The sequence below is a fragment of the Ochotona curzoniae genome, unplaced genomic scaffold, assembly GCF_017591425.1.
Source record: "Ochotona curzoniae isolate NIBS_2020 unplaced genomic scaffold, NIBS_Ocur_1.0 contig_3819, whole genome shotgun sequence".
In the NCBI taxonomy this organism is placed as follows: Eukaryota; Metazoa; Chordata; class Mammalia; order Lagomorpha; family Ochotonidae; genus Ochotona; species Ochotona curzoniae.
Genome location: NW_024466004.1, coordinates 34,539,735 through 34,611,823, shown reverse-complemented (window position 1 = coordinate 34,611,823; position 72,089 = coordinate 34,539,735).

Here is a 72,089-nt window from a genome sequence, read left to right as displayed (position 1 = left end):
TACAGAGAGAAGGAAAGACAGAGAAAGATCCGTCTGCTGGTTCACTCCACAAGTGACTACAAAGACCAGAACTGAGCTAGTTCGAAGCCAGGAGCCAGGAGCTTCTTGTGAGTCTCCCATGCAGGCACAGGTTGTATAAATTATCATAGTATATTTGTCTTAGACAATGTAATCATTTTAAAAAGGCATCACTTAGTCAAATTAGGTGTGAGGTGCCTTAGAAAAACGTCCAGATAGATGAAAAATTTAACAGGGCTCGAAACAGTGTTCCTGGCACATGTTTCAGAAACTACAAATTGTAAAAATGTTTAAAAGTGTAATTTACTTATTTTAAGTATTATATGCTTTCAATTTAAAATAAAATCAGTACAATTTTGAAACTTTCAATTTGAAACTCAAACTCATTTTACTGAATATCATATTATTTAAAAATTTTAATATAGTATCTCAAATGATTCAATTTAAATCATGCAATTTAATAGCAAAATAGGAAAACTATATACTGATATTGAGCTGTATCAACTGTAATCTATAAATAACCAAATGCAAAGATTATCTTTACATCACTTCCATTAATTTCTTAACATTATTTTGATTAACATCTTGATGTGTAGCATATTAATACTGCCATTGACCACAGAATCACTGTTTATTTATTTTTTTTTAACTTTAGCAAATATCTCCCCAATAAGTTTAAACTGATTTTATCTTACCATCCATGTCAAAATCATTTGAAGATTCGTGTATACAATTGTGGCTCTGATTCCACCTTGCAGATCCTTAAATTCATTCTCTGACAATTGACTTTACAATGCTAGCATGTCTCCGCTGCCATCCCCACAAGCTGTTGTGAGCTGCTATGCTCATAAAACCTTCTTAGAGATAATACTCTCCTTTCTATAATCATAACACACAAGCTGTCCATTCTTCATGTCTTCTTGTGCTTGTAATTTTTTAAATGCAGTTCTTCTAGTTTTAAAAGTGTCGTAAATATGTTCCTGTTCATCAAAGACTATCCCCATGTTTTCACTGTTGCTTATGTTAATTGCCCTACCACAATGGAGTCAAATTATTTGGAGCACTCGGAAGTATTGATATTATAACATGGGAATCTAGATTCCTTCTGAAAGCAAGTCAGACTGAGAAGTGATAGCTGTCAAATCACATTTTTGGCATCTGTCAACGATGCATTATTAACTAAATTTCAAATTTTAAATATAATGACAGTTGAATAAAAAGCTAAACATATTTTCAAAGCAGATAAGTGTAATGGGAAAATACAAAGGCTTAAATATGATCTTTTTTATTTTTAAGATTTATTTTTATTATTTTTTCATTGGAAAGGCGGATATACAGAGAGGAGAGACAGAGAGGAAGATCTTCCGTCCGATGATTCACTCCCCAAGTGAGCCGCAACAGCCCATGCTATGCCGATCCAAAGCCAGGAGCCTCTTCCAGGTCTCCCACGCGGGTGCAGGGTCCCAAAGCTTTGGGCCGTCCTTGACTGCTTTCCCGGGACACAGGCAGGGAGCTGGATGGGAAGCGGGGCTGCCGGGATAGAACTGGCGCCCATATGGGATCCCAGGCGTGCAAGGTGAGGACCTTAACCACTGCGCCACCGCGCCGGGCCCTTAAATATGATCTTAATGAAGTGAAAACTGGCTTTATTCAAGTGCGGAGGAGGGATAACAGAAAATCATCACACTGCTCGCTTCCTTCTTTCTAATCTTTTCCCATACAGATAATACAGAGCATCAGCTTTGTTTTCCTCTTTCCATGGCCACGGGTTGCTGGGGTAGGGTTGAGAATTTCTTATTTGTTTCGAGGGAAACTTTGACATTATCGTGACTAACAATTTCAGCTACTAAGTACAGTTACTTCCTGAGTCAGCTGCTCTCTAATGGACTGTTCTGATAAACAAGACTTCAGAAGCCATTCAGAAATCATCAAGAATCTCATACGGTTGTGCTTCCGAGGAAATAATTATTCAGCTAAGTCTCTTCTGGATTTCGACTTTGCCATTATGCCTCTGAAATGGTGATGCTGAGAACTGGAGACAAAATTACAAGTGTAATCCAGTTTTACCTGGGTACATATTACTATGGATCCAACCACACAGACATTAACAGGCAAGTAATTTCCATTGACTTATTGAACTCATGGCCAACCAAAATATTTATATTCTGTCATGTGAAAGTGCTTTCAAATTAGGTTTTCTGTCACCAATATGCTACACGTTTAAATCCCTGCTTATCATAAGAATAAGGAAATACATAGAATTCAATTGTTTATCATATGTAGCAGATGTATATGTATATGTGTAACTGTTATTCATTCATAAATATTTCTTAAAGTATACATAGTATCTCACACACTTAATTGCCTCAAAAGTAGGCATATATCTAAGAAACAGCATGAATAATTTTCTCCTTATTTGTAAAAATTAAACTCTATATGACTGTATCGTCTTTTCCACAAAAAGTCCATTTTAAGAAGAAAAAAATAGATTACTTCACATATATTCAGAATGTGTGTTCTCAAAAGATATGCCACGGTACGCAATAAGGTCTATGTTGGGAGAAGAGGTATTTTGAATTATTTAACTTTATTGTTTGAACCATGTAATGACAAGTATAAATCTCAACTGGGTTATCTGACAAATGTTTCCTTATTAAATTGTTCTCTATTAGCAAAATATTTTTAAGGTAGCGTCATGATGGCAGAAATGAGTTGACAAATCAAAATTCAGCTTGTCAATAAAATTCAGTCTAAAAAAGCAACCACATGTGAGAATTGTGATTGACATAGCAGCTAACTTGCCATCACTATATTTAATATCAGACTGTGAAGTTTAAAAACTTACACATAAATGAATTTAACAATCCTTTTTGTGTTTTTACACAGAATTAGTGATTTTTACTATCAAAACATTAGAAATGATATGCTACATAAACATTTCCAAGACAGTTCTAGAAATCTACTGATGGATAGAGGAAATTATTCTTTAAAAAGAAAAGAACTGCCTAGAATACTAAATATTCATCTATATATAGGTGGCATACTTTTTTCTTTTTATGGTCATCTTCCATGTAGTAACTAAAGTTGTGCTGGCTGATGAATGTGAATTTTTACACTGCATCCAGAGAATGTTCTATATGTATACTGAAGGTTTCTTCAAAGCAAAAGTGGAATATAGGGAAGCTTTTATACGGGAGATTCTTTGGAAGATTTTTTTTTTTCTGGAAACAAAGGTAAGACTAATTGTGTATCTAAGCTTATCCTCAAATTTAAAGAGCATATAAGATTCCTGCCTCTTCTCAAGATTAACACTTGATGCGTTAGAAGCAAGGAAACAACCATTTCCTTTTAAGTTTTCAAATTCACAAATACACATTAATTAATCATATTTTGTTTTAATTATCCTGTGGAGTTTCAAAGGATATAAAAGTGTTTTATTTACCTGTGTAGGTAACATTCTAGGGGAGGCAGGTGGTGAGTGATTCACGTGCTTGTACAAATTCCTCGTCTTGTACATCAGCAGAATCAGTTATTTTCCTTTAGCTGATAGAAAGTGACTAAGGGACTGGAACATCACTGCTTTGACTAGATTATTCACTTGTCCGATGTGAGAGCAACGTGCAGATTTTAAATACAATTGAAGATGGAAAGCTTCTATCTCTGCCTGTCCTTCTCTTTCTGTAAAAATTTTCAAATCTTGAAAAAAAAATTAAGAAGCTACTGCCAGAGTGTCTTGTATCATGAGAAATTCATTTTCATTTTATTGGAAAAGAGGGATAGAGAAAGAGAATAGGCTCTTCCGTTTGCTGGTGCACATCTCAAATACATGCAGCCGAGAGAGCAGGCAGGAATGTGCCAAGAGCCAGGAAATCCAACTGGGTATCCAAGTTGGGAGCAAGGCTCCAAGAACTTGAGCCCTCACCTTCAACAGCTCCTACTGTGTGCACTGACAGGAAGTTGAAATTGAGATCAGTGCTGGGATTCAAACCCTAGCATGCTCGTACAGGATACAGGTGTCACACAACACATTGACCAGGGCACCAACATTCATGTTTTAATTCATCTTGCTGTGCCTTAATTTTATACTAGTTGAAAATAAATGTAGAGATTTAAAATATATTTATATCGGGCCCGGCGCGGTGGCGCAAGTGGTTAAAGGTCCTCGCCTTGCACGCCCGGGATCCCATATGGGCGCCGGTTCTAATCCCGGCAGCCCCGCTTCCCTTCCAGCTCCCTGCCTGTGGCCCGGGAAAGCAGTTGAGGACGGCCCCAAAGCTTTGGGACCTTGCACCCGCGTGGGAGACCCGGAAGAGGCTCCTGGCTTCGGATCGGCATAGTATCGACCCGTTGCGCTCACTTGGGGAGTGAATCATCGGACGGAAGAACTTCCTCTCTGTCTCTCCTCTCTGTATATCCGCCTTTCCAATGAAAAAATAATAAAAATAAATCTAAAAAAAAAAAAAATATATATATTTATATCAACACAACTAGATACAATTGTGTTTATAGTGAACCTCTACAAATGTTATTATTATTATCGCTTATTTACCAATAAATTTTCCAAGCAATAAAGTTGACTAGTTTTTTTTTAGCTAGGAAAATTAGATTGATGGTTACTCATATGTGGCTTACTAGCTTTAAAAGCCTTGCTTAGTGATGGGCCACAAACGATTCGTTGACTCTGTTAAGCTGAAGGAAGGAAGTGTGTGGTAATATGTGACTAACGATGACATCACTAAATAAACACTAGTCATTATTCTAAATAGGTTTGATATAATTTTTGAATGTTAAAACATTTTATTGACTAACTTTTAGCTATAAACTAATATTTTCTCTTCTTCACTTAAAATAACTCCATCATGTTTTCATCAGTCTCTCAAAACATTGGTGGAGATACAGATTCAAAAATTTCCTTAAATCTAAACTAATTCTCAAGGAAATGAACTTAAAACAAAAGACTATTGCAAAGGAAATGTGTCTGCATAATAAAGCCAAAACATACTTTTACAAGTTTGGTCTTTGTAGACTCAGATTCCTGCGGGATTACCAAAGTAAAGTTCTAAGCATGCTTTCCTACTTCTCAAATTACTTCAATTATTCATATTCACAGTCTGTACCTTAGAATTAGATATTGACTAATTTGACAATAAAGTTCAATGGATAAATCATTCCTTACCAGGATCACAGCCATGTTGCAAGCATGGTATATCCCCTTTGGAAGGGAGATACTCTTCTCCTGCAAGTGACTTTTGGTGGCTCTATAGTAGAAATTTAGTAAGTCTGGCCAGAGAATGTCTGTATGATTCATTTTGCTAATTATGTACATTAGCTCAAATTTGCCATTGAACTAAGCAAAAATCTACTTACTCAATTACTAAAATATCCACTTTTATATTTACAGAAGAAAAAGTCAAAGGAAAAACAAAGGTGATTCTTGAGAAGTGAGTCAAATATTTCTCCATATTTTGGGAAGGTGAGTCATCTCTTGGATGTAGTGTTTTTGGTTACATCATTTAGCTTGGAAAAAAACAGCTATGACATAAAACAGAAGCACAAAAATCGTCAAAGAAGATACTGGAGTGATTAGGTTCATCCTTTTTCCTCCCTCTCTCCTCCCCTCCTCTGCCTTTCCCTCCTCCCTCTCTGTTTTGAATTTGTTGGTGAATTTTCATAATAAATCCAACAAACTGCATAGTACAAAGAAAATAGAGGTTAAGGAATGAATTGGAGCTGCATATCTACATTGACAAAATAAATGAGAAAATGGAGCCATTCTCTGAAGTATTCACACAATGTGAATAGGTAAGAAATTCAGACCCCAGCCCTCATTCTGTGAAGGAAGAGATGGTTTTTTCACTCTTTTCTTACTTAAATATCATACTTAAATTACACAACATAAATGAGATGTAGTATTTGGATTGATTTTCAAATTTATCATTTTCTCTGAGATTTAAACTCTTATTTCTCAGCCCTCGTTTGAATAACTCCATTCAGGTTTTTTACATGTTTCAAATTTTATATATTAGCTCGATTATTTTCAATTGGGTCCTTATTAATCTTCAAGTTGTCAGTTCTCAATTGTAGTTACCTCCATCACTATCTATTCAATCAAGCAAGCCACATGCTTCTCGTCTACTTGGTTAAGCATAATTCTATTTTATTTATTCGAATGTCAGATATATAGAGAGGAGGAGAGACAGAGAGAAGGATCTTCTGTCCACAGATTCATTCCCTAAGTGGCTGCAACAATTGGAGTTGCAACAATCCGAAGCCAGGAGACTCTTCTGGATTTCCCATGAGGATGCACAGTCCCAAGAACTTGGACCGTCCTCGATTGCTTTCCCAGGCCACAAGCAAGAAGCTGGATGGGAAGTGGGGCTGCTGGCACCCACAGGGGATCCTGACACATTCAAGGCTAGAGGCCAGATTAATTCTTACAAGTAAAGCGGAAACTACAAATAATTGTGGAGTGAAGGGGATAACTTTAATTAATTCCTGATTTCCTATTCATTATTTTATTTATTTATACATTATTTATGGTACACTCATAAGAATCCTACCATAAGGAAAAGCAAAATCCTTATAGTAGACTATAAGGTCAGGCTAACTTCTGTTGTAACACTCACTTCCAGTACCTCTGTTTTCTCACTTGCACCTCTGTGGACACTGACATCTTAGCTGTGGACTGGCTCTAATTCACCATAAGGCTGTGGGATTAGCCTGCCCATAAATGACCCTGGGGCGATAAATCCAAGGAAAGGCAGCTTATAGGTCAGTTTAATAATGTTAGGCAAGGAAAATTGGCAGAGTAACAGCTAACCTTAGTAAAATCTTTTTAATCTCTTTAGATATTTTGTATTCCTATAAACCTCAGCTTGCTGGCTTTATAATCCATGATTATTTATTTGTTTGTTAAAGCAGATTCCAAAGGTGTCTCCTGCCATTCTGTAAATACTATTAATTTACAAAATCATTTCTTATTTAATAGGAGTAATAAAATGTGTACTTAGAAAAGTTTTCTGTAATCAACACTTAAAAAAATAATTTCAGGTTCTATTTTCTAGTTAAGTCAGATTGCTATAAATAAACAATGGTGCTAGCAAAGCTATAAAGAGACTAGCATTGGAATCCAGGTTGGTAGATCAAATTTCTCAAGCTCTGATTTTTAACATTTATGTAAAGGAGCCAGAGAGTAAGAGAGTCAGATGGAGAAGTGTCTTCTATCCACCTCTGGTTCACATCCATCACATGCGAAAGCCTCAGCACTCAGAGACAGTGCAAATCCAACAGCCAGGGGCACCATCACATCCCAATGCCTCATGGGAGTGGCAGGAATCCACATACTTGATCCATCACCTACTCCTTTCCATTGTGTACATTAGATAGAACCTGGGTGGGAATTGGAGGTGGGCTTAATTTCAGGCACTCTAATTGAAAATGTGGGAGTCCCAAGTGGTAGTTTGACTTGTTATGCCAATATACCTGGGCCAGACCAGAAATTTGTTTGTTACTTATTCAGGTGATTTTGGTATAATTATTGCTTTTGGCTTCAGTGCCCTCATATGTAAAATTGATATAATAATTGAGTTTTCTTGGTGGAAATGTTATATACGTGAAGGTATACAGTTCAGTATCGGCATACACTGAGAATCACATGTGCCTGCAAGTGCAGAAGCCAGACTGGAGAGCAGTTCATACCTGGCTAGGCTATCACCCCTGCTCCTTTGCATGAGTTACAGATGGGAGCCAACTGAACATGGCCAGGCTGCAGCACTCACCAGCTAAAGATGGGACTGGGCATGGATCAGGACAGGTCAAGCTTCAATATCTGATGGCAAATGTCAAGACGAAATCGGCTATGCAGAGTTGGGTCAGAAAAACCACTGACATGTACAAGATCTGGGACAGGGAACCACCCTAGTTGGGTACATTAAGGGATGCCCCAGGTATTTTTTAGTTCCCACTGGTGAGTGTGAGAGCCACAATGGTAGTGATCTGGGCTGTATGTCTGCAGTATGCTTCAGTGTGGGAGTGGACAGGGTCTGGGGTGTGCCAGACTAGGCTATACTCCAGCATGCACTGATGGTCATGGGAGTCAGAGTGGGTGTAGCACAGGTTGGGCTAGGTTTATGCTCACACTGGGCCACATGAGAGCTGTGTCAGGGCATGGACTAGGTGTGGCTGGGCTGTAACAGTAAAAATCAGATTCAATATGGGCCAGATGGGCAAGCTTACTCTTCTTGCCAGGACAAGAGGTGAACTAAGTGAGCCCAGACCAAGAAACATTTGGTGTGCATGAGACCTGCCACTGAGAGGAGACCTAATGGAACTCACTGGTCAGGGCATAGTCCTTGCAGTTGAGTGCAGGAACCAAAGCAAGGAGCATCCCAGAGCAGACCAGTTTACAGTACTTTCCAGTATATACATGGCTCAGGTAGGGGGAGAGGTCAGGATGGACCAGTTCATAATACCACTGGCAGATCTGAGAACTAAGAAGTGGTGCAAGACAGGCTGGGTCTGGCTGCATCACCATACAATTCATATTCGGACTGATTCTGTGGGGTGAGGGGGTGAGTGTGTTGGGTTGGGCAACAGATCCAGCCAGCACATGCTGGAATGGGAGCAGATGAGGCCAAGTAAGACTACAGCACTTACTGGCAAATGCAAGGTGATACAGGCGACACCAGACATTGGCCATAGCATGCACCAGCACTTGTGAGACTAGGACAGTAGGTTGAGCCTGGTAGGGGAATAGTGGGGACTCCCAATTCTGAGCCACCGCTCGTGCTGGTGAGCATTAGAGCCGGAACTGGGGGCAGACCAGGCTGGGCAGGGCTACAACACCTGTTGACTTACTTACATGTGAATCAGATAAGGGGGAGAGCCAGATTGAAGTAGCCGATTGTATCTACTGGTACAGCAATGAACAAGAATAAGGGCAGGTGGGTTGGCCTTTGGTACATCATCAGCAGGAAAGGGTGGAGAGTGGGGCAAGTCCTGTCATGCTAGAGGACAAAACCACTTGGAGAGCATAAGATCTGGGGTACAGAGTAGGTGCAGGGGGTAGTTCTGGGCACCTCTGATGGGCTGCAACTGCCACTGGTGAGCATGAAAACCATGAGTGGGGACAGGCATGGCTTGAGAGGCAGTAGCACCTGCCTGCATGAGTGTATGCTGGAGGATGGAGCCAGTTGGGTTCCATTAGGCTTCAATGTCCAATGTTGTATACAAGATCTCAATGGGATGTGTGGCAGACTGGACGAATCCACTGCAAATGGTGGAAGGCACAGAAACCAGAACTGGGGCACGGGTCAGTTCATTAGGTGTTATTGGGTATTACTCTGACTGGGCTGCAGCTGCCCCTGTGGTATATAAGCATATGTTGGGAAGGGCTGGGATGGATTGCAACACTCATTGGTTGCAGAGGATGTAGGGCAGAAGAAATTGATCAACTACTCCAGTGAAACTTGACAGCAAATTTCTGGGCCAAAGGAGACTTAGAGGCAGACTACAACAACCAATCCACTTCAGAAAGATTTCCTTATCCATGTAGTGGCAATATCAGTAGCATCTCAGAACTACTGGAAACACATGACCAGAACCCTCAGAAAATGCTCCACCATAGGACCTTGAGATGACATCGGTGGCAGTTCCCCAATCTCTGGGATAATGAGGCGGTAGTATGTCCCTCTCCTTCATATACAGAAGAATAAAATGTGTATACAAAGGTCTTACTCACTATCCCCTGATCTGCAACCCTTCCCACCCTGATCAACTATGTAAGTAAAATTAATAACAAAATTTAAAAATGGAAAAAAACAAAAACAAATAAACAAATCTAATAACAAGTGCTTGAGCCCCATCCCCAAAGTTTCTTTCTTGGATAAAATTCAAGAGGATACATTTATAAGGAATTTCCCAATGACATGGTTACTGGTGGTCTGACACAATACTCCGGGTTCCCTTAGGCTACAAAATAATGCAAAAAAAAATTCATAATTAGTGACTTAAGTAACGTGATTTCTGGTCTACAAGACGAAACAGTAAAGCCTTCAATGGAACTTGCTCATTTTGGTGAACTAAGGACCAAGGTTCAGGGCCTTCCATGGCTATATGCCCTTCCATGGTCTTCAGAGAAAAGGAAGAGAATGTGCTGATTCATGAGTTGGCTCTTAAAATTCTTGGTTGGAAGTTCTCATTCAATGTTAGTTATTTTTAGTAGTGTTTTACGTCATTTGTCTTTCTGTTTTAGCACTTACTAGAGAGATACAGTTTTTCAAGTCAGACAGGCTATGTTTTGACGCTCACCTGGATACACAGGAAAAGGGAGAGTCAAAATGACAGGAAGGAAGATTGTTCTCACTTTTCGTAAAGCAAATATTTTCTCCACATCCTCTTCCCTATTATGTTAAAGTCAGTTTTGTTGCTTTCACACTTTTTGCTTTATGCAAATGATGATGTTCAGAACTTTCCCTGGCTTCAGTTTTAGATTCTGTTTCTTGAATTTCACCTGCTTATGCCAATCAGGGCATTATTTAAACTAATTTTACCTTTATTCTTAACCTTATTCACTAAATTCCCACTAAGCCTGCTTTATGCATAAGAAATTGAGATCACAAGCCATTTGTTATTTGTTTGGTAGCTGTCTTTCATCTACCTTCTTGAACTTAACATTTCACATGGTCCTTTGTTTTAAGTTCATCTTTCACATTAAATGTGAATCTTATTACAGCAACTTCATGATCACATTGAATACTTCTCTCCTTAGCTAGGACTTTCAGACAAATAAGATTAAAATACGATCTTCCTTATATCTATGTTCATCTCAAGGGTAGTGGAGAGCTCCAGGACATTGAAAATATTTTTATGTGCATATTTTCAATTCTGAAAAAAGATGGGAAAGAGGAAAAACTTCCTCCCATTTTGACTCTGTGCTCATTAGTCATGAGTTCTTTGTGATTATTACATTATAACAATAGCTTGGGGCAGTTTTATTTGAACTCTTGTCTTTTATCTTAAATCTCACATTAGGAAAATAGAAAATTGAAAATTACAGTAGGAAAACGCAAGTTTTGAGGCAGGTAAACCTAGAATCATGACCCTACTCTGCTCCTCAACCAGCTGTGGGACTTAGAGCGCGGCGTCATTTCTCCATGGGTAGTTCTTGTTTGTACACTGAGAACAATCTTAGAGAAACATATTTATTTACTTATTTCCTTCGTTCCTTCCTTCCTTTTATTAGAAAGGCAGATTATGGAGAGAAAGAGAAACAGAGAGAAAGATTTTGCATTTGCTGTTTCATTCCCCAAGTGGCTGCAATGGCTGGAGTTGAGCCAACCTAAAACCAGAGTCAGCAGCTTTTTCATTTACAAATGAGAAATGTCCTGAGTATACTATTCTCGGTTCAAATTCTTTTGGTATTTGGACTAAGTCAGTTCTCACTTAGGCTGTAGGATTTCCACTGAGAAATGAATTGTTGATCAAATTTGTGATCATCTATAGCAAAGATCAGTGATTGGCATCACCACAGCTTAATCTATTCTCTCCAAGTTGGTTGATGCTCAGTGTTAACCTGCAGTGAGCACAAACTTTTGGGGCATTAACCATACAAAGGATCTGTGTGGTCCTCAGCATGTGCATAAAGCTCTCAAGAACAACCCACCCAGGCAATCATGGAGGCATGAGATTCCGAGGTACAATAATTGGTGAAATGCAGTTATACCCACTGCCCCGTCATGCAGTCACAGATCTCCCAAACTTAGCATATAAGGCTCCCACAGTCACAGGACACAGAGCTTCCACTCTCAGTCTGATATGACTGTCCCATCTACAACAGAGCAGAGATGTTCCCAAGTTTGGCACCAGTTTGAGCCCCAACACCTGTGATATGATGGAGGGATAGGAATGCCCCACAGTCTTCAAATGGTGCTTATCCATTTGCCAATTCTCAGGCAAGAATCAAAGTCAGTGGGAATGAAGATTCATTTTTTTCGGATAAAATCCTCTGATCATGCTTCAGACTCAACTGGCATTAAGATTGCACTGTCCTCCTGCTGATCACCAGGTATCCTTGGAGGCAGGGAGCAGTGGCATGAAAAAAATGTGTGTTCTTTTTCTCCCATGGGAATAGGTGGGTATTTTATCACAGCTAGGGCTACAGTCCAGATTCAAGACAATGTGTTCTGCAAAGTTCTCAGATGATTATTATTTTGTCAGAAAGGACCCATCTACAGTGAATTCAATATCTACAAACTATATTTTTATTACAGACATCTGAAGGATGTTTAGAACACCTTCCTTTTGCTTACATTTTAGTATATGTACTGCTGAACAGAGCACCGCTATTGTTTAAACTTTAAGAGCATACTTTTGGGGGCAGCATTGTGCGCAGCTGGTAATACCACCTCTGGCAATGATGGTATCCCACATGGTGGTTGATTAGTATTCTGACTGCCCCACTTCCAAACTAGCTGTCTACTAAAAGCCTGGAAATAGGAGTAGAGGATGACTCAAATGCCTGCCACCTGTATGAGATATCCATCTATAGTTCTTGGCTGCTGGTTTCATCCTGGCCCAGTCTAGGCCATGTAGCTACCTGGGAAATGAAAAAGGAAATGCAACATCTCTTTTTTTCTGTCTCTCCCTCTGTAAATTAGTTTTAAAAAAGAAAGAAAAGATAAGAACATACCTTGAGTCTACAGTAACTTCCTACAAGGTCATGTTGCTTATCTACCTGCCAGTATTCTCTTACCTGAATTCAGATCTGTAAATATTGTATAAAAAAAGGAATTCATGTATTTCTAAGTCATTCTTTATGAGAAGAATATGAGAAAATTAACTAAAAGATCTATTTCAAGGGTCAAGTTACTACATGTGAGCCTCAGGATCAATTTATAATAACATACAGTAAGTCAATATGAATAAATTTTACAGACAAAATGCTCAGTGAGGTCAATTACAGATTTTGCTGATACTGTCCAAGTAAATTGTGGGACTAAGATTCAGGATGTGCACATGAGTAAGAAGTAAGCAGAAACATAGAACGGTTAATGAATGAGTCTCACAAAACTTAATGATTCAACTTCAGTTTATATTCACATGACAAACTTAAGCTGTTTTTTGAGCAGTCTATTTTGGTCAGTTGTTTTGCAAAGCCACAACACCATTAGCAAAAAATAAACACTGTTTCAAGAGATATTCTTCGACCTACTTCTGATCCTTCTAGTGGTATTTTCAAGCTTCGTTGTTTTTTCACTCATTCACTCACTCATTCATATCCACCCTTCAATTTCTACTTTGAAAATTAAAGCACTGCCTATATGACATTAAGCACTTTGTTGAGTGCTAACATAGATCATAAGAAACAAGAAATAATGCTCATTTACCTGTTAAGAACTTCTTTTTAAAGTAGCACACACCTGAGCAGACAAAACAGTGTAGTATAATATTAAGGATTATGGAGCAAATATCCTCATTGTGGATCAGGGAAGCAACTGGTTTTTCAGTAAGCATTCAGAGATTTAAGTGAGAAATACCGATTGCAGTTGTTCTGGTGGAGGAGATATGTGAAAAAAGACAAAAAAAAAAATACTTCAAGAAGAAAGGGCATCAAATCTTAGACATCAGAAATAAAGAGAGTTCATTATGTTGTAAGCATTTTATATGAATTATGTAGCATTGGAACTAAGATCTAAGGCCACATAATCATGATCACATTTATTCTGGTAGGATTTGGAGGCTTCATTCCAGAACTTATTAAGGATCATTTGTACTTCTTAAATGGGAAATCAGTGTGTGCGTTACCTATCACTATGGTATATGACCTAAGTTGCCAGCAATTATTCTACCTTGTTCTGAAGTCTTTCTAATGTCTCTATACCAGAAGACCCTTCATTTTGGTTGTGGCTGCCTGGGTTTCAGGTGGATGTTTCTATTATACTTGCAGAATCAGACGCACTCTATTTCTTATTTTAACTGAGAAGCACCACAATGCAGAGATGTAAATATTAACCTTGATAATTTTGGAATTTTAAAATTGTGTATTCTTATTATGTCCAGTAGAATAGAGAGCAGAAAGGGAACAATGGAAGTTACCAAGAGAAAACCTACAAGAGCAAGGCAGCTTTCTTAAAATTATTTCTGCTATCTTTCCTATATCTAGTTTTACTTTCCACCAAGGCTTTCCATAAATGCTTCTCCTGCCTAATACCAAGCATTCTTGTCATAGTTTCAGTTTCCTAGTTGCAGATCTTAAGATATGGACTCACTTAAAAATCACTTATTTAAGAACTGTCCCTAGGGAATAAAGAAATAAGAAATATAACAGGAATAAAGAAGTAGGTCCAGGATGGGATGAAAGCCACGAGAGGATAATTTGGAAGTAACATCTTGAAGAAATTCTAGAGAAGCATAGATCACTCCTTGGGATATTTTTACATCAAAGGTACAATGAGACAGAATGTTTTTACCCTTGTATCTGTCAGCCTTTCATCATGTATTGATGCTGATGAGAAATGTATTACAAGAGAATTTCACTGCTCTGTGCCAATAGCTGAGAGAACACCACAGAACATAGTTTTTAGTATAATTATGCATATATGCTCATACAAAGGATACGACAGAGCATAGACACTGTCGGCTACAATTCAGGCCTTCAAATAATTTTCCGTTTTGTGTTTTAAGCCGAAAACACTTTACATAAACTGAAAATATGAAAAATAAAACCAGGAAGTGATTAATTGTATTCAATAGCAAGTATGTGGCCTAGTTGTTGAGACAGGCCAGGATTGGTGGTTTAGCACCATCTACTATCACACTTCAGAGCAAGGACAGGGTGATTACCTTGTCCAGCTAGGCTAGTTTGCAACACCCACTGATAAATGTTGAGGCTGAGATTGTGGGTGGGCCATACCAGGCTGGGCCAAAGCACGTCCTGATAGGGGAATTCTACAGACTGTAATGTAACTCCTCACCAATGAGTGAGAGAGCTGGGCCTATGGATATACCATGCTGGGTAAAGTTTTAGCACTCACTAACATGTGTGAGGTTGGGATGGGAGTGGGGAAAATTTGGCTATGCTCCCGAATCTGCTGATGCTTCCCAGAGCTGGAATGCATGTGGGATAGGCCAGGCCAGGCTGTGGAACCCTCCAGTTCACATGAGATTCATATCTCAGGGTCAACCAGCTGGGCTAAAGTGGCATCCATCAGTGAGAGCAGGAATGCATGTGGCCAGTTGGACTAAGTGGTAGTATCGGCTGGTGAATGCCAGGATTGGGGGCCAGCCATACCATTCTGAGAAGCAACACTTGCTGTGAAATCCACTGTTGCGAATAAGCCTGCTAGAGGAACTCTGGAGACTATATCGCTAGGGCAAACTCCAACTAGTGAGCACTAGAACTGGGGTTATGAGCACACCAGACCTGACTGACCTGTAGCACCTGTTGGCATTTATGTGAGCCAGGTCTGGGGTGGAGAGAGGGGAGCAGTGGGCTGGACAAGGTAAGTTCATAGTACACACTGGCATGAGTGAGAGCCAGAGCAGAGTGTAGGGCAGTCTTGATTGGATTGCAACATTTGCAAGTTCATATGAGGGCTGGAGTGGCCCAAATTGGGCTATGCTGCTGTACCTACCAGGAAAAGCCGAAACTGAGAGCAGGCTGGTCTGAGTCGGGTTGTAGCACCTGCTGATGAATGTTGAGACTGGGGCTTTACCGGCCAAGACTTCTTGGCCATTGGGCCATGTAACAATCTTTCCTGCATCTTGGACTATGACAGATAAACTATCAGTATCATGGCACTGTGTGGTTTGAACCTTTCCATTCTGAAAACTCGACTTGTATAAATGACCACTAAGGGGAAGAAGATGAGGTGTTCAGCCAGATTGTCATACTTGGTTCATTGTTACAAAAATGTCTACATGTCTGACACTGGAGAGTATCTGATACAAAATTTTTACTGGCATGCACAGGTCTTAGAACTGGGAATGGGTCTGGAAAGGAAATGGGATTCCCTTCCTGGGCTGCTAATTTCGGTGGTGAGTGTGAGAGCTGAGACAGGATGTGTGCTAGTTTTGGGGCAGAACAAGCTGTCCTTTGCTACCTCCTGGCACACATGAGAGACAGAATGAGTTTGGGCCATCTGTGATAGGCTGTAGTGCCAGCTGCCAAATGTCAGGACAGGATAAAGGTCCTATCAGGCCAGACCACACAGTCTCCCTGGAAGGCACAAGATCTGAAACTAGAAGTGAGTCTGGCAGGGGAACTTAAAGCATTCTTCTGTTAGCAAGTACATACCTCTGGTAAGCACAACCAAAAAAAACCTGAGGATGTGACAGACAGGACAAGGTGTTTACACCTGATAGTATACGTGGAGGCATAGGTCCGGGGTCGGGGGAAGGTTGGGCTGAACTAATCAACAGCACTCATTGGTAAGTAAGCATGAGATCCAGGTGGGGTATCAGATTGGCCAAGGCAAAGTCTGCCACATGCAAAAACCAAGGTATGCTAGGGGGAACTAGTGGGGTATTTGGTAGGGATTATTGCAGTACCTATTGCATCACATGAGGATGGGGTCTGTGGTGGCCAGGATGGGCCAGGCCACAGCACCAAATGGGTCACGTGAGTTATAGTGCTGGGGTGGAACTGAGCAGCAGCTGCAGCCACCAGTATGTGAATTGGTTGCTGCAGGGGACAAACTGAACCTGACCCTGAACAGTCCAGCACACACAAGAGGTCAAGTCTAAAGGTTGCCAACACAAGATTTTTGAAGGTAATAGTAATTATACTATTGGATTCAGACCTAGGCCACAGGGAAAATCACAATATTTGTGGTCCAACCTTAAAGTTCATGCATTGAGACCTGGCCTCCTCAGTTGTGTATGCCTGAGCAGTGGACAATATGCACAAATGCACACAGATCATATGACAGCTGGTCAGCAGGAGGCATCAGCTGCAACATCAAAGGATGAAAATAACAGGTTGGAGCAGTCTCTTGCCCATTCCTCCTTTGTGGAGGGAGGCAAGGAGGGAGGGAGAGAGAGAGAAAGAGAGAGAAAGAGAGAGAGAGACAGAGAGAGAGAAAGAAAGAAAGAGAGAGAGAAAGAGACAGAGAAAGAAAGAGACAGAGAAAGAGAAAGAGAAGGACAGAGAGAAAGACACAAAGAAAGAAAGAAACAAAGAGAGAAAGAGGAAGAGAAAGAAAGAAAGAGAAATAGGAGAAATAGAGAGGAGAAATAGAGAAAGAAAGAGAGAAAGAGAAAGAAAGAGAGAGAGAGGAAGGAAGGAAGGAAGGAAGGAAGTCCCAACCACCTTCTTCCATGCTTGACACTCCCCACCATTATCAAAGGTTCAAATGGACATGCATCGCACTCAGCTTTGTAAGTAGTACTGAAAAAAAACAATCACACACAAAAAAGAATGAATGAATTGAGTCTTGGAACAGACCAGTTAAGAAGCTGTTGTAATAATCTGAAGGCTAGGAATTTCATATAAACATTCAAAAGATTTATTGAGCAGGTATTTCGAATCAGTTGATACTGATAAATCAATTACAACAAACTAATATTAGTTTTGTGAGATATTTTGTGTAAAGAAGGCCATGGAAATGGACAAAAAAATTATAGCAAAAGTTGTCTTCTGCACTTTAGCTTGTCTTCCACTAAAAACTACAAGACTGATTTACTTGCAGGTATAAAATTATTGATCTTTTTAAACATATTCCATTTTATAATTTTTCAACATTTAATTGACATAAATAGGATTTATTTATGGGTATTCTGTGATGTTCTCTTACATGCAATGTAAAGTGTGTAATGTGTGACAAAGTAAACATATTTATGTTTTCAAATGTTTACTATTTCTTTAAAAAACGGTCCTAAAGTTCTAAAGTTTCTATAAGGAAACAAAGTATATTAAGAATATAGTCACCCCACTGTGCTACAGCACCCCAGAACTTCTTATTTCTATCTTGCCAAACGTATTACTTGTCAACCAAATCATCACTCATTCTCCTCTTATCTCTCCATTCCTTGTTTACACCGATGATATTTAACTTCCACAAATGAGTGAGATTATGTGGTACTTAGCACTTTTTCATGTTTTCTTCACAGCTTGAAGGCTGAAAATCTAGCATCATTTATCTCATATGTTTGAATTCTTATATGGGCCTCAGTGTGAGTTGCATACTAAAGACTTCTTTAAATATCTTCGCGTAACATGTAAAGAATAGAGACAAGCAAGCTATCTGGGGCTCTCAGGGACTAAACCCTGGAGCTGCCATTGTGATGCAGCGTAATAAGCCACATCCTTCTACATTGGCATTACATGTTATAGTACTGGTTGAAGTTCCAGCTGCTTCACTCTGATTCTGGTATTGCATATGGGAAAGGAGTGAATACTAAGCTACTAACATGCATATGGGGAATCACACGAAGAGCCAGGGTTCTAGCTTCCACTTGAAATGTTCCCAATTGCAGTGGCCTTTTGGATGGTGTACCACATGATCTCTCTCTAGCTTGCTCTCTTTTACCAGCATCCATCCCTTTTTCATTGTCTATGTAGTTTCATTTTTTATAAAACTATTGGACATAATTGGTAGCACGCCTTTTCAGGTTGGTTTTTCCTTTTAGCAGCAGGAATCTGAGTTGCTTTTGTGTTTATACTTGTTCATTTTATTTTCACCAGTGAAAAAATATTTCAGTAAAAGAATGTTTATGTCACTATTAAAAGACACCATGGTAGATTCAAATTTTTGGAAATTATTTAAAAAATCTTGATATACACATTTGCATGCAAGTATTTTGGATATAATTTTTGACTCATTTGCTTACTTAGGATTGTTGCATCACATGTTAAAACTATGTTTAATTCTGTAAGAGATGATAAGGGACTGTACTATTCCAATTTTATCTCTGTCTCACCTTGGCTGTCTATTTATTTCAGTGACCAATTCCCCATCCTTTATCAAGCTGACTAGTTTCCAGTGTCTTACCTAGCTCCCTTTCCTTTTAGAACTCTAGCTGCGAAAACATGTAACACCAGTATCCAAGCGAAAAGGAAGAATTAACAGTGAACATTTTACTTATTAAAGGATATTTTTTTGTTGACCAGTTAACCTAATCTATAACCAATCAGGCAATATTTGTTTTTGCAGCTTGTTAAGTAGAACAAAGAAAGGGTGATTATCCTTTATAAAACTAGAGAAAGGTAATAAAAGGATATGACCCACAAGGGTTGTTTGCTAAGCTTAACTGTACACAGAAGAATGTAATAAAATGTTTAAATCATTTTCTATTTCAAGTATAATAAAGAGAGATCATTGAATTAAGTACTAAAAACTATGGCTAATACTTGAAGCAAAATAAAAGGATCCTTTAGTACAAATTATGCATTGTGTTTTGGTTAACTGGGTCCACACCGACATTCTGTGATCCTTTCTCTTATTTGCTTGGAACACCCATAATCCGCCAAATGATTTCCAGTCAATGCGAAGATTTCTGAGGGGATTCATTGTATTACACTCAACTGATGCATTACTTGGTAATAATGAGCTACATTCATTATTCACTTGCTTTTTTCTTCTCCTCCATCCAACTGTATTCCCAGATAACAGTGAAATGGGCGTTTACCAATGCGTCTATACAGACATAATACTAGTCTCCAAAGTTTTCCCTAAAAATTCCATGAACTTGGTGGCTCAAAACAGAAATGCATTATTTTGTTGCTATGAAAGCCAAGTTCTGAAATCAAGGTGTGAAGAATTTTTTTTTTAAAGATTTATTATTATTTTTTTCATTGGAAAGGCGGATATACAGAGAGGAGAGACAGAGAGGAAGAGCTTCCGTCCGATGATTCACTCCCCAAGTGAGCGCAACGCACCAATACTATGCCGGTCCGAAGCCAGGAGCCTCTTCCAGGTCTCCCACGCGGGTGCAGGTTCCCAAAGCTTTGGGTCGTCCTCGACTGCTTTCCCAGGCCACAGGCAGGGAGCTGGAAGGGAAGCGGGGCTTCTGGGATTAGAACCGGCGCCCATATGGGATCCCGGGCGTGCAAGGCGAGGACCTTTAACCACTTGCGCCACTGCGCCGGGCCCAGTGAAGAATATTTTCTAACTCATTCCTTCCCTTTAGGATTTTCTCATCCATCTTTGATCCTCTTTGGTACATAACTTCAGCATTTCAATCTGTGCATTCGCCGCTATACCTTTCTACCAGTGACAGTCTTTTAAAAAGCAACTCTGTTGTGCTTGTACTAAATTGTGAGTCCACACAATCACTACATGACCTCATTTTATCAAATTACATCTCCAACAATCATATTTCTATAAAAGGTTAAATTCTGAGAAACCAAACATTAGAACCTCACCACATGTTTAGGGGAAAGAGAACACTGTGTGTATTTCTATTTTGTAGAAGAACAATAAATTTCTCCTCATGGAACATTGTAGCTTACTTATATTCACTATCTAATGCAGTGCTGGCATATCCTGCAAAATACCAAATACTCAATGCTCCGTCAAAAGAGATTGGAACTGAGGCTGTAAGGTCACGAAACCTATACCCATTTCAATTCTTACCTGCTATTAAAAATACATATAGGGAGAACATTTAGCTCCTTTGGTGGTGAAAGGCACATCAAATATGAGACATTCTTAGAACAGATTCAGACTCTTAGAGAAAAGCAGTCTCCGAAAAAAATAATAACGGCAGAAAACAAACATAAAAAAAGAACTACTTTGGCTGCAAGTATATAAAATCGTTTTTTGTTTATCATTGCAAAATAAAGCAAAACAAAAGAACAACAAAATAATGAAATCATTAAAGGATGTGATGTATATCCATCAGAGTTGCTCAGTTGCAACTATGAACACAACTTATATGATACAAATCCAAGGAACTATTTATACTCAAACATTAGAAAAATAAGTAAAACATGCGGGCCTTTCTGCATTCCTACTTTACAAATTTTGACTCAAGGTTAATGAATCTAAAATGAGTGGGTTTTAAATTTATGCTTACATTATTTTCTTTCTGTTTGCTTATGTAAATGAAATTTTTTGTTGAACATGGGTATTTAAAATGTATTTTCTGTGTGGCTTGTCTTTCACTACTTTATGCATTTATTTCCTAAATTGAAGTTATTAAAGGGATTCAGGGCCTTGTGCTGGGGACAGGTGGCAGGCACTCACAGTGTGGCAGCCATGGGGGGGCGCCCCTGCTGGGCCGCATACTAGGCTGGGGACTCAGCAAGCCAAAACCACTGCCAAAAGGCAGTGACTGAGTCCTTGGGTTTGAGTGGTGAGCTCTGGGGTTTTCAGGATACGAAATTCCTGCTTAGGGACTCCTTGGAATAAGGACAGCTTCAGTGTACCTGAGAGATGAATTCTGAGTGATTCCCAGTTAAAGGGTCCTGAAACTTTCAGGTAAGTGTAGGGAATGAGACCTGAGGGTTTGGAGGGGAGTGTCATAAGATTTATTTGGGCCAGACTGAATCACCAGCCAAATTAGGAATCCTGAGATGAACCATTAGCATAGACCATCACTGACTCCCACACTCTAGTCCACAGCAAAGCTGTGGAAGCGGGCCTGTATTGCTGGGCACCATAACTTGACTGGGTGGTAGAATAGTGGACTGGTCACATTCAGCAGGATCAAGACACGGAAGAATTTGGTCTGAGGCAAACTCTATAGGAGAAGTGTGGGCCTAACCCTGTGGAAATACAAGTCCCGCAGGTTATCTTGCGAGCTGGGGTGGAGAGGGTTTAAGCTAGGAGTGACCATGGCACCTGCCATCAATTATGGGTAAAGCAACCAATGGCATTCCGGGCAGGTCAAGGCAGCATCACCCGAAGGAGAATCCTAAAACAAGATGTGGGCCAAGCTGCCCACTGGAAGGGGGTGGACTGGGCAGAGCCAAGCAAATTTCAACTCACAAAAAAGAGAAGAAATCAGTATGGAGCACATGTCATTCCAACCTAGGCTCTTACACCAACTGGTCTGCAGGAGGCAGCTTTGAAGGTAAAGGCTGAGGAAGGTGAGGGGAACACCTGTGTGCCTCAGGTGAGCTAGATCGGGCAACGGTCTGATTGGGCTGATTGTTCCGAATGGTGCAAGCAAAATTAGAGTGGGCAAGGGTTGGTTGGGCTTTGCCACATCATCAGATGGCAGGGACTGGCACCAAGGGCAAATTCTGTTAAGTTAAATGCCAGAACCAACTGGAGAGTGCGCAATCCAGAAGTTGGAGTAGCCTAGTAGGGAGATAGTGGGCACCTCCCTCGTGGGTAACCACAGCCACTGGACAGCACAAAAACCAGGACAGAGGCAGGGGATGCTAGACAGAAAGACGCATGCCAGTATGTGTGGCGGCTGGATAGTAGGCTGGTTGGGTCGTACTAGGTTTCAATGCCCACTGACAAGTACCAGAGCAGAAAGGGATGTGGGACAGACTGAACAAGCCTGCAGTACATACTGGCATGCATGGGAACTAGGGAAGGGAGCAGGCCTGGTGGGGGTTCTGGGGAGTCGCCCCAACTAGGCTGCAGCTCCCACTGGTTTGCGTGAGGACCAAGTATGAAGTGGGTAGGATCCAGAAGGACCACAATGCCCATTGGTCCAAGTGATGACAGGGCTGGAAATAGAACACCAGCAGTGTGGCCTGGTCAGGGCAGCAGCACCCAAACGTGCATCCTGAGTAGGGTGTGGGGTGGGCCGGACTGCTACATTCACCAGCTCATGCAAGGCCAAATGGAAGGCCAGACTATGTAAGGCACTAGCCTAAAACCAAATGGCATATATGAGACTGGGTCTGGGAGTGGATTAAGGGGAGGAACTTGGGAAGCTCCCGTGGCGAATCATAGCTCCCACTGGTGAACAGGTGGTCTGGACCTGAAGGTCAGACAAGCTAGGCAAAGTAGCTCCAATGGCTGGTCAATGTATGAAATGGCAATGAATGGGCACACCGGGCAGAACTGTGCAAACCTTAGCCCACAAGTAAGATTGGAAACCAGGATGGATCACAGGACATGCCCAGCTAGGTTCTTGCACCTGCTGGTCTGTGTGAGCCACGGACGCTGAGCCACAGTGTCTGAGCAGGGGCCATGACATGTGACAGGCTGTGCCAAGCTGAGTCATGTGTACAACCTATGACTGGGAACAGGCCCGGTTGGGGAGCTAAGGGGACACCCTAGCTGAGTGGAGGTTCCCACTAAAGGGGCCATGAGCAGGAATGGGGCTGCATTCTGGTCAGGATATAGTTGTACTCTCCCTTGGCACAAATGTGGACTGGAACAAGACACACCAGGCCGCGACAGGCCAGACTGCAACACCTTCTGGTGTCCTGGAGGACCAGGGTAGATGTAGGCTAGGTCTCAACCCAAGATGAACCATGTATGAGCTATCTGTGGGTATGGACGAGCCGTGGCTGGCTGAAACAGCCAACAGCAAAAATCAGAATGGGTTGAAGGGAAGTTAAGAAAAGCCACTGTTCCTGCTAGGACAGGAGGCGGAGTGAGTAGTGCTGGCTCATGGACCCACTGGTATGAGCAAAATGTGGCACTCAGAGGGGTTCTGATGGAGGAGCCTGGGCAACTCCTCTGGCAAGACACAGACCCTGCAGGTAAGCACAAGAAGCATGGAAGGAAACAGCCAAGAAGTCATGGAAAGTGTCCCACTGGCATATATTTTGCATGGGTCGGGGGCAGACCAGGCTGAACCAGTTCACGTCATCCACTGACAAATCCAAACACCAGAACAGAGTGTGGTTCAAGCCAGGTTCGGTCGCAACAAAAGCAGTACACAACATGGAATTCCAAGGTGAGGATGCCTGTGCCAGATGTGACTGCAACCCCCAACTAGAACGCGTGAGAACTAGGAATGGAGGGGGCAGAGACAGAGGGGAATAAGGGGCGATTCCCTTGCTGAACAGCTACTCCCACTGGAAAGCTAGAGCTGGGATGGGGGCAGACCAAACTAGGTAGGGCTACAACACCTGTGTGCCTCATGTGGACTAGATCAGGCAAAAGACAGGCTGAGCTGATTATTCCTACTGGTGCAAACAAAACTAGAGTGGGTGAGGGTTATTTGGAATTAGACGTAGCTTTAGCTAGCAGAAGCTGGCACTGGGGGCTAACTCTGTGAAGTTCAACCACAGAACCACCTGCAGAGTACAAAATCGGGGAGTGAGACAGACCTGGGAGGGAAATAGTGGGCTCCTCCCTCTTGGGTTACCAACCCAGACAGTGGCATGAAAACTAGGACAGGGGCTGGGGTGGCTAGAAAGACACTCAACAATATCTGTGAGGGCTGGATAGTTGAGCTGGTAAGATGGAACTAGGCTTTAATACACATTAACATGTATGAGAGCAGATGGTATATGGGACAGACTGGGCTAGTCGGCTACACATATCGGCATACCAGGGCAGGAGGCAGGCCTGGTGGGGGCTATTTTGCATTACTCCGACTAGGCTGCAGCTCCCACTGGTTTATGTGAGGGCTGAGTGTGTGCTGGGCAGAACCAGGCTGGAATGCAACACACATTGGTTCCAGTGGAAGTCAGGGCTGAAAACAGAACCAACCCAGCAATTTCAACCACTAGATGAATGGGGCAATGGACTGTACCAGACCCTGTACATGTAAGTACACACAAGAATCTGGTGTGGGATCACCTCAGACAAAGTTTCTATAGGGATCTCCCCAGTTGAACTGCCAGACTAAGAACCCTGGCATGAAAAGACAGAGGACAGACCAAGTTAGTCAACTATCCCAGTAAAATTTTGGCTGTGAAATACAGGGTAAACGGAGACTCTAAGATGAATTATGTCAATCAGTGGATTCTTCAACAACCTTATTGTGTTTGGAGTGGCGAGACTGGCAGCAATTCAGAACGGCTGGACTATCAAAACCACTGAGCAAGACCCTCAGAGCATGCCCCACATCGGGGACCTGGGGCGGGTGGGAGACTGGGTGGGGCTTCTCCCTTAAAATTTCCTTTCACATCAGATATATTAAGGAAATAAGGAACTAATTGTCTTGCTCATCTTCCTGTAGTGCTTGAACCTTTTTACCCTAATTATGTAGATTGTCAAAAAATAAATAATAATAAAAAAACAAAAAATATGTGTGTGGACTGACATTTATATAAATATATATCCTTGTAATTCTTTTATTTTTGAAAGACATTAAACATTACATTTTATGTCATATTAATGGTTACAGACAATCCAGGGAGAGAAAAATCAGGCAAATCAAGCAAATGGCCTTTTCCCCTTATGTGACCAAAAGGAGCATGTGGCATTTTTACAATCTTCAACTGGCTGGATTAAATAACTTGGTTTGAAAGCTGGCAAGAACAAATGTCAAAATTTAGCTTCTTTTTTCAAGAGTTCTTCAAATATCTTAATTGCTGAGACACACTGATATGAAGACATGATCACTGCCATGTTCTTGAAGGTTTCACCTTTCTCTGAAAACTTAAGATACCCCAGCTCACTTCCTTGAAGAAGGATTATCCAAGTACAGTGTGTGCTATGGTATGTTAAGCCCATCACAGCACAACCATGAGGTCTAACAACCCTCATCATCCTGACTGGTTAATAATTCTTTACCCACAAAGTATATCTGTAGCTGACCCATAGTCCAACTATATTGTTCCTTTCAATCCGGTGAGCTCTTGGAAGGTGCAAGAGCAAGTAGCAAAATAATCTCAAAACAGAGTGATGATTCATAATCTCTTTACAAATATCTTCTTAGATATCAACTCAGGAAAAACAGAATGCCTTTCTGAACTCTCCATCAAATCAGCCAGTTTTCACAATTTCAGTTGACATTCTTCAGAATCCTCAATTTCCTGATTTGAGAAACACAAGTGCAACGTGTCTGTCAAAATCAAGATCTTAATGGTTTTCTTTGCTAGGGCCTGCAAACTCCAGTCTGGAAGTAGGAGTCAATTTTCCCCTTATTGTTTTTTGAACGTGCTGCTAGAAATGTTTGAAGGTCGTGGTACATGGGTCCCCAGATGACCTTATTAGCAAACTGGTGACTGAAGCAGTAGTCTTGCTAGCACTTCATGTTTTATAGTTTGCCAACGCTGTTTATGGAGATAGCTGCCTTCATCCTTTCAAAATATACTTTAAGGCTACATAACATTACCCAAAACATGTACAAATGTCTATCACATTGATCCTTTTTAATCACAAATAACTTTTTTCTAAAGAAAAAAAATTAATGGGGCCCACTTTAGTAAAGTCGTATCAGCTGTCTTGCATTTAGTGTTTATACATTTTTTTCCTTTATACAACTTTATGTCCTATAGTGATTTCATGTTTTTTTAAGATTTACTTTGGGAGAGCAAGACAGACATTAGGTCCTGTGTTTATATTTATTGTTAGTTATGTCTTAATAATTTGAGTCTTGAATCTCTTGTGCATTAATGTACTTCTGGTATTTTTGAATTAACTCTTAATATTATCATTTTATTTTAACACCTAAGCTATGTTATCATTTGATAACTTTTCTGTGTTCTTATGAATTTTCAAGTATCTTTTATCATTTCACATTTAGTTCCCAATTATTCCATTATGTATGCATTGGTTTAATCTTCAATAATAACTGCAGTAAAGATTATAGTATGCTACACTGAATTATTTGAGTCTACCATAATTAGCCCTATAACTTAATTGAAAAATCTAATTATCTTAGACTGTTTAGCTCTATTTATTCTGAAGGTAGAATATAGACTTAGCATTAATAATCTCTTAGAATCAAGAATAACACTCTCAGTAGCATGATAGGATCTTCAGTCTGAGTTAAAAGAAAAAAAAAAAAGAAATGTGATTCTTTGAAGATGGGGGAAAAAAATAAACTGAGAAGAGATTTAGATGAAATGAAAAGTACCTAGTGAAGCAACTCCAGACACCCAAAATTTTAACATAATTACAAGTTACCATTGCAAAAGATAAAGGAAAAAAAGTGAAAAAAAGAAATGAGTGAGATACAAGATGGATTGTAAAGCTTTCTCAGGGCATAGGAATTTACCGTAGTGGTTAAATGCTAACCAGGAGGCATGTGCCCTATATTGAATAACCACTTCTACTGCCAGTATCTTGATAATATTGTCCTTGGTAAACAGCAGCTGGTGGCTCCAATTGTTACTTCCCTACACTTCCTCTGAGAGACCTAGATTGTGTTCCCAATCCTCATGTTGATTCTGGCTCATCTCTGAGTGCTGCAATCCTCTATGGGGTGAGCCAGCAGGTGGGAGCCCTCTCTGGGTCTTTCTCATTATCTTTCAAAGGAAAAAACAAAACAAAATTTAGAGTAATGCTTTTCAGAAGTTGAAACAATAACAAAGAACCATTATAAAAACTATCAATGCTATTAAAAAACTGCCCAAATTCTGAAAAACGGAGTGAAACAATTTGATCTAGCATTTCTAAAATTAAACTTACAATATATCATTAGATTGATATAGGAAAAACACTATTTTATTTTTGTCTTCTCTGAAACTGTTATTTCCATTGAATGAATGCAAATGCATTTCTAGGAATTTGAAAATATAGAGAGATACCAGACTTCTTTTGACATCTGTTGGAAAAAACAAGTATAGCAGATTCCAGTGGATATCTTGGATGAATAACTGAATTCTGTGTACCAGTCTCTTGTGGAGGTCACTACTGATAATCATCTTAGGCTAGACAACCAGAAGCTATGCTTTGTTCAGCACAAAATCATCCGTTACATACAAGGATTCTCTAACAGTTCACTGAAACACATCTCTCTTTATTGGAACATAATTTACTTTGTAAAGATCAGAACCTAAATTTCTGACAGCAAAGCAAGTTGGTTGTCAGTTCATATGGCATACCAAAAAACCACATTCATACCCTTGTGTTATAGTAGATATATAGCAATTTAAGGAGACAATTGTAGCTCAAAGACATTGCAGCCAAAATCACATTTTTACTGATTTAGTTTCTCTATCAGCTAGGTACTGGTAACTGTGATGGCTTGAACATTGTGAATAGAGCTCCAGCTTCAGAGGACATCCACATGAATCTTAGCTAAATCCACAGGTTACTGAGTTAGTGATAGCAACAAAATACACTTCTAGAACCGTCCATAAAAGTATGTCAGTCTAAAACACGTACGTCAGTCTAAACTTATTTGTGGGTAACAAAACATTGCAACTCTGTTAAACAGAAAAGAATAGGACACAGGGGATTATATTGGAAGGTATGAAAGAGTAGTAGGCTGTGGGCTAGCCTTTCAAGGAAAAAAAAAAATCTTGAATTACACTACTTTGCTGGCCCAAAGAACTAGGACTGGTGTCATACGCAGAAAGCAGAAGAATCAGTGGATCATATTTGGAGTTTTCTAAATTTATTCTAAATTTCAAGCAATTATGGAGCTGGAATGTGAAGACCAGAAAACCACCACAACTGCTGCTAAACATTCGTACAGCTGGTCACTGCTTCAGGAAACTTGGTATATCAGTCTGTAAATGTGTTTGTTCATAGCAACAGTCAAAACAGAAGGAAAGTGACCTTCTCAATTCCATCACTGAAATATCATGTGGATGAATCTAATTGGTGAAATGTAGCCCCTAATCAGATATCTAGTTGCACAGTGGTTTGAAAAAAATAGTTTATAGATTTCTAGGCTTATCAGTGCATCAAAGTGCTGAAGTACTAGAAGAGAACTGTAGTATATTCTGAGTATCAACCTAATATATGTGTTACAGCAGACAAAACTAGTTCTCAACAAAATAGGGCAGCTAGATAACATTTTTTTAAAGATTTATTTATTTGAAGAGCAGAGAGAGAGGGAGAGACAGACAGACAGAGAGAAAGAGAGAGAAACATAATCTTTCATTCACTGGCTCACTTTTCAAATGGCTGCAATGGATAGGGTTGTCCCAGGCCAAAGCCTGGATCCTATAACTGTCCAGGTCTCTGAAACAACTGGCAGGGAACTAAGCACTTAGGCTGTCGTCCAATGCCTTCTCAAGCACAGTATCAGAGAAGTTGAGCAGCCAGATTAGAACAAATAGAATGCCAGCAATCCAGGTGGTGGCATAAAGGACCTGACAAGGCTGACCCATAAAGTGGGTTCCATAAAATAAAATGCTAGTAACAATGAAGAGTACTTGATATACTTCTGAAAGTGTACTTGGCTATTTTTTCCCTTCACGAAAGACATTCCTGAATATGCAAGTTTTCATAAAATACTGTAGGAATATAACCTTCCATAGAATAAATGGATTAAAAGTTCTCTTTAGCCAATTAAAAAATAAATTGAAGGAGAAACTTCGAGAAAGAATAAGTTTGCCATAACAGAACTATTGAGCTACCTGACAAGACCTCAGTTTCAAGTACTCATCTTCCTCTGGTGTAGTTAGAAGAGTTCTTTTTCGGTCAGAAAAGAATTTTGCCCTTTCTGGTTCTTTCTATCATTTTTTTTGCTGCTTCTAGTCCCCTAAGAACATTAAAATATTTTTCACCGTTCAGTCCATAATGATAAGGAAGAATGCTCAAAAACCCAATGGTTATCATTGTAGGCTTGCCCTTGCTAACAACGGTTGAACTAATTAAGAACTGATCTATCTGGGACACAGAAGTTTGCTTCTTTTCACAATAGTAGAGCTACAGGTAAAGAAGTTATCTTTAACAGTAAAATTAATAATACTTTTCTGATTGTTAAAACCCTAACTGAAAGGCCTGAGTCTTGTAGGTCTTGGGGACTCTATATTAATTTGGGAAAGATTAGTGAATTTGTTGTCATAGTAACTATCCTCAGGCCTTTCGTATTACTTTATCTCGTGTCGACTTAACTGCCACTGCCTATTGTATCATCAACAATATGCACAGGGAAATGACAGAAATATACGCCAATTAAATGCCACTCCAAAGATGGTGGAGACAGATTTCTTCTACTTTCTATAAGTCACTCTGCCTCTGCTTCCTATAAATAAGTAATTCATGAAAAATTTTAAAAGTCAGCATACAATTTTACAGCAAAATCACTTTTATCATCTTAACAATAACATTTTAATTGGATATTCACATTAGTATTAGGAGTAATTAATGCTATCCTAAATTCTTAGTATTCTCAACGTGTCTGCATTAACATATTAATCTAAACAACATTGTTTAAAAACCAACTATTCTGTTCTATAAATGAATTTTGATGGAAGTTTAAATTCAGAGCTAAACAAAATGATACTCATTTTAGAACTTTTTTTTGTTAGATTGGAAAATAGACTTCTGCATTTAATCTTCGTAAGCCTCAGTCATATTTTGGGGTTGACACTGTGAGGCAAAGGGTTAAACTATTACTTGCAGTTCTATTATCCCACATGGGCACTCTCAAGATTTGGCTGCTCCACTACAAAAATAGCTATAAATACAGCTCCCAGTTAAGGTGCCTGGAAAACCAGTAGTTATGATTCAAGTGCTTGTGACCTTGTCACTCATTTGGAAAAGATTTCAAATAAATAAATAAATAAATTCTTTAAAGTGGCAATTCTAAGAACTAGGTGGGGGAGAAGATTCTGTGAGGGATGTGTGAGCTCACTCATGTGGAACTGTAATTTCCACTGGTTTGCTCAAGAGTTGATGGAGAAGAAAGGCTGTACTAGCAATGACCATGGAAACCTCTGGCACTCATAAGTACTGGGGTTGGGAACAGTCTTGGATGGTCCAGGCTGCAAAACCCACAGCACACCTAAGAACAGGGTGTGAGTTGAGGTGGGCTGCAACATCCACCAGCTCATACAAAGGATGGCTTGCAGGAGTTGGGAGAGGGGTGGCACGCAGACTGTGCCAGATAAGGGTCTAACACCCAACTGGTATATGTGACATTTGGGCCTGGGAGTGGGCATGGTGGGGAAACTTGGGAAATTCCCCTGTTTGGGAAGTAGCTCCTGCTGGTGAGCATGTGATTCAGGCCTTGGTATAGGTCGGGATGGGCAAGGCATGTCCATATTTTGGCAAGTGTGTGAGTTGGTTTGGGGGTGGGGAGCTGATCAGGCAGAAACAACCAGCAACAACCAGCATAGACTCTGAGTCATGCTGGGGTAGGATATTACATCTACCACTTTGCCTGAGCCAGAGTTGGGGGCAGACTGGGCAGGGCTAGGTTGCAGCATCCACCAGTTAGAGTTGCATTTCGGGGCACATCAGACCAGGCCAGGCTATAACATTTGATGATAAGGGTCAAATGGGGGATGGGCTATACTTGGCTGGGACAGAGTAACCACTGGAACATTTGAGACCTGTGGCTGGGAATAGGCCTTGTTGGGGAGATAACGGGATGCCCTGGATAGGTTATGCTTCCCACTGGTGACTGCAAGAGCCCAAATTGGAGTGGGGATCTGGGCTGGACATGTCTGCAATGTCCCTTGGCCAGACTTGGATAGACTTTAGCACCCACTGGTGTTTGTGAGAGCCAGAGGTGGATACAGGACAGACTAGACTAGGTCTTGACATCCAATGAACAATATAAGGGTTGGTTCTGTGCATGTGCCAGGTATGACTGGGCTGCAGCACTCGACAGCAAGAACTTGAACGGGATTGGGCTGGTCAAGCAGGGACACTATCCCTGCCAGGAGAGGAGGTGGACCAAATAGGCTTGGCCAACGACCCACCAGTGTGCTTAAGATCTACCACTGGAGACCAACTGATAGAGAAGGTTAGGAATCTCCTGTCAGGATGCAGTCCTGCATGTGATCACATGAACCAAACCTGGGAACAGCCCAGACCAAGCCAGGTTACAGAACCTGCTATATGTGTGGGTCAAGTCTAGGTTCAGGCCAGACTGGGCCAGTTCATAACACCTATTGGCATTTCTGAGAATCTAGAGGGGGAGGACAAATCAGGTTAGGCTGAACACCAGCCAGTTCACATTAGGTTCAGGAAGGGCAGCTGACTGGGCTAGGCTGCTACAATCACTGGCATGAACTGGAACTGGAACTGGGGACAGACTGGGTAGGGCCAGTCCAAGCTTCTGCTGGCAAATGCCAAGGTGAGAAAGGCCATGTTAGACTGGGCTGCAGCTCCCACCAGCCCAGGTAAGACCTGGGGGTAGTGGGGGGAGGGTAAGCCTAGTAGCGAGCAGTAAGGACTCCTCTGCTGGAACACTGCTCCCACTGGTGAGCAAGAGAACAGGATCAGGGGCGGATCAGGCTAGGTAGGGCTAAAAAATCTGCTGGCCTGCATGTGAACAGGATTAGTGGGAGAACCAGGCAGGGTTAACTGATTGTATCCAATGGTGCAAGCATGAGCCAGAATAAATGCAGGATGATAAGGCTTTGCCACACGATTAGCTGTCAAGTGCTGGGAATAGGGAGATGTCCTGTCAAGTTGGAATGCAGAACCAACTAGAAGGTACAAGATTTGGAACTTGGAGTAGGCCTTGTAGGGAAAACTCTGGGTACCTCTCTGATGGGCTTCAATTCCCACCAATGAGAATGAGAACCAGGATTGGGGTTGGACCTGGCTAGACAGCATATTAGTACCAGTCAGCATGTGTGTGGGTTGGACAGTGGGGTAAGTTGGGCTGAGCTGGGCTGCAGCTGCAATGGAAGTGCACAAAAATGGAATAGGAAGTGAGACAGACCAAACCAGTCTGCTGCACCTACAGGTATGTACAAGAACCAGGAAAAGGAGTTGGCCTGGTGGGGAATTGTGGGGGTGTCTCCAACTGGGCTGCACTTCCCACTGGTGTTACATGAAGGCCAAGAATATGGTGGGCATATTTGGCTGTACCGCAGTATTTATCTGTTTGTGGAAGAGATGGAGTTGGAGACAGAATCAACCCAGGAACTGGAACCACCACTCAATTATAAGCTGATGTGGGTGATGGACTGATCAGAACCCATCCTGGCTAGAGTCATGTCTGGGGTCACTTCAGATGAGGTTTCTTTGGTAAATCCCCCCAGCAGCTGCAACATGATTTGAATCGCAGGATTTTTGGGCTGACCATGGATTGCCTCCTCGTCACTAAGAAAGGGGAGTAGACGGTATCTACAAATGCACATGGAGGGCATGGTAGTCAATTAAAGTAATAAAACCTATGTTACTATATTTGAAGATAGGCATTTTTGAAGGTATAAATTGTGTTATCAAAACTTCAAAATGTCAGAAGGAAAGACGAAGCACGTTTTTATTAATAATTTTCCTTTTTCTTTTTTAGCTTCCCTTTACTGATCTTTATAATCAATGTTTATTGCTGTAATTTCAATGTAGGTTGTTGTAACCATAAAATATTTCTTGCAAGCCTCATGATAATCACAAAGTGAAAATATGCAACAGACATATCAACAACAGTAAGTAATAAATCAAAACATAGTATCAGAAAAATTTCACATAACCACAAAGGAATTGGAAAGGAGAAAGACTGAAACTACAGTGGAACTAAACATCAAAAGCACGTTATTATGGACGTTACCGATGAATTATTATCTTATATATATGTGGATCAAATCTTCTAATTAAAACACATAGAGCACACATAGAGTGATCAAATAAGTCAAACTGAAGGTGTTTATGTTGTGCTTACACAAGGACAGTGTAGATAACATATAATGACATAGAATACTAACTACCAAAAAAATAGAATCCAAAAGAATGCAAGGAATTATCATTTTATGGTATCTTCCTTTATCTTGTTTTTTTCTGATTGTGTTTTAAAACCCATTTTATCTAATGAAAGTAAGGATATTTTGGAGTCATTTATAATAACAAATGAATTTCAACATCTTTTATTCTAGATCAGAGAAAAATGTCACTAGAACTTTTTCTTGATTTCATTGACTCTTAAGGTATATTTTCTTCTAATTCTCTTTTAAAAAAAAATATTTTTATTGGAAAAGCAGATTTACAGGGAGATGGAGATGCAGAGAGAAAGATCTTCTATCCACTGGTTCATTCCCCCAAAGTGACTTCTATGGCTGGATCTGAGCCAATCTGAAGCCAGAAGCCAGGAGCTTCTCCTGGGTCTCCTAAGTGGGTGTAAGACCCCAGGTTTTGGACTATCCTCTGCTATTTTCCCAGACCACAAGCAGGGAGCTGGAATGGAAAGAGAGGAGCCAGGACATAAAGCAGTGTCCATATGGAATTCTGGCGCATGCAAGGCAAGGACTTAGCCACAGAGGCATTGATCCCAGGCCATCAAGTATTAATTTTTCCAATTCACAACCATGAACAATATCTTTACCATTTTTTGTTCTGTTCTGAGAGTTCTTGCTTTGATGCTTTACAATTTTCATTGTAAACATCTCTCACTCCTTGGTTAAATAAGTGATTTAAGTTTTTCTCAATTATTGTAAATTGGACTGATCCTAAAATCTCTACCTCAGCCATTATATTTTGTTTACAAAAGGCATTCGTAAATTATTATAACTTTTCATGATACAATTCTATAGGCACATGGATTATTCCCTCTGTCCAGCTACTACTGTTTTCCACATATTATTATACCCATTTAATCCATCAGTAACAGCCATTAGTCCAACATTCTGATAATTAAGTGTATCATGGCATTGTAGATATTAAAAATAGTAGAAAGCGCAGTATGCTATTGTCTAGGAATATCTTAACAGTTTCATTTGGAGTTTCCTTTTATTCTGGAGTAGAAATGCATTTTGCAACATAGCTTAATTTTCCAGTATGCTCATCTACATTATACAGTACAAATCGATGAGAATACATGTGTATTTTGTATGAAGGTTGCATTATATCTGAGAGAAACACAATATTATTCATTTGGGATTTGGCTTATTTCACTGAGCATAATGGTCTCCAGTTGGGACCATTTGGTTGCAATTGGTAGAATTTCATTCTTTTAATGTTTGAGTAGTATTCCATGGAGTAATGTACCACATTTTCTTCATGTATTTCCCTTTTGATAGGCATTAGAAAAAATAAGATGTTGAAACTCAGCAGTGAAGCCTTTCAATCCTAAAGTTTTTGTTTGACAAGGGGTGTTTATTCTTAAATCCATCTCTATATTTAGCTTATGCATGTCTTGATGACTTTGTTGGTAGACTGTGCCCAAATTTTCCAATTTGTAGGCAGATAGCTATCTACAGTAATTTCTGATGATTCTATTGTTTCTTTTGTATTCATGATGACATTTTTTCATCTATGATTTACTGATTTGGGTTGTCTCCCTATTTTTTAATCATTAGTTAGACCAATGCTGTGTCAATTATATTTACTTTTTTTGTAAGACACGAATCTTTCACTGCTGTTTTTATATCTTTTTAGGTGGTTTCTATTTTATATTTTTTTTCCAGGTTAAATTATTTTTTGTTAACTTTTAATTTGATTTGATGTTATTTTCCAGGTCTTTCAGATATAATATTAGATCATTTATTTCATGCTTTTCACATTTAGTGATGTAGAACTAATTGCTATAACATGCCTCCTTTATATTTTTTTCTAGGTTCCATCAGTTTTCGGATCTTGTGCTGTCATCCCTGTTCATTTCCAGGAATGCTATGATTTATTTTTTGATTCTCCTATGGCCTATGGTTCATTCAGAAGTGTATACTTCAAGCTTAATATTTTGCATATTTTCTAGATTTTATTAAGTTGTTAGTTTCCAACTTCCTTCCAGGGTGCTCAGAAAAGATACAAGTTATAATTTCAATTTTTAAAGTTTATTAAGATTTACTTTATACCCTAGTATATGATCTATCCTACAGAAAACTCTGTGGACTGATGCTACAGCTGTGGGAGGAAACGTCCTGTAGACATCAGTTTCTTTTGCTCAACAGCATTGATCAACTCTGTAGTGGCTAACAGCTGGTGCTTACTGCTGTGTGGCCAGTAATACTGGTATCTATCTTTTCGCCTTTTTCCTGCATGATTTTCCACTTTTTTCCATTTATTTCATTTTTTTTTTCAATCTTAGATGAAAATTCCTGTGAGTCAGGTCCCTAGTTTATATTCTTACTACTCCACTTCTGATCCAGTTCCCTGCTGATGGCCTGAGAATGTAGAAGAGGGCCCAACTAGTGGAGAGCTAGAAGAAACTCCAGCCTTCCAGCTTTGGTTCAACCCAGCCCTGGCTAAAGTGACCATTTGAGGAGTCAACCAGCAGAAGCAAGATCTCTAAAAAGAGTCTAGCTGATTTTTCATAAAGTGCTATCTTAAAGGAAGAAAATTGACAGCATACTTGCCCTTTCTATTGAGTCTTTAAACTCATTATTTAGAATTAAGAGGATAATATTTCAGGTATGTTTTTCAATAGCAAAGAAAGTTTTTTACTTTTAACCTGGTAAGAAGAACTAACAAAAGGTATGGGTGATCAAATAGTCCTTGGGAGACTCAGATTCTGTACTCTGTATTCATGTCACTTGAACAATCTATTAATCATATCCAGTTTAGCAATGTTTACATTTATATTAATTTATGATATATTTTTTCTCAAGGAAGACCAAACTGTGGCATGTGAGGACAGGGTAATAGCATTACCAGAGATTGTTTATGGTTAGATATCTAGTTTAGCTGTTCCCATGCTTGTGACCTAACGCATCGTGGTGACCAACAGTGATGTTTGGGTGCTGCAGAGTACAGCTGACGAATACACTTCCTAAGTCTCCCTGTTGCTGACCTCAGCCAAGAAGCTTCCATGAGTCTAAACAGATGTTTCTCTTGTTTAGGCCAATGAAGTTTATGGAGTGCATGTTTATCTTACAAATCAGAATGTGGAGAGTTCCTTCAGACTTGAGATCCAATCTTTCCGGAGATTGGACTGCCTAGTAAAGTTGGAGTACAGACCACATGAGCACATAAAATATTTTGGAGGCTGTCAGAAAGGAGTCTTTTGCTAGTTGGTAAAAAGAAATAACACACACACACACACACACACACACACACACACAAATTTGTCTTTAAAAAAGGCTAGTGTTTTAGAAGATAGAGCCTGGACAACAGTTTGCATTTTAATAAAATTTTACATCTTTCGTCTAACTCGTGCTTCAAAAATGCTCTGTAAATTTAGCATCTAGTAAATAAACACAAAGCAGCAAAAGCCCATATACATATATCACATGATAATAATAAAATTATTTAAACCAGGAGAAAAGTATCAAGAAAGCAAAATTTATACACAACTACCGTGAGTCACTTCTGGTTCAAAGTGGTCACCAGAGGGAAGCGAGACTACTTGCCCAATTTAGGGTGCGTGTTCCAACGGTTTAAGAAGAAAGACACATTTGAAAATGGTCCTTTCACAAGGCATTGCTGGGACATACGCATAAGGTCTTCAAAACTTTCACAGCAATGTGTTATGAAGAAAGAAAACACTAGATATAAATTTAGAAAGAAAAACAGTCTGCAACAGTCTACATTTTCATGAACTTTTGAAAATAGGCTTATGCACGCTTTACTCTAGAACATCTGCCTTTTGGTTACTCAACATCAGGTCACTTCGCCGTTTTCGAAGAATACAAAATAGAGTAGGAGACAGAGCACTTTTCTCTAATATAAATACAGAGGGTAGTAAACGGTATTCCTCCAACTGTCATGCTGACCAAGGGTAGCAGCTGCTATGTTCCATGAAACTAAGGTCTTTTTGCTTTTTATTTGCTAAACTTCTCATTTTGTGAAGTCTTATGGTGATTATACTTATGTAAATGCAAAGCATTATTTCAAAGTCTGAAAAAGATAGAAAATGAGAAGCAAGAAATAAAAGGGAAGGAAGGGATTATCTTTTTTTTTTAATTTTATCTACAAACCACATTGAATCTTTCAAAAACTAACTAAAAACAAAAGGGGAGATCCATGCTGAGTTTAATGCCTTGCTGTCAATGTCTTGCAATAACCAATTTTGTTGGACAAAAGAATGCACACTTTAATTTTTCCTTGGATTGTTAAATGATACAGACTGTTCTGCTAAAAGCACTATGCCGTACAGCATATGAGAATAAAGCAAACTCACATGGGGCATTGTAAAGGACCAGTGGTGTCTGGTGCTGAGTCTGAGATCCAATGGGGAACACTGAATGTGGAGTAAAGATGGTAGTTACTAAGACGTTCCTTTCTATGAAAATCAGTCCTAGGGCAGGATTTCAAATTACCGTAACTCATTGTCCACACATATATTTTATTCCTTTATATAAATCAGGTAGCTACTGTTGTAATGCTCCATGGAATTTAATAATGGAAATCCACATTTTTGGAATCTTCAACATTATTCATCTCAGTGTAGCTACTAATTCCATTTTAATGAATTTTTTTTTTCTTTTTAAATTATCCAAAATGTGGGCCCAGCATGGTGGCCTAGTGGCAAAGTGCTTGCCTTGAATTCATCTGGATCCGGCTCTAACCCGGGCATCCCCACTTCCCATCCAGCTCCCTGCATATGGCCTGACAAAACAATGGAGGACAGCCCAAAGCCTTGGGACTTTGTACCCATGTGGGAGACTTGGAAGAAGCTCCCTTGGGGAGCGATTCAACAGATGGAAGATCTTCCTTTCTGTATATCTGACTTTGCAATAAAGATAATTATTTTTGCTTTAGTTTTAAAACTATAAGCCTAGATGAGTACTGATATTCTTTGTGAATTTTGACACTTGGCAAAAATTCAAAGTTGATATTCTTGAGCAATGTATATATTACCCATGTCTTGAATATTACGTATAAATCAATTAGAACACATGGCAAAGGCATGTTATTCCATTTGAGATACAAAATCGTGAAATTTGAAAGATGAAAATACATCCTTTTGTTACTCAAGTAATTAGTCTGTGGAAAGGATTTGGGCTGCTGGGAGCTAAGACTGGATTTTTAGAAAGACATGATTGACAACTTGCACAATATTCACAGATGATGGAAGCCATTGGATAATTTGATATGAAAGTGGATGAATAGATTCTTTCTATTCATTCTAATATTGAAAATCCTCTTAAAGTAATTTATCTATATGAAAATAGTAGAAAATAGTAATATAATTACAGATGCAATATGAATTAACGTCCTGGAAGTGGGGATGATTAAGTGTCTGGATGAATAGATAGTTAAGATCTACTAAGACTGATGACCATCTTGATGTGGAAACTGAGTAAAGGAGGAAATTAAAATGATTTCAAAGTTGATGGCAACTTTCCTATTTCTAAGGACTTATTCTTTAGTTCTTTTTTCCCCCCTTGGACCAGGACAAAGTTTTATTAAAGCAAATAAGTTTTTTAAAAATATATATATATATTTTAATTCTGTGTTACAATTTTCTATATGTGGGGATTCCCCCCACACCAAACTTCTACTCCCTGACAGGTATTCCTAATTTTACTACTATAGTGTAGTCCTACATAAGCAATCATAATTCTATTAGTCTTTTACTCAAGTGTACCCTGACATTGTTGGCAGAGTAGTTGACAGGCAGTCCAGCACCTCATTGTCTACACATGTCCAAGAGTTTCATTGGGAATTTATCTTTTGTCTGAAAGCAGGGATACATGTTCCATTATTCCCCAACATCTATATATTATAGAACCCAGTGCTCCATCACTATACATTTCATTAATTGAGAAGCCATGAAACCAGGCCAACAACTGCTCTGAGTTCAAGCACCCACAACAGCAACAAATGACATCACCGTGAAAAACACGCCACTGAGTAACCAACACATGTGTGACAAAAAGGAAACGCAAAAGTCTCTTGGGAAAAATCATGCCACCATGTAATCCATGAGCCAGTGATGAATTTGACAAGAGAAAAGTAATTATTTGGAATACACAAAACTGAAATAAAAAACATCAAAACACATGGGATGCAGCCAAAAAAGCAAACAAACAAAAAACAGTATGGATTGGATTATTGAAGCTACACTTTACATGTTAGTTTTATTATATGGTACTTGTTCTTTTATGGTTAACTCATTTCATTGAGCAAAATGGTGTCTCGTTGAGACCACCTGGCTGTAAATGGTATAATTTCATTCTTCTTAATAGCTGAATAATATTCCAAGGGGTAGATGTACCAGAGTTTCTTTAATTACTCTTGTTTGGACGCACATCTGGATTTTTTCCAAGTCTTTGCTATTGTAGATTATGCTGCTGCAAATATAGGATTACATCCTGTTCTTATATGCAGTTTTCACTTCTATTGGTTATATTCCTAGAAGCGGAATAGCTGGGTGATATGGCAGATTTATTTGCAATTCTCCAAACACCCTCCATACTGATTTCCACAGTGATTGTACTGGCCTACACTCCCACCAGCAGTGAAGGAGGGTTCCTTTCTCCCCATATCCAAGCCAGCAGGTGTTGTTAGTTGCTAGCTTCCTTGTTTCTGGAGCTATTAATTCATTAATTAATAACTAAGCATTATATTTCTTGAACAGCTTGGGACTAACCTTTCCACAAATCTGTCTGTATTTATATTCGAGTCCAGAAATCTCTTGGAGCTATGCACAGGAGTAAAAGTTCTGTAAACTGTGGAATGTTTAATACCACTTCTGGCTATGCACATTATATGTCAATCTTTCTTTTTTACTCTTAGGGGAAACAATCACAGTTGTCTCCAGATGTTTTACAAACACCCTTGGAGGGCAAACTTTCACTGGCTAACAACTACTTAGTTAATAGAGATGATGTAGATTTTGAATGGAGAGAAGTGAGTCTGCTTTCAGAGTTAGTAGTACATAAGGCACATCTACTTGGAGGTGTCCAGTATGCACTTAGAAATAAAAACCTGAAGTAGGGAATATTTGGGTTATAAACATAGATTTGTGAATACTAACAGTATGCATAGTGAGACACAGGTAAATGTAGAAGTGCAGGAAAAGCAAGAGACCAAGACTGACCAACAGAATTCCACCATTAATGATGGCATATGTGGAAGATGCTCAGCTTAGCAGAGACCAAGAAGGAAACCCTGAGGGTCTTTATTGTTTTCCTCCATGCCTCTTTACAATTAAACTGCTCCTAAATAGTTTAGGAACTTGATGTCATTTTAGGATATTTGTAGAGTTTAGTAAGTGGCTATAGAGAAGAAATGAAACAAAAGGTAACTATCACAAATTCTTTGACATGTTCACTCTGGAAAGATTACTACAGGAAAAATGGTATAGAATTGATCTTTACACGTTTGATGGTGTATTCTCACATAGACAAATTCTATGTAATTTTACAACTTACACTTCCAAATACATCCGATATTTTTTTTTTAACATTTTAAGGTAAATAATTGAAGAATAATGAAAACCTCATAGAGAAATGAGCTACTCTCGAGATAATGGATCCATATAAAAAATTGTCTGAGAAACCAAGATCATTGACTTCACAAAAATTGTTCAGATAACATTGTAGTTAAATGTTATCTCATCTTTTTTTTTAAGATTTATTTTTGTTAGAAACTTAGATAACAGAAAAGAGGACAGACAGAAAGGAAGATCTTCCATCCGATGAATCACTCCCTAAGTGGTCGCAACAGCTGGAGCTGCAGTGATCTGAAGACAGGAGACAGTTACCTCTTTTGGGTCTCTCATGAGGGTGTACGGTCCCAAGACTTTGGGCCATCCTCCACTGCCTTCCCCTGCCACAAGCAGGGAGCTGGATGGCAAAGGAGAAGGCTGGGATTACCACTGGTACCCAAATGGGATCCCAGTGCGGGCAAGGTGAGGACTCTAGCTGCTAAGCTATGTGCCATTTTATCATTCTTTTAAAAACCACAAAAACCATACTTTGATATTGTAAAAGATTCAAATCACACATTCACACAGAAGTACTTAGTAAAATGTGTGACTATCCTCTTTCTACCAATTTTCACTCTCTGTATATTTTCTTCTCAGTGAACAATTCTCGAATATTTGGTGTTCGGATATTGAGTCCCCCGAGCTAGGCAATGAGTGTGCGAATGTGAAATGTTTTCAAGCTGATTATTTTCTTTACCAGATCTCAGAGACATGCGAAGTGCCTAACACCATGTGGACTGAGAGAGGTTTTCCTTCAATTCTGGGAGAATGCGCTTTTATGATTAAATCAATCTGAAAAACAATAATGATATTTCAGCTATATGACATCAAATCTTTGCAAGCCATCTACAGGATACATTCATTGGCAGGCATATTGGATTGTAAAGCCTCCATATTAAGATCTGATAACAGAAAATACTGTCTTTCAAGACAGACCAGCAGGAAAATCCTGAGAATGACAATAATCTCTTTTGATAAAATAATTTCTTCATTACATATCAGACACATTTAGAAGTAGCATAGTGAAATTGTCTGTAAAGAAAATCTGAGTAGCAAAAAATGCATAATTGGTCTATTTGTCTTTTTTCAGAAGAATTATTTATTTATTTTCACTTCACTTTCTTTTTATTTAAACTTAGAGGTCTATATCCTAGTCCAAGTGAAGCCCTGAAGGCCTCTCAAATACTTTTGCCACAGAAGCAGTGGATACTTCATCAAGGATTGTCAGTATGATAACCAAGGACCGTATCCTGACTGCCAAGATCACAGGGAATTGGAGTGTCCTTGTAGGTCAGTCATTTCCTCTCAATTTTCCACTCAGGATTGAAGCAGGCCAGTAATCTTGCAGGGTCTGGCGACATCAGAAAAACAGCCAGGACCCCCGGGCCGTTCTCAGAGATAAAACTCCTTCTGGACTCAACAGAGGTGCTTTCTCTGGTCCTTATTAGTTCAAGCTTTGGCTCCCCATCCTCTCTTGCACTGACCATCAGGGTAGCTCAGGAGCACCAAAACTAGTTCAGATAGACAGAGAGAGACTAATATAGAAAGTTTTGAACAAACAGGAAAAAGTCAGCTGGCCTGTAATTGCTCAGGCTGTATCTTACTGGTCAGGTTCCTGATTTAACTTTTCCTAGACCTCACTAAGCAGGATGCAGAGTTCAGTTATTCCTCACTTGCTATCGCTTCTCAGCCTTTTGGCTAAGATCAAGTGCAGTTATTCCTCACTTGCTAAGTGATTGGGGATTTCTCTGCTCACCTGTCTAAGACTGTTCTAACCTTCAATTATTAATATATGGCTTGTTAGAGTTAAAAAAAAAAACTGTTTTGATTACCCTAAAATATATGACATATAAAATCATGTGGTCCAGGTCTGGGATGTGCCAGACTGGGCTACACTCCATTGGCCACTGGTGTTCATAAGAACCAGGGTAGGTGTAGGACAGGCTGGGCTATGTCTCTGTCCCTGCTGAACCATGCGTGAGCTGTGTCTGGGTGAGAACCAGGCTTGTCTGGGCTATAGCACCCAACAACAAGAACCAGAATGGGTGGTTGCTGGTCATGAAAGGCCACTGTTCCTGTGAGACAGCAGGTAAACTAAGCAGGGCTGGCACATGGACCGATCTTGATGGAGGAACTTGGGGAACTCCTCTGTTGGTATAAGCTCCCTGCAGGTGAGTGCATGAACCAAGACAGGAAGCAGCCCAGACCAGTAAAAAATGCGGTACCCACTGGCATACATTTGGAGCAGGTCAGAGCAGTGCCACAATGGAGTGTGGGTCTGGCTGGGTCAGGACACAATACCAGCCAGTCTACAAGAGGACCAGGACTGGGGGATGGCAGGACTGCACTAACCTGTAGACCCCACCAGCATGAGTTGGAGCTGGGGGTGGATCTGGCCTGGCTAGGCTACAGCACCTATTGGCAAATGCCAAGATTATGTGGGCTGCGCCACACTGGTCTTAGCACCCAACCAGCACATGTGAAACTCAGGGGTTAGTGGGGAAGGTCCCAGTGGGGGAGCTGCAGGGGCCCGCTTACTGGGCCACTATTCCCTTTGGTGAGCATGAGGGCTGGGGTAGGGGCAGAACAGGCCAATCAAGGCCATGACATCTGATGTCCTACATGTGAGCTGGGCTGGGCTGACTGTACTTTCTGGTACATGCATAAGCCATATGGGTACAGGTTGGTTGCGTTTTGCTGCACCATCAGGTGGCAGATGCTGGCACAGGGGCAAAATTCTGTCAACTGCAGACATGGCTTAGACAGATGGCTTCATCCACTGGAATCAATGTGGACTGGACAGTGGGGCTGGTTGGGATGAACTGGGCTTCAATGCCCAATAATATGTACGAGATCTGAATGGGATGTGGGACAGACGGGACCAGTCTGCTGTACATACTGGCAAGCATGGGGACCAGGGCGGGGGAGAAGGGGACAGGCCTGGTGGGGGTTTTTGAGGATCGCTCCAACTAGGCTCCAGCTCCCACTGGTTTGCCTAAAGGCCAAGTATGTGGTAGGCAGAATCGGGCTGGGCTCCAACAGCCATTAGGTTGCAAAAAACACAGGAATAGAGAAAGAACTAACCCAGCAATTGCAACTATCAGTGTGTAACTGGCTGATTTAGGTGACAGACTATGCTGGACCTATATAGCAAAACCACACAAGAATCAGGTCTGGGATGGCCACAGATGAGGCTTCTTTGGCAATCCCCTACCAACCACGGGGAGAATTGCAGGTTCTATGTTCTGACCATAGATTGTATATGTCAGAGTTGATCCTCCTCAGTGGCTCAGCTGAAGCAGTTGAGAGGATAACCAAATGTGCATGCAGGATATGGGAGTATACTGGAGACTCCAGAGGACATTTGGTACCTTGGTAGAGGGCAGAGGACAGAACAAATTCATCAACTATCCCAGCCAAGGATGGTAGCAAAGATCTGTACAGACGGAAACACTAAGGTGGACTCTGGAGTGGACTCAGCCAGTGGATTCTGGAGAGATTTTATCACAATTGCAATGATGTGATTGCCAGTAATTCAGGACTGTTGAACTATCAAAACCTCTTAAGAACTTCATGGCTTTGTAAATTTCTATTTTTCTCCCTGTTACTGATTTTGTATTGTGGCTTTCAATTTAAGGGGATGAGTTGTGACTGTGTAACAGAGACTATCATGCCCAGATATGAGGATATCTACTTCCAGATCAAAGATGGACTCCCAATGAAACTGTACACTGTATCTTCACAATAGGATACTGGACTCTATGTCATTAGCCTTGCCTGCAATGATGAACATGTGAGTGCTTATGACGACTTATTCTATAGTAATAACATACGAGAATTTGGCAAGGGTAGGGGACTTGAAGAGGGGGCAGGAGAAATTCTAGGGCCTATAGAATTGTATCATAGAATGAAAAAATTTAAAAAGAAATAAAAATGAAGTTAAAATAAATAAGTAAATCTTTTTAGGAAAAACATAAGTGTATAATTTATGCAGAATAAATGCAAAAATAAAGGTACTCCTATATACAATGTTATAAAATGGGCCTGCTCAATAATAGCAATATGACCAAATATTTGCACTATTAAGTCAAAATTTGAGAGGACTGGAGCTCATGGATCTTTAATAATTCATTGCAATTTTCCAGGCTGCAAATGTTGTACCTTTCTCTCCAGACATTGCACAGTGTAGGGTCTTATGTTGTAACAATAGAAAGCCATTTATTTTTTCCATTTGCTGAAACCTACATCTTCTGGATCCTATTGATTTTATTTATTGGGTGGCAATTTAAGGCACTTATTAAACAATTATTTCAGGCTGGGGTCGTATATTTTAACACAAACCACTTCTTTTGTGAATTATTTGGAGCTGTCTCTGTAAACCACACACCAAAAAGAAAAAAAAAAAAAAAGGAGTCCTCCTTATTATGCTTGTAAAATTTTTTTCCTTACTAATTCGCTGTTTTTTCATGGGTTTAGGGAAAGTTTTACAGTATTCAATATGTTTAATCACTTGAATGACAATTTATCATAGGGATTACTTAAACTACAGTTATTAATTCTAAAGAATTTTATAACTAAAACTTAAACTTCCAATGTATGTATCCAGCATGACTTCTGCAAAAATATTTTGTTTGTATAGTCATCTGTTCATGTCAACGGGAATCCTGTGGGGGGGTGGCAAACAACTGCCTTAGAGAAGAATACTGTGGATACAGCAGAAGCTGGGAAAATTTCTGAACGGGTGGCTTTATGTTGGATTAAATTTCCTTTCTGTACAGTTCTATCTTCCACAAACTTCTGGAAGCACATTTATGTGGTATAGTTGTAAGGAAACCGCAATTTGGTAATTGCTCAAACAGTAAGACAATTTTACATTCTAGATACTTCTGATGGATTTATATTTGTAAGTATTGATTCTTTGCATTATGTTTTGGGAATCATTTCATTCTTCAGGAGCAAAAAGATTCCTAATATACCCTTTGAACTTCGTTTAAAACCATAAGTGTGAGCAGCTTTTTTTTTCATGGTTTCTATGAACTGATGTCATAACATACCACATTGCTGGTGTCAGAAATGCTTATTAGACTCGCTCCCTTCAAAAAGCCTCTCTAAACAGGTCAATAAAGGGCTCCTGTAGTTATATTTTATGATGCCTCACGCAGTGATAAAAAAAGTTGCAGAATCGAGTTCAAAAATAGGGGTCAAATCATGACAATGACAGTAAACAGTTTTGAATTATTTTAGTTGCAGCTAACTACATGGCTGCTGGCAGAGAATGTGTATCATGGAGAACTAAATAGTCATAACCAAGCCAGGTTTTCTTTTGTTTATTTACTGTTTTAGAAGGAGATTCCTTTGATCACATGGAGCAACAATGGTGTGTTTCCATGTTTCTCTTAAAAGGTTCAGTTACAAATGGTGAGAAAGAGCTCCTTCTTGTCAGAGATTTCCAGAGTGGTGAAATTCGTTTATGTGAGTTGATTAAGTAAGTACTATATATTTTGGCCAAGGATTAAATGGTTCTATCTTTAGTTCCAACATTAGGCTGCTCTACTTTTGCCGACACATAGCAGTGCCATAAGGTTTGCATTTCCTTCTTGCCAACATAATGCAATCATTTTGTATATCACGAGGCGAGATGAGGGCTTATTATTATTATCTGTTCTCATTTAGATTCCTCACAATGTAAGCAACATATTCTTTAAGTTTCCTTACCAAAAGTAAGATAAACTAAAAGAAGATAGTGTCTCAGGCTGAATTTGCCTACAAAGAGACTGAAAGTCTTGGTAGATTTTCTAGGTGATAGAAGAACTTCAATATGGATTTCAAATATTTGAAAAACTCCCATACCATAATCACTAAATTGAACAAGACAAATATGGCTCTATTTTGTGCCTTCTTCTGTCTAATTCGTAGCAGGGCGAATCTCTCTGCTAGCAACAGGCGGCTCTCTGTCCTAGTTCAGGCTGGATTTCACAGCCCTTTCTCTTATCTAAGTTTCTCCATGAGGCATTCCTCTATTTCTGCTACTTTATCTATTGGGGAGATAAGTAGAGTTAAAAACAAACAAAAAGAGCTGCCAAAGCTAAAATAGAGGCTCTCTTCTCTCTCGTGAATTAGAGCATTCCTATTCACTAAAGTATTCTAAATTAAATACAGTGAGTCATCTGTCATTATCCTTTGCGTGAGCAAAACGCCTGTCATTCACCTTTGCAGAGAAGGTCACTTACTGAGAATGGTGACTCACTTTAAGGACTTCCAGCTGTCCATATTCATCTGTAGTTCCATAAAATTAATTAAATTTAGCATTTTCTTCAGGTTTAGTACTAGAATCACTAGTACTTGTGCCACCTCAGAGCAATAATCCTCCATTCTAAGTTGAACTGCCTTGAGTAATTCAGGCCAGTGATGCTGATCCCAAAGAGCCCAGAAGGAGCCTTAAAATTCAACATATGTATGTAAACCAAGCTAGCATTCAAATCATTTTTGAATAGTTACCAATAGCAAAGTAAACACCACCCAGCCTAATTTATTCAAAAGAAAGTTTGAATTCAGCAGATTTTCCTTAACAGAATTTTAATATTCTGATGAATTTATACCTTTATTTCTTTAAACACCAAGAGACTAAGAACAAATAATTTTCTGTATTATTTGACCATCACTGTTTTAAGTAATTTAATTCATTATTATATTTGACCGTCACCCAAAGAGATGGATGATGTCAAGGAGAAACTGATGTGTGATAGGTCCAACCAAAGTTTTCATTTATTTGAAAGGCACACCAAACACCTAATGAGATGGAGAGAGGGAAGGGAATTTGAGGGCACTTCCACCCCCGACTCAGTCCCCAAATTCTCACAAAGACCAAGGTTGGGTAAGGGCTGCTGACAAATGTGGGGATTCAAGCTAAATGGCCCATGTCATTAGCACAAACAAAGTAACTTGAGCTATCTGCTGCTCTCCTGTCTGCATTAGCAGGTAGATGGAATCAGGAACCAGATCAAGGACTTAAACACAGGCACTGTAATATGGAACATGGCTCTATCTTAACTGCAAAGCCAAATGCCTTTCTGAGAGAGTCAAAACTTATCCTTGAAAAATCTAGCAAGAACTTCTAGAGTAAATTCAAACATTTTTCTTCTCTATAACACATGCTATTTTTCACTTTGCTCTACTACCTCAGGAAAGAAAAACAACAGAATTTTGAATCTGCTAAACAGAACCCAAGCTAGTATTCACTCACATTCACACACAAAGGAGGGGTTTATTAATTTAGTAAGAATTTGCTGAATGAGAATTATGTATCAAGTGATTCCTGGTTTCTTTCGTAAGTTCTTTGAAAATGTCAATTTTAGTAAAGTGGATATCTGGAAATATGTTACATTTTTCAAGCCGAAGTCAGAAAGTAATTTTGTCCAATACCAATTGCTGGAACAGCGAATCTATCTGACATGTTTAATACATTATGTTTAATCCTTTCTCAGGATTCTGTTTGATTTTGATATATACCTATCTTTCAGGAAGACTTTCTAAAGATGAAATTTACTGGTTGTTATCAACAAATAATTAAACTGTCCTTATAGAAATATTCTAACACATAGCAAAATACTCAATTCCATAATAGATATGCAACAGAAAATTTTACATGTATGTACGAAAACCTGAAGTCCAAGCCAAGCCGGTCTTGTACGCAGAGAGACAATTGAAAGCAGGTCAATGGAAACCTTGGTTTAGCCGGGCCCTTCCATGGCCTTGGTAAATGAGATATAATTCATGGTTTCCTGACAAAACAGTAGCACAGGTTGTGCTCCTAAGCAGAGCTCTGCTGCACCATGCTCTCTCCCTGAGGTGCTTAGGAACTAGTCTAGAGAAGGAGACAGGAAAAATGAGAAACATCTCTTTCCTATTTGCAGGCATGAATATTGGTGTTCATGTATCCATTTCCCCATTTACGAGTATTTACTCATTTAGGAAAATATTTACTAAAAGTTAAAGGCAATGTACTAGACACATCAAGGAATCAAAAATTAACACAGGATCTTGGCTAAATATTTTTATATTAAATACTTTCTTTTGCGTGTTCTACAAAAGTCTCTACCTAAATAAATAGAAAACAAACTTGGCTTGCTCATCCTGCCATACAGTATCACAGAGGAATTCTTGGTTCCAACAAAATCTGTTGCTTCCCTAATATCCTGTACTTATATTAGTGGTTAAAAAAAAAAAAACATGAATCATTTAAAGTAGTAACATCAAAGTCATTCTTGTACTCTTTTCAGAGAGAAGAGGCACTATTTCTCTTATCAGTCATGAGGTTGCTTGTTTGGTGCTCCTGATTAGATCTCCTTCCCTCCTCTTTGTTATCATTTTTCTACTGGACTTAGCTGAACTAGGCTGCTATCCAACTCCATCTCTCCTTTTTCTTCTTTCTTTCTTTTATAGTACTAATCTGAATAATGCTTCTAAACTACCAATTTCACCATGTCATTTTCTCACTTAAAGATCCTCTACTTACTTCCCACTACCAAACAGGGCATAAAAATCTCTTTAAATTGTAGAAAAGAACTTCCAATCTATGTGATTTATATTATCCATTTGCTTGTCTATTCTTCTTATATATTCTTTGGCTTGTGGTTTGCTATACTTTTCCTCAAACAAGCTTTCAGAAATTGAATTTTTAGGACTTCATGGATAGTAGAAAGCCATTGAGTTTATTTATTTTAGTAATAGGTAAGATCACAACAGGATTGGTAAGAATTAATATACCTGTAGTTTATAAAAGTGAACTGGAGAAGGGAACTGGAAACTGAAGCCACTAGCTGCAGCCCGTCTGTGACGTGACGTGACAGGGCCTGAGCCTGGTACGACAGCAGGAAATGAGATGCAATGAAGCAGCATGTGCAGGATAAGATTATATTAAGTGAATTTTCCTGAACTGCTATGAGTCATCCTATCAAGCTCATTTCTTGCCGTAATGGACAATCCAAGGGGCAGCAAGGAAAAAGATCATTTTAGACTTTGTTAAAAGTCAATATGTAGATTTCAGCAAAGAAATAAAAAGTAAAAATTCAAAAAGCTAACATATAAATATAAATATAAAAATAACTTGTATTTCACAAGGATATGATATAAAGGAATATATATAACATCATCTAATCAGTAGATATTTAAACACTTCAACTGATTAGATTTTCAATGCTCCCATTTCTGGCAAACATTTTATAACAATTTTAGAGATGAATAAAATCTAAAGCAGGGTTGTTCTTTCTGCTTTGAGTTCTTGTTTCACTCTGACTATTGTACGTGGCTTATGGAAATACATAAACAGGAGATAATCCCTACCCTCAAAGGAAATTACAAACTGGCTGAGGATTTATAACAAGCAAAACAAAAATTTACAACTTAAGCCAATATAGTAGAAAATTTAGGCTCTAAACATTTTCTACTTGAAGGTGAATAACTGAAGCATGCAAAGGGGAATATTTAATTTGTTTTGCTTAATTTATTGTTTACGCACTGGAACTGGGGATCCCTAAACACTAAACAAAATGAAAGTATTCATGGGATATATTCATCATACAAAACATTCCTTCTAAGAATCCAAACAACCTACATGCAGCCAACTCTTACTTTATACTGTGAATGCCTTAGACTGAATCCGAGTCAGAGGCGCAACAGTTCACAGCTGTAGAATATGTTATAGAAATTTTTTTCCTGGCAACTATTAAAACTCTGTAGCACAAATAATCATCATGAGAATCATTTCCAAACTTCTTAAACATTGGAGAGAATGAGCTGCAGTTTTTTACTTTCCAATTTTTTCTTTGTCAGGTAAGCTACTTGGCCTGCCTCTGCAGCAGTTTTGAAAATGACCTTCAGAGCTTTGGTCAGTGTTCACACAGTCTAATTAGGAATACTGAAATTCAAGAAATCGTTAATCAGAACTCAAACAGTGATATTTCCAAACAATTGGCTTGGGATTCTTATATATTAATAATTTAAAATGAGAGTAGTATAAAAGCTTTGCTGCTATAATATTGTATACATGGAATCTAATTATGCAGAAAGCCAAAAATACATGCTGAAAGTGTTTTTCTTGTTTCTTTGTTCATACCATAATCAAGCCAACATTCCTTGATAAAGATGAATAATTACAGATGTCATTTAATTTAAAAGTATGTATTTGTTTGAGTTAGAGGGAGAGAGAGTATGAGAGAGAAAGGGAGAGCCTGCGAGAGAGGGAGTATGATAGAGATCTTTCATCTGTTCAATCGCTCCTCAAATATCTGCAATGTCTAAGACACAGTTAGGGCTGTTCCTGGGGGCCAGAAAAGTAATCTTATCCACAGAAACTATCTCTGCTGCCTTCCACTATCTGTCCAAATGGGGAAAGTGAACAAAACTTGCCTTATCCAAGTGAGGAAGGAAAGGCCATCAATAAATCATTCTCTTATCATGCTCTTCTTTGATATCTTTCATTAAATCAATATCCTTAGCCTGAACACTTGAAAAACATGACCTAAGCCCAATTTTGTCATATTCTATAAAATATTTGACCACTGTCTCAGAAAACTTTCAGATTATGAGAAAGAAGAAAATACTAAAACATCAACACAAATCAGAGGCAACTGGGAGACTGACTGACTAATGCGAGGTGGTACTCCATAATGTGAATTAGTGGGAAAAAAAATGTATGCAAGCTTAATAAGTTCTGCCATTAATAACAATGAACCAATGTTATTCCCCAATTTCACCAACATGGTTTTGCAGGATGTCAACATTAGGAAACGTCAAAAGATATAGGGAAGCTCTTTTTACTATCTTTGAAATCTTTCTATAAAGCTAGAATTACCCCAAATAAAAACTGGATGGAAAACACACATAACACAATCAGAACATAGCAGTAATTTTTTAAAGGCTTACGATGTCCTGCTACATAAAAAAGTCCTTTTATCCTCAAGGACAAAAAATAGACATCCATTCCTTTTTCTTTTTAAGACTTGCTTAATTTTAAGAAGCAGTTATAAAGAGGGAATGACAGAAACACAGGAGGTGTGTGTCTGTGTGTGTGTGTGTGTGAGAGAGAGAGGGAGAGAGATTTTCCATCCACAGGTTAAAATCCCCAAATGTTTGCAATGGCCTGGGCTGGTTCGAGCCATAATCAGGAACCTGAAACTCCATTTGGAGATCCATGTGGGTGGCAGGGTTGGAAACACTGTGGCCATCTTCTGGCTCTTTGCCAGGCACATTAGCAGACAACTAGATCATAAGTGAAGAAGCTTGGTCTCATGCCAGAATTCATATTTAATGCCAGAGCCACAGGTAGTAGCTTACACTATGCCACAATATCAGCTCAAAACAAACTTCCAGAATTGATATTTCAACTCTTGGCTTGATGTATGAATATCTATGGTGTATTAGTTGCATTAAAAATTTGAGCGGTTCAAGTAAGTTTTATAGATTTATCCTCCCATACATAGAAAACAATGGTGTGTTTCTTCATGAAAATATTAGTCTTTCTAGCATTTTTTATTTATTGCATGCTAGTACAACGAATGATGCGTTACATAAAAAATAAGGTTTTTTTTTTTTTAAGTTTGATAGAATTGCACAGACAGAGGGTGGGGGCAGGAGAGAGGATATCTTTCATCTCTTGGCTCATGTTCAAGATGGTCACATGGCAAGGTGAGCCTGACTGGGTTAAACTGAAGCTGTATACAAAGTCAGATAGATATAGAGAGGAGGAGAGATAGGAAGAACTTCCTTCTGATGATTCACTCCCCAAGTGGCTGCAACATCTGGAGGTGAGCCAATCTGAAGTCAGGTGCCAGGAGCTCCCACGTGGGTGCAGGGTCCCAAGGCTTTGGGCCGGCCTCAACTGCTTTCCCAGGCTGCAAACAGGGAGATGGTTGGGAAGCAGTGCTGCTGGAATTAGAACCAGTGCCCATATGGTATCATGGCATGTTCAAGGCGAGGACTTTAGCTGCTAGACCAACACAGCAGAACCAATAAGGAGCTCTTTAAGGCATTAGATTTCTAAATAGAGAAACTGACAATCAGAAAATGTATAATAAGAACTGTACATAAAGCACAGTCTTTGTTACTGGTCTGTAATTCTTTCAAACATTACATTTTACCAGAAACTCCCATGATTCTGGGGTGCAGGAAATAATTGACTTAAGATACCATCTTCTTTCTCAGTGAATTTCAGGAAGAGAACAAAGGGACAAAAATCAATTTCTGAACTAGAAACTAACTTAACTGCCAGAAACTACAGAACATTTTCTATTGTGACTAGTGGACCTGATCAGGAACATCCTTGGGATCGATTTTGATCATCTTCTTTACAACTTTATTTGGTTTAATTGCTGGCATTATTAAAATTGTAATTTCAAGATAATAACAAAATTGTTTATGTTCTCTGTTAAAATTTCCAGGGTAGAAATATTCTGAATTTCCTTGTGCAATTCTCAGGTAACTGCTATAGATTTGATTTAGTGGCTGCCTTGCAAAGAACAAAATATGTCAGAAGTGACTAGATGTCACTTCTTAGATTTTCAAAAGTTTTACATTTATGCACACACACAAAAAAAAAAACCCAGAAAGACACAGGCACATATACAAACACACACACTGAGTGAGAGGGAGACCTCCAGTTTAGTGGTTGACTTTGCAAAACACTGTGACAGCTAGAAATGGTCTAGGATAAAACCAGGAGGAGAAAACAATCATGTGAAAGGGACCCAATTACTTGAGCCACTATCAGTAGGATATGTGTTATCAGGAGACTGAAATCGAGAGTGTAATGTGGACTCAAAATTAGGAAATTCCAAAACAGGGTGTGGGAATCTCAAGTAGTGTCTTAACCACTATATCAAGTGCCACCATCTCAGATTACATTTCCAAAGAGTGTGGTTTCCATAATGAAGGTTCTTAGAGTCTCCCATCCATTTTTAAATCATATACAGCTTTTAGGAAGCCAGCTGCAAACATCGGAAGGCATCTCTCTGGAGATATCCATAGCATAAGTCAAGGGACCAAAGCTTACGATATTCATGTGACCAAGCTTGAAAATGAATCATCTCAGTTCCCAACATGCAATTTAGGCATGACTGTCGCTCGTTAGGAACTGAGGTACAGTCTTATAACCTAGGTGGCAACCAAATGTATATTATATGCTGAAACTGTGAAGTAATATACTTTTATTATTTTAAGGTACTAATTTTGGGATAGTTTGTTAAGCAATAGTAGATAACTAATATTAATCGATCAAAAGGTGTGAGATTTTACTTAAATATTTGTTAACTTTTTGCTAAAGATGTTACTGTAGTTTACAATTATCTTTTCTCTATGGACCCGTGAGTGGTTATATAAATAACATTCTCTTGTTCAGTTTCATCTTTTTGAGAGGCATAATTTATAATTTTATTGATAACCTAAAAAATATTTTAGCAGGCCTCGTTGTCTAATTTGTTTGTATTATATTTAAGACCATCTCTGGGGCTAGGGAATTAAGACTGAAAACAGAAACAGTTTCAGTATTATTCTGTAAATGCTTAAACATTTTAATGAGATAAAAACAGGTCTGTATCAGAAATTTCTCTTGAAACATGTAAATTACCCTACATATTAGACTAATAGCTTAATTTTTACATTGGCTCTTGAGATTGTATTTATGAAGATGGACTATCTTAGTTTAAACAAATTTTTCTAGGTAATGCTGCCTTTCAATGTCATCATTATTAATACAACTAAAGTTGATTTCATGTATTTAATACTTACAATTATATAAGGATGACTGCATTTCTCCCACTCTCAGTACCCTATTCTTCCTTCCTTTCTGTTTTTTTATCTTAACTTTCACAGAAGCATACTTTTTTATTTCATAATCACAGGATTAATGTACCAATCACTATAATGATGAGTAAAAAGTACAAAGACAACTGTTTCACGGGAATGTAGACAAAAGCCATAAGGCAATAATTAAATCATATAATGCTAGTGTCCTTATAGTTTAAAAATCTGTATTAGGGCCAGGTACGGTAGCCTAGCGAGTAAAGTCCTTCCCTTCGATGTTCTGGGAACCCATATGAGTGCCAGTTCTAATCTCAGCAGCCCTGCTTCCCATCCAGCTCCCTGTTTGTGGCATGGGAAGCAGTCAGGGACGGCCCACAGCCTTGGGACCCTGCACCTCCAAGGAAGAGGCTCCAGGTTCCTGGCTTGGATAGTTGCAGCTCCAGCCATTGCAAGTGATTGGGGAGAGAATCATCGGATGGAAAATCTTCCTCTCTATATATCTAACATTCCAGCAAAATTAATTTTTTTTAATTCTGTATTAACTACTTCATATCAGATAAAATTATGTTTATCTTTTGATTTTGCTACATATAGTGGTCTCCAGTTGTACCCATTTTGTTACAAAAGACAGGATTCCATTGTGTATTATAAATATATATAGGAATGAATACATGAATGAATATATATGTGTGTGTGAACATGGAATTTTTAGGATCTTTCCTGTTTCTCTTTTCAAATCAGATATTCGTGAATTTGCTTTGCTGATTTGAAAAACTATACCTCAAAAATTACTTTTATTAAGTAGTAATAGATGGACATGCGGATGCCATTAGATGAATTCTGCATTCATGTAATTCACACATCAAGAGAAGGGGCAGAGAGAAATCAGCTAACTCCAAATTTGTGCTTCCTAGATAGCATCTTTCAATGTATAAGTCATTCAGCTCTTCCTTCCCAGACTTAAAGAAATATGAACACTTTAGTCACCAGGTTACTATAATTTTATCATGTATGTCTTTCATTTAAGTATGATTATTATTAATCCTAGCATCACCAACAGGTATAAAATTAAGAAGTTTTTTATCAGTGACATTATGATTATAATAGAAGCAGAAAAGCCATCCGCAGGAAAAGCATCAGAATGGCAAAAAAGATTGAATATGTGATAAATGCTATCTGTGCTGTCAGTTATAAATAATTTACTGGAAATTGAAATAATCACTATGACTAGGAAGATCAGCATCACTGTGCAACACCTATTGACATCATAAACTCAAGGGCAGAAAAGGCTTTGAAGAGGTAAAGATGAAAAGGGCTGATGAAACTGTTTTCTGAAAAGTCAGACTCATTCGCAGGCTTAGAGCCAGTTGCCATGTCTGTGTAACATCATATGGCATGTTGTGCACGCTGGCGGCAGAGCATCATTTGCTGTGATCCTCATCCAGAGAGGCTGGTTTAATCTGTTTTGTGCCGTTCAAAGAAAACACCAGAGACTGAGTAATTTACAAGAAAAAAATTATTGGGCTCATTGTGCTTCAGGCTTGGTGGTCCAAGATCAAGTCAGCCACTTCTCGTAAGGGTCTTGGTGCTCTGCCATCCAGTGGATGCAGATGAAGAGATGAGAAAATACAAGAGGCTGAACTTGCACCTTCAGCTCTATTGTAATTGACAATGGTCCATTCATAATGATGGACCCTTTTAATGTAAACACTTTTCCTTAGGTAACATCTCTCAACACCACTGCACTGGGGACAAATTTTCCAACACAAGCTTTCAAAGACAAAAACAAATCATAGCAAAGGCATTACTTGCATATCTGAAATAGGTCTTTGGGGTCAAAGATGGATAAATATATCAGTGAGAAAATTATGCCTCATTCTAAGTGAGAAGAACATGCTGCAGAATGTAAACATACTAGTTTTATGAAGATACGAATGGAGTGTGGGGCCAAAGGACCTCCTAAGCACCACGTAAACCTAATTGCAGAAAGAGCACCTATTCTGAGGATACAGATACATGTTTTGGATAAATATTTAGTTTAGAGCAAACAGGAGAAATAATTAACGACTTACGTACTGGGAGTATTAATGGTTCAGCTGATGAACTCATCCAGTAACTATGATCTCAGTTTAATCCAATGGTCTTTTTTCCATGTATACTTTGTACTAATTTTGGCTTTTCCTACTCACTCTGTTTGTAACTATACTGTGGCTTGTACTTGATTAATTTTTTTCAGTAATTTGTTACACTTCACCTTGTCTTGTAGTTTCACTTTGTTTCCCAATTTCATTGCTTACAAATACACCACATTTGATGGGATATATTTGAGGAGGATGCACACAATGTTCTATACTCTCAGTGGATTGTAATAAAGCCCACTGGAGGGCCCAGCCCAGTAGCTTAGTGGCTAAAGTCTTCTCCTTGCACACACCAGGATCCCATATGCGTGCCAGTTCCAATCCCAGGCTGTCATCCCACACTTTACAGCTCCCTGCTTGTGGTAGGGGAAAGCAGCTAAGGATGGAACAAAGCCTTGGGACCTTGTATCCACAAGGGAGACCCATAAGAAACCCATGGCTCCTGGCTTAGGATCGGCTTGCAGCTGCTTGGGGAGTGAATCAGAAGATGGAAGATCGTCCTCTCTTCTCTCTCCTTCTCTCTGTATATCTGACTTTCCAATAAAAATTGATTTTTTTTTAAAAGTTCACTGAATAAAAGTGTATTTTGTGGAGTTGAAGTCATTAGGGTTTAATAACATGAGCAATTTCCTACAATGTATAGCTAATGTGTTTCTTCACACGAGCCAGAAATAATGAGATCTAATGCGGCATGAGCGTAACACCGTCAAGCATTTTTTAGCTGCAGTCACATTTGCATCACTGATAGGAATAGGAAAGGTAAAAATGTGAAAGACACAATGTGAGCCTTTTAACTCCCAAGCAGATGCGACAATGTTTAATCTACAAATAGTCTGCAGAGAATGGGTGGGTACTTATCATATTCCTTCCAAAGCTCCAGCTCAAGCAGTAAAGGCCTATATAACCCTTCCGCATTTTTGTAAGCAAAAATGATTTAGCTATTGCTAAAATTAAGACAGTTTGATGGAGAAACAAAGCAGCTGTTGATACTTTGCAATTTTGCATTTCTGTGGTTGAGAACAGAACAGAAAAATAAACTTCTGTACAATGCTATAAAAGAGACTTGGCATTTGAATTTTAACTGTTACAAGTATTTTTAGGAACAATGCACACTTAGTCATTCAGTCACTATCTTAACGTTAGTGTACACAAAATTACTATTGCAGCCAAATTTGGCTCCACTATCAGTTCAAGAGAGATTGTAAGCGAGGTTCAGGGAAGAGTCTAAGATTGATCAATAATCCCTTGAAGGAAAAAAAGAGGAATAAAAGTCTCAGTAGGTTTTTGACAACTTTCATTACAAACATTCGTACATTCCTGCACCTGCACACTCCGGACTGTGAACTGTTTCTTAGGTATCCTCATTTCACGGAATGTGCACACTGGGAAGGCAGTCCTTTCTGGATTATACCAAGGGAGCTCAAAGCAGTCATGTGGGTTGGCCATTTGGCCCGCCTCTTTTCTTTCCCCCATCTCAGGTTCACTGCTCTCCTTTGATTAATCTTTAGCATCTTTGAAAGTGTAGGTGTACGGTTTTTGTCTATTTTTTTGGTTTGCTGGTTCAGGGAAGAATACAGATATAGTCCCCCTTATTTCTTCTTGATGAGAAGTGGAAGTCTGTTTTAATTAAACAATCAGATTTTCTAGTTTTGTCCTAGTTTCAAGTCAGTAACAGTTGGGCCAATTTTTAATTCTTCAGTTTGGAACGAGACAACAATTGATGTCATTTTCTCTTTCTATGCATAGGCATTTGTATCAACACAATTGGCTAAATATATTTATGTTCCTATTGCATGTAAGTGATGCCTTGATTGTAAAATCAGTTCACAGGCTGGTACTATGGCATAGCGATTAAGTCTTTGCCTGTGACACCAGTATACCCCATGGGATTCAGCTAATTACTAATGGTCTGGGAAAACAACAAAGGATGATCAAGTTCTAGGTTCCCTGCAGCCACGTGGGAGACTCAGAAAAAGTTCCTGGCTCCTGTCTTAAAACTGGAGCAGCAAATGTCCTTGTGAGCATTTGGGCAATGAACCAGTAGACGGAAGATGTCTGTCCATTTCTCCTCTCTCTGTGTAATGCTGCCTTTCACGTTAGAATAAATACTTGAAAAAAGAAAAATCAATTTATCATATTTATATAAGTTTAACTTTGTAATCATAACTTTCTTGTGTTAAACTATTATGTCTTCATGAATGTAACTTGCTATAAAATGAAGTCTGTTTAATTAAATTCATTTTTACATTTTTGAGGGTTTTAATAATATAATACGTAGTTTTGATAAATTGGCTTTAAAGTTGTTTGTTATTGGTACGTAAAAGTATAGAAAAGTATAAGTCATTAATTTTATGCTATTTTAGTCGATTTCCTGTTTTCCTACCTAAATAAAAATTCTGTCAGTAATGTTTGATTTCTTCATGCATCATAGGTTTGCCTTTAATTATTTTTCTTGCACATAAGCAGTAATGTAAAAGTCAATACTCGTTCTCATTTGTGAAGCAAAACTTACAGGATTTCGACAATGCTTATAATGCGAACTGCAGGTTACCAATGTTTACATTATATCAAATCGAACTTTATATCAAATTGAACTTCATTACAAATTTTTATAGTAGGAGAATGTTACATTTTGTCAACTATCTGGATGTATTAATATTAAACTTCACTTTTTCATATTTTATGAAGTGTCTATTATGCCTTTGCAATTTTAATATAGAACATTCTTGCAGTCATAAGTAATTACTACCTCACTCAAACAGAAATGTCATCCTATGGTTGTTAGATTTTTTTTTAAGATTCATTTTTATTAGAAAGTCAGATATATAGAGAGGAGAGACAGAGAGGAAAATTGTCCATCTTCTGATTCACTCCCCAAATGGCTGCAACAGCTGGAGCTGCAAGCCGATCCCAAGCCAGTAGCCATGGGCTTCTTATGGGTCTCCCTTGTGGATGCAAGGTCCCAAGGCTTTGTTCCATCCTTAGCTGCTTTCCCATACCGTAAGCAGGGAACTATAAAGTGTGGGATGACAGCCTGGGATTGGAACTGGCACGCATATGGGATCCTGGTGTGTGCAAGGAGAAGACTTTAGCCACTAAGCTACTGGGCTGGGCCCTGGTTGTTCAATATTAAGCACTATTATTTTGCTATAGATTTTGCACATAGTTTGATGAAGACTATTTTGTAATACTTATTTTTCTGGCAATTGTTTATTTTTGGTATCAGAGCAATACTAAAATCACTAAAAACTTAGGAAAAAATATATCATTATTTTGTAAACAATGTTATGTAGGATTTGTATCTTCCTTTAAAGAAAAACAATCAATGAAGACTTCTAAGTCAAGAATGTAGATTGTGGAAAAGCTCTAGCCTAAAAATTTCCTTAATAGACATAGATTTCTTTAATTCTTTAAAACATGTTATTGTGCTACGTCTCATGATTTATGTCTTTCAATTAATTTTTATCTAAGATGCCCATTATATCTAAATTGTTAAATGCATCTAGGAAAATCTGTAGTAATGATACACAGTTATGGTACACCTTAATTATTCTTTTTCTCAAAATTTTTAATTTTTCTTTGAAAGGCAGAGAGAGAGAGACCTTTCATCAGCTCGATCATTTCCAAAATGTCCAGAAAGGCTTGGATGACTCAGAAGCCGAGAACCAGGAACTTCACTCAGGTCTCATGCAGCTGCAGGAGCGCGAGGACTCGGGCCATCCTCCTCTGTCAGGCCATCAGCAGAGAGCCACATGGGAGGAGGAGCAGTTGGGACGTGAACATGTGCCCATGTGGGATGCCAGTGCCGCAAACACTGTGCACTTAATATACTGCGGCACAGACTCTTCTTCAACGTTCTCCACTAATAAATCTAGAAATTGAAACATAAATATCCATAATATTTTACATGTTTTAGTTTTGGTCATTTTATCCTTTGTGTGCATTTTTCTTTTTCAATGTACATATTTGCACATGAAGGAAATTTACATTAGCAACACAAAATCACCTAAGTAAGTAACCCACCTAAACTTCTCTGGCTGACATATATTATGCACTTCTATGGTAAATAGGGTTTTGATAGGTATTTGGGAAATCTAGTCTCAATTATAGTAGCTAAACTTCATAGTTTAGCGAACATTATATGATTTTTCACTAATTAGCATTCTCTTTATTTAACTTTTTTTGGAGATTTAGCTTGTTCCTAGTAGATATGTTGTACTACTTGAAAGCAGAGACAGAGAGAGAAAGGGAATGAGGATATGGTGGGGGGGGGAGTAGGAAGTAGTTTATCAGTTTGATGGCTATCTTGCTAAAAGCCCACAAAATAGCTAGAGATAAGCCAGGCTGAAACCAGACAAGCATTTGGGTCTTCCACTTGAGTGCCAAGGTCCTATACAGTGTTTCCCAGGTGCACTGGAACAAAGCTGGATTAGAAGGAAAGGGTAACTGAGACTTCAGTCTGAGCGCTGATATGGGCGGTGACTATGCCAGGGGCTTAGCACAGGCAGCTGCACCACAGTGCCTGCCCGCTTGCACAGATTTGTTTTTAATAACCATAAGCTGCTGTGCCTCATATATTTGATGTTTTACTTTCAGTGCTCCAGTTCAAAGTTCTATTATCGCCATTGAAAATATTCTTTAATTTTATTATGCTTCTTTGATCATAGCTTATTAAATGCGTGTGGTTTAATTTTCAAATTGTGTGGAAATTTTCTTCATCAAGATAAACTTATTTCTCAATGTTTGCGTTTCCAACAAGTATCCGGTTTGTGATATAATTTATTTTATTTTTGAGACTTATTTTATGACCCAGGGTAAAGTCAATGATCAGTAACTCATGAGCAATTGAAAATAATGTGTTTATTTTTATCTTCTATGGCTCTTCAAGTATATTTACCTTTTATAAATAAAATCATGTCATATTTCTCATGTTTGTATTCACAGGGCATATCTTACTCTACACTTTTACATTTAAGTCTTTATATATTTATTTATTTGACATTTCAGTGTTGCCTTCAGAAGTTTAATTTTTTTATTATTATTATCATTTTATGATACAGTTCCATAGGCTCCTGGGATTTTGCATATCCTCTCCCCAATTTCCTTCCCACTCCCAACTAGTTCCTTTATATCGTTACTAAAGTATAGTTTTTTCATGCACAGTCATATGTCCATTATTGTGGGCATGGACAATGTAAGCCTTTATTTTGATCGGGTTATAATATTTGTCCAGTGCAATCTGTTTTATCCTTTTGTCTCAGATCTGTTATTATATAATAATTGGTAAGATAGGATCTAACTATAATTACTGCTACATGTTTTCCATTTACCCATTTTTCCCATTGCCCCTTCTTCTTGGCCTTATTTCAGTAACATCAAACGTTTTTCCAATGGGAAATTTGGCATTTCATTTTGTTTCCCTTATATTTTCAATGTAGATTTTTATGTATGTGATAAAGTATAGAGCTATACATACTATCAATCTATCAAAGTCTACCTGCTAATAATTATAAAACCTTAGATCAGTCTAACTTCATTCTTGGTTTCCAGCTGAGTTACATTTCATTTACTTCTTAAACTTTGTCCTTCTGTGTTGATTCCATTACTTTGCTATTGTCATTTGAGCTGCGATAAGCAGAAAGGAATAGACAACACTTACATGGACATATCTAACCCAGATGTTCACCAACTGATAACTGGAAAAATAAATTATACACACATGAAAACTACCAATCAGCTATATAAAATTTGAAATTCCATCTTTTGTAATAAAACAGATGCAAGTAGAGATCATTATGTTTAGCAAAATGGCCAGTACCAAAACATAAATATGTTATTTTACAATTTGTGGTAACAAACATGAAGAGAAAAAAGTAAAGGTATAAAATATGAACCAAGTTCATAGTGAGATTTAAATTGTTAACAGCCCTTATGCATACTTTTTAGGAACTGTAAATTTTCTATGTATCACTTGTTGAATTCTTTACTATGCAAAGGGAGATATTCCAAGTATTCCACTGCTAAAAATGAAAAAAAAAGAAAAAGGCGTGATGAGAGGAAGGCAGGAAGGTAGAATAGAAAGTATCAATTTCTCTTGAAACTGTATATAAAATTGATAAAGCTTTGTTCTCTATAATTTTTAAATAAAATAAATACTAAAATATATGTTCTTTATTGTTGACTTTCAATATTATGTACTTCCAATATTAAGCATGAAGGTTTGGAATTTCTTTGTATTTATTCTGATTCAGTTCTGTTCATCTTCCTATACGTATAAGAGATTATTTTCTTAAATTTTGGAAAGTTCTCATGTAATTTTTTTTCTAGCACCCCTTCTTCCATATCTCCCTTTTCAGCAATGATAACTTTTGAAGAAATACTTCCAGTGTCCATTGGCTGACATAGTCCACCTTAGAGTCTCCACCTGCCCAAACACTTGCTGTCAAAGTTTGGCTAGTAGGGCTGTCCATTTTGTTCTGCCCTACATGATATTAGACACAATTAAATCAGCAGCATCTCAGAACTACCAAAACCACTTAAGCAGTAGGCTCAGGACATGTTTCACATTGGGCACCCTGGGATGATATCAGGTGGCTATTATCCATTCCTGGGTACCAATTGGCTGTGAGGCTGCTACGAGTGACCCTCTCTCCAGCTTCCCACTTTCCCCAGGTGCAGCAAGAAAAAGAGATTGGTAACAGTTGTCTCATTCACTTTCCCCCTTCCTTAACTCTCCCCACCTGAATCGGTAGTCCACTGGGCATGCATCCTTCTTAACTATATAAACATCATAAAAATAAGTTACTTATTATTAAAAAATAACTGTTGGTGACTGCCCTACAAATAATAAATGTTTCGCATATTTTATTTTTATTTTAACACGTTGTGTTCTAGTTTGGTTATTTTCTACTGTCCTGACTTCAAGTGAATTTATATCTTTCTCTGTGTCCAGTTGTTAATCCTATATAGTGAATTCTTGTTTGGTTTGCTAGCACAGATTTTATATTTCTATCATTATTTTTTAGTTCTTTTTCAGAGTATCGCTCCACTAAAATTCATCATCTCTTCACACATGTGGTTTGTCTTTTCCACAAGATTACTTAATATTTTTACATTTTATTTATTTTTATTTGAGAGAGGAAATCCCATCCTCTCTGGTTGTCTCCCCAAATGCCTGTGATAGCCAGTGCTCAGCCAGGCCAAAGTCGGGAGCCAGAAACTCAACCAGTGTTCTCATGGAATTTTCAAGGATCCAACTAGTTGAGCCAACATCTGCTGTTTTCCAGTGTACATGTTAATAGAGGACTAGGTTCAGAAGCTGAGCCAAGACATGAAATCATGCTCTCTGATGTAGTCTGGTTCATCCCAAATGCCTGCCTATTCTTCTATTATACAATCGCTTTTTGAAAATTCTATTTTCTACATACCAACACGATTCCAGAGATACCACTGTCTTTCACCAGTTTTCTAAAGATTGGAATTCTGGTTCTGCATGACAGTTTGGCTGTTAGTTTCTTTGGATTACTAACTTGCTGAGTTACACGGGAGTTTTTTTCTATGCAAACACTAGGCCTTTAGGGAGGATTGGATGTCGTTCTTTGTACATGATAGCAGCTGGAATTGCAGATATTTTCCTCAATTCCTTTTACCTCCAGGCCTCTAAAGTTGGATGACACAAGTTTTAAGATGCCACTAAGTTCTGTTGGCAGCATTTATTGTGGAGATTCAAAGAATTGCTTAGTGATGCTGTTGGAGCAATTGGATAGCAGCCTGCAAATGTAAGAAGCAAGACCCCCATGTTTCACCTTACATAAAAATCAGCTCCAGGGCCCGGCGCAATAACACCTTACCTTGTACGCCCAGGACTAATATGGGCGCAGGTTCTAATCCCAACAGCCCCGCTTCCCTTGCAATTTCCTGCTTGTGACCTGGGAAAACAGTTGAGGATGGTACAAAGATTTGGGACCCTGCACCCACATGGGATACCCAGAAGAAGCTCCTGGCTCCTGATTTCAGATTGGCTCAGCCAGCCATTGCAGCCGCTTGGGGAGTGAACCATCGGACAGAAGATCTTCCTCTCTGTCTCTCCTCCTTGTTGTATATCTGACTTTCCAATAAAAATAAATAAATCTTCAAAAAACAATCAGCTCTAATTGGATCAAGGCACTCAATCTGAACACAGAAACCATCAAACTATTAGAGGAAAACATAGGAAGCACTCTACAAGATGAAAACATACGCAAAGACTTAGAAAAGTCAACAAAAATGCAGGCAAACCATAACAAAAAAAATGGGACTACATTAAACTAAAAATATCCTGTACTGCAAAGTAAAAAATCAACAAAGCAAAGAAACAAAATTAAGATCAATATAAGCGTATATATATATATATTTTTTTTCATAGATGAACAGTATGATGGAAAAAAACATACTGAGAAGTGAAGATTGGTTTTAGTATGCATCCTTATTCCTGAATGAACTCCTAATGTAACTTCAATGTATCTTGCCAGTAGGATGCTGGACATTCTACCATTGTCTGTAACTACAATGACACGATGGACTTAAACAGCGGAATGAAGACTCTACTATTATAACATTATAGGGGAAGTCAGTAAGGGCAGAGATTGAGGAGGAAAGCCCTAAGCCTATTGAACTATATATGAAAAATAAAAATTAAGAAAAAAGAAAACAGAGTTGGTGGCTCCAGATTTAGTTTTTGGGTGGGTCTTCTTTGGATTATTTCTATCTGCTCAGCTGCCCTGGGTCGTTGTAAGTTCACTAAAGCTTGGACTGATTTTTCATATATCAGTAATGCTGGCTCTCTTCCGCTCTACCAGAAATGGTAACAAACATTATTTTCTCTTCGAGAATCTTCTCACATTTAGAAGTTAGTACAAATAGGGTTCTTCAGATTTTCAGATTTCTAGTAGATTAATAACAACAGCAGTAATTTGATATCTCGCTCAGCTTTTGTTTACCTACCAAAGGCAAATCTCTTTAACATTAATATCAGAAAAAAAAAATCTTCCAAATAGTGTTTTTTAATTTTTGCCCATTAAAATGGCTACTTTACTCAATGCCTTTTGGTGGCCAACTGTAAAAAAGTCTATTATATATCAAAGTAAAAAGAAGATAGTGTGACTAAAACCTAGAAAAGGAATCCAAGACATAAGTTTCTCCAGTTTTGGGAAATGGGAGGCAAAGAAATGAGGCAGAGATGGGCATTGTGACACAGCAGCTTCAGTTTCTTCTTGGGATGCCATGTTCCCTAGAAGAGTGCTTGAGATGAAATCGCACCACTGCTTCTTATCCAGTTTCTTACTGGTTCATACGCGAAGAGACAGCAGAGGACTGCTCAGTTAACTGAGAGTTCCTCCCACCATGGCGAAACAGCTGGATGGAGTTCCAGACTTTGATCTGGCCCAGCCCCAGCTTTGTTGGCATTGGAAGAAAGAACTAGCCATTGGGAGAATTCCTTTCTTGCTTTCACTCTGCCCTTCAGGTAAATATAAATAAACAAACAAGCATTAAAAGCAGCAGGGTAAAATTGCCAAAGTGAGCAACTAAGGTCAAGAACAGTCAAATCCCTTAATTCAGTGATTTATTTATCATGTAAAAAGTACTTCCTGGAGTTCATGTAAAAATTGAATTAAAAGTATATGTTTATTTTGGTGCATGTTTGCAATACATGCCAAAATGGAAAATGCATTTATGAAAAATATATGAATTTCAAAAGTATTTTTACCAAAGTAAACTCACTTGTCATCTCATTATATCAGATTTTTTAAGTATCCTCACATAATCCATTTATTAGTTCAATTAACAAATCAGAAATCGTTCGGGAAGATGTTTTTATGTAGAGTTTTCTTGTAGTTAGATTTGTAAAAGAGCAGAAAAGAATTTCTGTCTATACTGAAACAGTATCTTTAGCGATTCTTATCCTTTTTGGCTTCTGTCTGTATGTTTTACTGCAAATATCGCTGTCCAAGTGTATGACGCTGTTATGAAGCACAGCAGACAGCTGTTGGACAACTCAAGGCACCAGTGTTCTCACTTCACATCAAGTTAGGTTGGTGCTGTGTGGGAAAATATAATCTCCTGGACTCTGGATTGAACAGAAGTTTTTCTGCAGAGTCGAGCTCAAACAATAACTATGCAGTGGCAGGAAAATGATTCTCAAAGATACAATGTCAAGGCCATAATTACAGTGGCAACAAGACAAGGACAGGTACATCAAGTGAGAATTTTTAAGAAGAAAGTAAGGCCTACATGATTTTTAAAAATTGATCAGATACGTAAGGCAGTATATTAGTGCATAGGACTCGGTTGTTGGCTTGTGTTCTGAAAGAATATCATCCTCTGAAAAGGGGAAATTTATGAAAATAATGTCTCCAGGATTTGTTTTTTTCCCCAGTAAACAGCAACTTTAAAAGTCCATGTCTCTGGGCTAGCAGGCTAGTTTGTGATACTGGCATCCCATTGTCAGCAAGGATTCAAGTCCTGGCTCCTCCTCTTCCAGTCCAACTCCCTGGTAATGAGCTTGGGAAAACAGGGAAAGCCCTGCCGTTCACGTTAGAGACCTGGATCATGGAGCTCCTTATTTCCTCCTGACCCAAATCTGACCATTGTGGACACTTAGGGAGCCAGTAGTTGAAGATCTCTTTCCTTCTGTTTCAAGTTACATAAATGTATCATTTTCTCTTATAAAATAAATGTATCTTTAAAAAGAAAAAAAGCTTACGAGCTTTGGAACTAGAAATTGTTCCAACATTCTTAAGAGAAAAAAAACTAAACTATTTTCTCTTAATACAATTATGAGAATTACTGAGCATCTAAATTATAGTACTCTACTTGTGAGTGATGAAACAAAACATAGTAAGAAAAAGTCTCCATTTTCAGGAATCTCAACTTAATAGAAGAAATCATATAAGTTACAAAAAAAATCATGACATTACATCTAATTTCCTTAATAAGAAAATTCTATAGCTGAAATTAAAATGTACTTTTCAATTTCATTAATGAGTTAAATTATTTTAGCAGTCATTCATTCAATATGCATTATGTCTTGTAAGATAGTGTGTGTGACATTATTCCTTTCATCTGGATCTATATTCTTGTAGCAGCTATCATGCCATAAGAATATAGATCCCTACAGCTTCAGAAAGAGAACATACTATATAATTGACAGGGGCACTGTGAACTATTTCAAACTACTTTTTATTCAAAGAAAATAATTATGTTGACATGTAGGGAATTTATTGACAACCCTGTGAATTTGATTTTTAGGTTGATTACTCCAGGTTAAAAAAAAAAAAAACTTATGCTGACAAATGAGCAAAATTGAAAGTATTCCTACCTCAAGATAGAGGACAGCAAAGGAAATATGAAATATATTTTAGCTTCTGGAATACTAAAAAATATTGAACCTAAGTAACCGATAAGCAGAAGAAGCTAGACTCACTGTCTTTCAAAGTGCAGTTCCTGTGATTTCAAAGCAGCAGAAGGTCAGTGGCAATCATTTTCACCGACCACAAAGTAAGAAAAGATTGCCTGTAATTGTGAGATTATATGCACATATGGCAAGGTAAGGGGGAAAAAATTAGATCGCCATCATTTTTAGAAAGAAAACTTTTATCAGGTGTAAGAGGATGAAGCACAGATTTGAAAACTACTTTTTTAATTTGGACAAAACGGGTTAACACATAATAAATACAAAGTATGAAACTGTGCAGGATAGGACTTCAATTTATTTGCACTGCAGATGTACTTCTGAAACTGATCAGATTTTTAAAAACCTACATTTTGTTATTATGGTTCTTGAGAGATAAGTATCAAGGACATTGTTTAATCACATCAACATTCATAGCTGTAGCGAAACCAGAGTGTCGGGTGTCAGATTCAGCACTGAGCTTGAATTTAACTGACCTTCACGTCTTTGAAGGCTATTACAGCCTCAGAGACTATGAGACTATGAGACCGGCTTTTGTAATTTTCTCAAAAATGACAGAACCTGTCTAAAAATTAACAATTAGACAGCATAGGTAGCATTCAAAAGAGTGGCAAATCAGTTAAACAAACATTTAAAAGTACAATAGGTTACGAATGTTTGCCTTTGAGGTCCACAGTCCAAGTGGAAGCTAAACCTACACTCAAACAGAAAGCCCACATGTACCTAACAAATTGGTTAAAATGTTTCCCTTTCCAATTTCATTGAAATAAAATGTGGTTTCCTAAGAGAGGACAAACGAATACAAAGTGATGTTATCGAATATCACTGAAATTGAAATTGTTAATAATTGCCAGAGACCAGGATCTCATTCACAGTTTAGCCTGGGAGAAACCTCAGAGATTCAGACAGGGCTTAAGAGATGCCTTAGATAAACTGAGAAAGGTTTCAAATTTAGTTAACAAGCATGGGGGAGGGAGATAGTGAAACCAAATTCAGGACAATCACTGTGAACTCTGCAGGCTAACAGGGTCAGCCCTCTATGTAACCTCTCAGTGGAGGGAATGATGGCAATGGCATTCTTTTCCAAGGTTGAGGAAGGTAACTGCTATCTTAGAGGCTAAGCAGACCCCTTAGGGTGCTTCACCCACTCAGTTTAGTGTCTGTCACCCTCAGCAGCAAGGCCGACCTCAAGGTACGTCACAGCTCTACAGGTACACAAAAGGGAATTAAAAAGAGATCTCTGAAAGAGGGAGAAACTGCGCTCACAGCTGACTGGTTTACCCTCAGATATTATCACCTAAAATGAGTCTTATCAATCAGTTGGCATGTCTTCACTTGAACTACTTGTTGACAGATTCCTCGCCTCTCTGCTTGGGTCAGTGTCCTGAACCTTCTGTTTCCTAGATCCACTTGTGCAGTTCCCCATAAAATCTGATGTAACAAAGGACCCGCTGAGTCAGTTTAACTAAAGCACTTGACCTTTAAGATCTTATCAGCTTCAGTATCTGATCATGTTCCTCATCCTCCCTCATCTCTCAAACCATGTTGGTCAACCTGCATATCTTGAAAGAATTCCACCGGGTCAAGTCAGTCAGAATCTCCCTTACCCTTGGCCTTTCCTCAGTAATTTTCTACCCACTCCCTTCTGTCTACTCTGCTTCTTGGCTTTACATGGCCAGTTCCCCATGCCGTATTCAGAGTGAGCCCAACATCTCTCCCCAGTTGTGATGGTTTTGAAGAAAGCTTGGCAGGTAAAGACACAGTGTTCAGTGCTGGCATCCCGTTTTGGTGCTGGTTCAAATTCCATCTGCTTCACTCCCACTCTAGCTTCCCCATAATGTGGCTGGGAAAACACCAAAAGATGGCCTAGGTGTGCTCGGACCTTTGTAACATGAGGGAGACGTGGAAGAAGCCTCTGGCTATGGGATTGGAACAGCCCAGCTGTCAAGGCCATTTGCAGGGTAAAACAGTATATGGAAGATCTCGCTCTCTTTCTTTCTGTCTCTCAGTAACTCTGCCTTTTAATTTAACACATTTATCTTAAAAATAAACATTTTAAAGAAATATTATTGGGAATGGGAGCTCATTAGAGTGGTTTAGGATACGGCTTGGGATATGTGCATCCTATAGAAACTGCCAAGGTTTGAAATCTGGCTCCATTTTCTATTGTAGTTTCTTGCTAATGTTTACTGCAAAGAGGTAGAAGTGATGGCCCCAATGCCCGAGTCTCTGCTAGTCGAAGGGCACTGAATTTCATGCTTCTGATTTCAGCCTTACTCAGTCCTGCTAGTGCAAAGAGCGATGAACAGCTCAAAGATCTTCCTCTCTCCCTCTCTCCCTCTCTCCCTCTCTGCTTTTCACCTGAAACAAAACAAAAATAAAGAAAAAAACGCTTTGTTTTATAAACAGTTTCTGTCAGTGTAAGCTGAGCCTCTGCCCTGTGATGCCTGCACCCCATTTGAGTGCTGGTTCCTGTCCCAGCTGCTCTACTTTCAATCCAGCTCCCGTTTTATGGCCTGGGAAACCATAAGAGGATGGTTTAAGTCCTTGGGACCCTTTAGCCACACTGGAGAATTAGAGCTGAGAAGCTCCTGGCTCCTGGGATTGAATCAGCTTAGCTCTGGCCTATTGTGATCCTTTGAGAAATGAACATGTCAAGGAACCCTTCTCTCTGTAAAATGTGCCTTTAAAAAACAAAACATAACACAACATTTTTCTTTAAATCCACATGAAGAGGAAAGCAGCTTACTACACAGTATTCCAAGAAAAGACCATCTGGGGAAATACATTCAGGAATATGCAGAAAGTTTATGACAGCTAAGTTAAATCTTTGGTATCTATTCATTGCTATTAATCTGCAAGTAAAGTTTAGGTGAGATTTGGGCCCAGCAACATGGCCTAGCAGCTAAAGCCCTCACCTTGAACGCACCAGGATCCCATATGGGCACGGGTTCTAATTGCGGGAGCTCCACTTCCCATCCAGCTCTCTGCTTTTGGAAAAGCAGGGAAAGCAGTGGAGGACAGCCCAGGACTTTGGGACTCTGAATCTGTGTGGGAGACCCAGAAGAGGTTCCTGGTTCCTGGTTCCTGGCTTCGGATTGGCACAGCACTGGCAACTGCAATCACTTGGGAAGTGAATCATCAGACGGAAGATCTTTCTCTCTGTCTCTCCTCCTCTCTGTAATACTTTTATTACAAAGTATATCTGACTTTGTAATAAAAAATAAATAAATCCTTAAAAAAAGTTTATAAGAGACTTGAAGATAATCAGCAACAATTTGAAAACAATCCAAAGAGAACAAATGATGCCAGAGCACATAGTAACCAGGAAAACATTTCAATAAGCTTTGAAGAAAGATATGAGTGTATTACAGACATATTTAAACATCACACTTTTAAAAATAAAGGAAATCAGATTACTGTCCAAATCAAACAAGAATGCTCAGAACTAAAACCTATTCCATAAAATCCTATTAAAGAACTCGGCAGAAAAA